The sequence below is a fragment of the Scyliorhinus canicula genome, chromosome 17 (assembly GCF_902713615.1).
Source record: "Scyliorhinus canicula chromosome 17, sScyCan1.1, whole genome shotgun sequence".
NCBI classification, from domain to species: Eukaryota; Metazoa; Chordata; class Chondrichthyes; order Carcharhiniformes; family Scyliorhinidae; genus Scyliorhinus; species Scyliorhinus canicula.
In genome coordinates this window covers 83959284-84031372 of record NC_052162.1, presented here as the reverse complement: position 1 = coordinate 84031372, position 72089 = coordinate 83959284, and the positions used below count along the sequence as shown (strand labels likewise).

Here is a 72089-nt window from a genome sequence, read left to right as displayed (position 1 = left end):
GGGGGCTGCTGCCAGCGACCACTGACCAGCACCACGTGATTACCGTCCCCGCCAAATCTTCTTCGGCAGCCGGCTAGGGCAGGATTCACACCGCCCCCCCGGCGATTCTCTGACCCGGCGGGTGTGTCGGAGAATCCCGCCAATGGAATCCTTTCATTTATTAGCTGAGGCATAAAATCCAAGATAAGGGAGGCTATGCTGGAACTATACACAACATTAGTTAGGCCACAGCTTGAGTACTGCATGCAGTTCTGCTCACCTCATTACAGAAGGGAGTTAATTGAATGAAAGAAGGCACAGAGGGCTTTGCAATGATTTTCCCAGGACTGCAAAATTGCAGCTGCGAGGAAAGGTTGAATAGGCTGTGGTTGCGCTCCTTGGAGCAGAGGAGGCTGAGGGGACATTTGATTGAGACATACAAAATTGCGAGGGGCCTGGATAGTGTGGATGGGAAGGGCCTATTTAGCTTCGCAGAGAGGTCATTAGGGGCAGAGATTTAACATGATTTGTAGAAAGATTAGAGGGAAAATGAGGGGAAGTATTTTCACCCAGAGGGTTATGAGAGTCTGGAACACATTGCCTGAAAGTATAGCAGAGGCAGAAACCTTCAACTCATTTAAAAGGTGTCTGGATATGCACCTGAACGGCCGCAACCTGCGGGACCATGGACCAAAAGCTGGAAAGTGGGATTAGACTGGGTCGATTGCTTTTTGGCTAGCACAGACACGGTGGGCTAAATGGTCTCTTTTTCTGCCATGAACATTCTGAGATATCACAATATGATTTCATTGTACTGAGACAAGTGGGAAGCTGATGTCTGGAAGTTTGTTAAATGCTTGTAAGGACTGAGATTGCATATCCGCCAGACACAGGCTACTGGGCGAAATTGCCAGATCAGTCAAAACCCCTTGTCTGTATTGCTTGAGTGCCATCAATATTAAATAGAATATCTTTGAAATGAAAGTTATGGGTGGAAAGAACTTGCGTTTTTTTAGCATTTGGGACATTTACAGATTTTCTAATTGTAGCCGTTGTTACAATGTCGGAACGGTTTTGTTCCAGTCCCATTTTCCACTGGTCTAAGTACAATAGATTTATGTTTTAATATCGCACATTTTCTAAATGAACTGGCAGCGATCGCGACTGACATGAATTGTGGTTTTTCGCGAGCAGGTCCGTGTTGGAAGTGGGAAGACCCAGTTGTCACCTTGGTCTGCCATCTAATCACCAAATAATCAGCAAAGTGAGAGAAAAATGAGAAGTGCTTACTTTTCCGCACAGCCTGTGAGAGGTAGAAGGGGTTAACTGAGATAGCAAGCAGTTTCCCTGATGTTACTGGAGCTTTTCCATGTGCCAGACCCAGTGGTTTGCATTTATTCAGGATCAGTCTGCACACACATGCCAGTCAGACAATCTTGTTTTGTAAGCAAACAACATTTCCTGGTGAACGGCCTGTGTTGATTGGCATTCGTCCTGTGCCTAAAAAAAACTTTCCAGATCTGGTCTCTTGTTTTAGGTTTCAAATCTCTGTTTTGTGCTTTTAAAAAATACACTCTTGTTTTAAAGGTTAATTTCTCAAAACATAAACATATTTAAAAATCATAACAAATTGAAATTGTGTCCTTGCAATAATACAAGGACAATCTTCTTTTCAAATCTAATCTCCGTTGAACTTGTAGATGGACATACCTATCATATCGTCAGAATCACTTAAAACCGAATATGATGTACCTAGATGTGTCAGGGTCACATCTGAGCAAGTTGAGTTAGCAGCAATTTGTTTCATGGAGTCATTTTACTCCACGCTGTTTGACGATCGTGTGCAAACAAAGGTGGACACCGGCCGTACTGGTTTTAACTCCTCTTATTTGAATCAAATTTATAGCAGTGGAGAGCTTCAGCAACATCTCGTGTTCAAATAAGACTATAAGGCCATAAAACATAGGAGCAGAAGTAGGCCATTTGATCCATCGAGTCTGCTCTGCCATTCAATCATGACTGATATGTTTCTCATCCCATTTTCCTGCCTTCCCATAACCCCTGATCCCCTTATTAATCAAGAAACTATTTATCTCTGCCTTAAAGACACTCAGTGATTTGGCCTCCACAGCCTTCTGCGGCAAAGTGTTCCACAGACACACTACCCTCTCTGGCTGAAGAAATTCCTACTCATCTCTGTTTTAAAGGATTGTCCCTTTAGTCTGAGGCTAAGCCCTCGGATTCAAGTTTTTGAAACACATGGAAACATCCCCTCCATTCCCACTCTATCCAGGCTTCTTAGTATCCTGTAAGTTTCAATAAGATCTCTCCTCATTCTTCTAAACTCCATCGAGTACAGACCCAGAGTCCTCAACCACTTCTCATATAACAAGCTCTTCATTCCAGGTTCATTCTTGTGAACCTCCTCTGGACTCTTTTCAAGGCCAGCACATCCTTCCTTAGATACTGGGCCCAAAACTGCTCACAGTACTCCAAATGGGGTCTGACCAGAACTTTATACAGCCTCAGAAGTACATCTCTGCTCTTGGATGGCATTCTCCCCTACCCGGCGTGACGGAGGGTGCCGGAGCAGGGGAGTGGCGCCAACCACTCAGGGGTCGCGCCTCCCCAAAGGTGGGGAATTCTCCCCACCTTTGGGGGCCAGCCCCGCACCGGAGCTGAAGACTGGCGCAAAAAACCGGCGCCCCCGGCAGCGGGGCTGGCTGAAAGGCTTTCGCTGGTCCGCGCATGCGCCAGCAGTGACGTCAGCGGCAGGTGGCCGCTGACGTCACTGCCGGCGCATGTGCGATGCGGGGTTCTCTTGCGCCTCCGCCATGGCGGAGGCCGTGGCGGCGCGGAAGGAGAAAGTGCAGCCAGGGCACTGGCCCGCAGTCTGAGCGGGGGGGCCCCGATTGCGGGCCAGGCCACCGTGGGGGCACCCCCCGAGGTTCGATCGCCCCCCCAGGACCCCGGGGGCCTGCTCGCGCCGCTGAGCCTGCCGTTCCAGAGGAGGTTTAAACCTCGGCAGCGGGAGAGGCCTCCCAGCGGCGGGACCTCGGCCCATCCGGGCAGGAGAATCGCCGCAGGGGCCTTTCCGATCGGCGGGGCGAGATTCCCACCCCCGCCACTTCCCGGGTGGCGGAGAATCTCTGCCACGGCGGGGGCGGGATTTTAGGCGCCCCCAGGCGATTCTCCAACCCTGCTGGGGGTCGGAGAATTTCGCCCCTTATGTTCCAACCCTCTCGACATGAATGCTAACATTGCATTTCCCTTCCTATCTGCTGACTGAAGCTGCACGTAATTGTTTGAAAAATATCAGTTAATGTCGGCCTGGAAGTGTGAGTCAGAAGTTATGCTCACACCTTTGTGAAACAATTTCCAGCGCGCATTGATGGGAAAGGAGCAATACAGCTCTGGAGTCAAGTATCAATTTGTGCACTGAGGCAAGGATTGGGAGGTCCCGTCCAGGTGGCCATCATGCGCAATGGATGCAGTATAACTCCAGTCTGATACAAAGGGCAGGCAATCAGTTGATCATTTTTGAATGTTTAAACCTGTGTATGGATTTTTCATAATGTTAATAGGACGTACACAGACCCACCTGTGCTCTCCTCGCTCAGAACACTCAAAAGGTTGGGGTATCAGGTTTCATGGCTGTCATGATATGCAAACATGAAACCAATGAGCATTCAGAATAGGACACAACCAATGGGCAGTCAGGACACTCAGAGGTGGCATCACCACAAGGGGGTATGACATAAAAGGGATGAGGCACTCACACCCTGCCTCTTTCCACAGACAGACATCTACAGAGTTAGATAGGGTTGATCAGCAGCATCACACCCCCAACATGCGGCTTAGAGCAAGCTAGTACAGTTAGACTGAGTTACTACAGTTAGATTAGCAGAGAGTCAAACTCATTTCAGAACAGTGTTAATAAACACGTTGCACTCATTTCAGAGTCTGGAGCATCCTTTAGTTAAGACTGCATCAAGTAGCAGCTTGTGTTATCCGAAGCAGTATAACACAACAATGGTGACCCACCAATCAATTCCACCTTCCTCATTTCTCACCTAAGTTAATAAATGGCGTGCCACATGAAGAATGAGGTGGTCTGTCTCAAAGGAAAGACACAGCATAAAAACACAGGCTGCAAGGGAGCAAAAATCTTTGAACCAGGCCTTGTGAACAGCACTGTGTCCTGTTCTGTTTGCCCCTGTATTTCACCTCCTCTTTTCTCCAGTTGGCACCTAATGCTGTATTCCTAAATATATTCCCATTTTGGTCAGTTTATTTTTCATTCCTATAGTTAACAATGATTGCTCGGCACGAAATGTTATTCCACTTGTTTCGTCTTCTTTGGTTTGAACTTGCTCATTCCATTCTTATAAAGTCATTGAATCGTATTAAGCACGTAAATGGTCAAAATAAGTCTCTGATCATTCTGGCAGAACTGTCTCTCCCTTGAATCACATAACTAAGTTGACAATGAAACATGTGATTTCAGACGGAAAGAGCGCAAGGGTGAATTTTACACCCCATCCCTTCCCCGCTTCCCCACCCCCAATTTATTGAAAAGAGGGGGGAACCAAAAATAAAGAGTGTGACTAGCCCACTGCCTTCTGGTCCAGCACCCATATTACAATAGGGTGGGTAAAGTGTCAACCAGTCCGCCTGCCCTTAGGCCTATTGAGGTGCTCACGCTGCTAATTAAAGAGCGCATAAAGAGTTCTTTCCACCTCCTCCACCATTATTGAGTGGGCGGGAGAAGATGGAAGGAATGTAGCCAGCTGCTACTTTCTCAAATCTGGGTTAAAAAGTGGGAGGCTGGAGGGGTACCTCCTTTTGCAAAATCCCCCTTGCCCATCAGGAGTAACCACCCCCCTCCACAAGATGGTACCCCTTCCCCTTTACACATCCCTCCTAGCCTCTGCAACAATCCCTCACATCCCCCCTATCCTGCTCCCAAGGGTCCCTGATTCCCTCCCCAACCAAAGTTCCGAGACTTGCCTTTCAGTTCAGTATCCATGGATCTTCTTCTCAGCACTCTCCCTTGCAGTCCCAGCAGCATCCATTAATCTCCTCTGGCACTGCTGGGATGGCTCAGCTGCTGACCAGTCAGATTGACTGACAGCATTTGAGGTTGGCATGTCCTGAGGGCACAGGCCCACTCTCACCTTGCTAAGGTTACCTCAGTGTAATATCACTGTGGGGCAGCCCTTGTTAAAGTCAGCAAACTGTCACCTGACTTTACTATGGTGGCGGGAGGGGGCGGGGGGGGGGGGGGGGTGCTCACCCCATAAAAGTCACTCCCAAGATTAATTCAGTTCACCTTCTGCTACCTTGGCAGTTGTGAAATGCAAAGGTGATGAGGTTTTGACAATAGCACTCAATCCCTACCAATTATTTGAAACAGACCCAGACATGCTCATTGGGAACTGCTATTTGACTCGATGGGTCGAATGGCCTCCTTCTGCACTGTAGGAATGAGATGGTTCAATGATTCTAAAAGTAGGGTGAGGACTGTGAAGGTGGGAGGGGCCATGAGCTGTGTTATGGGATAGGGTTTAGAGAACCCCAAAGTGTATCATGGAGTTCACCTGACCCACAACTTTTACTAGATTGTGGTATTGGGAGCACAGGGCCCACTCTACATGTGTGGTACAGCAGAAATGGAAAAGTATTTTTAAAGCAAAACAATGTTTATTCTATGAACTCAAGTTAACCTTTTTAAAACATACAGTGGACATCTTAGCAACAATTACTTCAAACACAACCCCCAAAAAATACAACACTAAGTAATGCTTACTTTCCTTTTAACATCCATAGGACTTTTTAAAAAAAAACTTTTAACAGAAGCACATCAGGTTAAAGTCACAACTGAGAGCAGTTATTGGTTTTAAATCACCAAAGGATCGATTTACATTCACTGTTGAGTAAGGGAAGGGAGATCACTGAAGCACTGCATGCACTGAGTGCTGAATGCATCTCATTCTCTATTACCTGAGAAATGTAGATGGTGTGAACATCTGGCTTTGTAGGGATTGCAGGCTTCCTCATACACTGACTGAACACATGTTACATTGGAAACAATGAGTGTAAATACTGAAACGTACCTCCAGCAGAAGGCATCTCACTCCTGCGATGTCCACTTAGGTTGTGACTATACTCAGTGAATCATGCAGGTTAATGCTCAGTAGCTTGGCAGCAATCATGATACCTTCATTCAGCACCAGTTCACTGTACCAACTGCATTTGATGGCAATCTCAGCCATATTTTGGACATTAAATTGCTGGATGGCCTTGAAACCGTGCGAGCACTTTTGAATCCTGGTGTCCACAGCTATGACAGCAGCAGTGTGACTTTGCATGTTTTCAGTCTGGGCTTCCACTGCAGAACTCAGTACTTGTGTAGCATTCTGCCTTTGCTGCTATGGAATTTGAGACACCTGACATCAGACACAACATCATGGTTTAGTTCACAATTATTCTCATGGAGATGACAACCACCTCCATGCTGCAGAGGATAGACTCCAAGCTCTGCACAAATCACTTGGCAAGATTACTCTTCCATGCACCTTGACAATAACAGTGGGCATCCGAGTAGATCTGACAATGGTTCATGAATTACATTGTGCCTACCCAACAGCCTCTTCTGTAGGCCACTATATTGAAGTCTTCATTTGAGTACTTCCAGCAAGCTGACACCTGCATTGGTTTACACCCTCAGCCCTGGCAGGAGGCCTCTCGTGCCCAGTGAATTGTGTAGATCCTGCCTCTGTGCTGTCCTCTAAAGAATGTACAGTGCCAGTATCAGTGCTGGTGCCTAAAAGTGTGAGAGCGAGTAACAATGTTTCTTCATCATCACTGTCCTTCTGCTCTTCCTACAAAGGGCAGCACAGTAGCATAGTGGTTAACACAATTGCTTCACAGCTCCAGGGTCCCAGGTTTGATTCCCGGCTTGGGCCACTGTCTGTGCGGAGTCTGCATGTTCTCCCCGTGTGTGCGTGGGTTTCCTCCCGGTGCTCCGGTTTCCTCCCACAGTCCAAAGATGTGCAGGTTAGGTGGATTGGCCGTGCTAAATTTCCCTTACTGTTGGGTGGGGTTACTGGGTTATGGGGATAGGGTGGATGTGTGGGCTTGGATAGGGTGCTCTTTCCAAGAGCCGGTGCAGATTTGATGGGAAAATGGCCTCCTTCTGCACTGTAAATTCTATGATTCCACCTGCTCCTCCACCACTGCCTGCCCTGGTTACAGTTTTTGGGTATCTGAGAGGAGACAGGCAGAGGGTCTGATGAGGGAAGACTGTAAATAAGTGCATGCTTACGCCATCTTTGGCTTGTAAATCAGAAGAGATTGTGGGATGAGGGGAAATGGATTATGTGAAGGAGGAGAGTTAGGTATCAGCATAGCATCTTTGATGGTTTCAGCCCCATCACTGGCCACTCCAGTGATAGCAAGTGCCAGTTCCTCAATGGGGTACGGTGATGTAGCCATGTCTACTGCCCACTGTTGCTGTTCCTTGCTATGGGCCACCTTGTCTCGCAAGAGAGAGGGAAAATGCATCAGTGAGTGTTACACAATTTGCTTGGGTGATGTGCCTTTTACTGTTGAAAGGCAAGCAGTGTGTGTAAGTTGTGAGATGTGGGTGTGAGGCTTATGGCAATGCTAATAGTGTGAAGGTGAGACTAAGCTACGAATGTTCATTATGAGAGATTAATAGTAGATGAGGGAAGTGAGTGTGGGGGAGGCAGGGGGTGGATAGGGAAGTAAGTGAGTTTCATGGTTCATTTGAAAGGATATGACATTTGAAGATGAATTCACTGACCTTGATCACTTGTATGATGTCTGAATGGCACTATGTCCAGATATTCAGGCCTATATTGCCTGAATTCACTATGATGGCTGTCAACTCCCACTTCCTTCTCAGAGTTTGTTTGGAGGGCCTCTAGACAGAGGACCTCTCCCTTTGTCTGCCTCCCCCACCACTATGCCTGACATTGGCGTAGGTTCTCTGTCCCATTGCCCACTAATCAGTCTTCTGTCAGATCAGACTCTCTTCGCCAGCCATTTTCAGCCTTTGCTCCAGCCAATGTGCACCTCCCCTTTAAGCGGTACAGGATGCCTTTAAATGATGCAGGCCAAATGGTGTTAACCTCTAACAGCTATCAATTATTTCTTCCATGCCTCAAACTGATGTACTGTGTCCCAAAATATTACTTTTGTTCTTGAGGAATTTCACCCCTAGTCATCTCATTTAGATGCTACAGGCCTAACTGCAGAGGTCAGGCGCAGTGACTACTCTGTTTCTGCCTAGAATTAGGAGGCAGACAGATCAAAATGGTGATCAAAGAGCTGAGTTCTGGTTGTCCACTGCCTCAGATTTTTATGCGAACTGTCTAGGTAGTTGGTCTTCCCGCTGGAAACAAGTAGGAGCTTCAATAATAAATGCGAATCGGGGTCAGTTACCATTCTTGGCTGCAGTTTTGCCTCAATCTACACTGCTATTGTTAGTTCCTGATACTGGTCACCAACTATTCATCATAGAATTTACAGAGCAGAAGGAGGCCATTCAGCCCATCGAGTCTGCACTGGCTCTTGCAAAGAGCACCCTACCCAAGCCCACAGCTCCACCCTATCCCCATAACCCAGTAACCCCACCCATCACTGAGGGCAATTTTGGACACTGAGGGAATTTAGCATGGCCAATCCACCTAACCTGCACATCTTTGGACTGTGGGAGGAAACCGAAGCACCCGGAGGAAACTCAGGCAAACACGGGGAGAATGTGCAGACTCAGCACAGACAATGACTCAAGCCGGGAATCGAACCTGGGACCCTGGCGCTGTGAAGCAATTGTGCTAAGCACTATGATACCATACTGCCCATTGACAATGCAGTCTGAATGGTGGCCATTTCTTGTGCTATTCCGAGAGATTCATTAGCCGCTCTCTGATGAAACAGTGTTTTTGGAGACATTTTACCTGTGTTAGGCTGTGGTTGTACTTCCCTGGCAGTTGCTGTAAAAAATTCTAACTGGAGGCTAATCTTTCTCTTGTCGGCATTTCTGGGAAATTCCAGCCGAGCAGTCGGAGGAGCAGTAGCAAAGAGAGCTGCCAGAGGCATGGCTGAGGGATCCTTACATTCACAGCAGGCCTGATAGTTTCAGGACGCATAGCCGGAGTTTGGTGAGGAACAGTGCACGAGCTTGGCCAAGGCACAGTGTTTAGCACTGCTGCATAACAGCGCCAGGGACCCGGGGATAGGGCAGGGGTGGGGTGTTGTTTCAAGGGTCGGTGTGGACCTGATGGGCCAAATGGCCTCCTTCTGCACTGTAGTGCTTCTATAGTTCAATGGATGCTTTGACAGGCTTGTGTCGCTTGCTGCAACAAGCCCTGAGATGAACTCCAACAACTCACACTCACCTTTTGCAACCACTGCAGCTCTGGAATTCTCTACCTTGGCCTGCTTGGGACATAAGTCACGTCTATGGACCTGCCGTTTGTGAATCAAGTGGCTGACGCCCCCTCCAACAGATTTCCTGCTCTCCCAACCTGCACATTTCATGCCGGCAGCTCACCAACTCCACGCAGATTAGCCTGACCAACAGTGGCAAAAGGACCCCTGCCAATTCCTCAGGTGGTGTAGAACACATAATCATCTTTATTAGTGTCACAAGTCGGCTTACATTAACACTGCAATGAAGTTACTGTGGAAAATCCCCTTGTCGCTCCCCTCCAGCGCCTGTTCGGGTACACAGAGGGAGAATTCAGAATGTCCAATTCAACTAACAAGCAGGTCTTCCGGGATTTGTGGGAGGAAACCGGAGCACCCGGAGAAAACCCATGCAGACAAGGGGAGAATGTGCCACAGACAGTGACCTAAGCCAGGAATCGAACCCGGGTCCCTGGTGCTGTGTAGCAACGGTGCTAACTACTGTGCCACCACGCCACCCTTTGCACTGCCCACCTTATTTATGGTGTGTATGGATATGGTCACCTTCAAAGGACTGCAACGAAGTAATGATGGATAGAAGTATTTTGTTTCTTTTTTTGTAAAGGACAACCTTTAGGTTGCTTAAAAAATAACTGGAACAACTTTAGACTTATTTTAGCCTAGAACTAATACATTTGAAGTTCTAGAACATGACTGACCTTGTTCATCCAATAACCAGTGGCCGAACATCTTGTGTAACAGAACAATTATGGTCTTGACCTTGAACGCGACCTCAGATTGCCATTCTCTGTTAGTTTCTGGTTGCTGCTACTTTGAAGCTTTGAAAAATGATTGATCATTTCAAGACAGGAAATGTTTCCTTGCTCAAAGTACCCAAACGTGTTCCTAATTTTGATCTCAAGTTCAGCAATTAAGCATCTTTAAGATTCAACTTTGATTTGCCAAGGTAAACTTTATTGTGTAAAAGATGTGATGTGACAGTTTTAACTGCAACCTATAGACACATAGAGAATCACAAGCATGAGATCCCATCCAGGCTAACAGTAGTGTAAACAGAATCGATAATTCTCGACATTGTTTGCTACTGAGAAAGTCATGTGTTCAAAAGGGTTTTGCTGAAAATATCGTTTGCTTGCATATTTTTACCAGGCAGCGAACGCTCTCTAGTTTTAATTAGTCTGATCACGTTTAGTTACCTTGCACTTTATACAGGAACTCATTAAAACTTTGGACACATAGAAAACACATGTTTTCAACTTGTAAGCCAGATGTAAAACTGACGTTGTGGGTTAGCAACCCATCATTGAAAGTGCCTGAGTTCTTAGAATATTTTGTATCTGTTGCAAAATGTGTAAGTCCTGGTGATTCTGTGGTAATTCTGATTTTATGCAATAGAGTAAAATGGGTAATTAGAATTACATCTCTCCCAATGTTTACTCCTATTGACTTCAAAAGGACTGCTGATTCACCATCATTTGCTTGACACTATTGCACAAAGTCAATTACTATCCCATTACATCAAACAGGTCATGCCCCTGTATCAAACATTGCAGACTCATTTTATATAAGCTACATATATGCTGAGGCCCTAATAATCTCCCATAATTAAAGATTAGTTCAAGACAAAATGGAGGTCCAAGGATTCCCCCACCCCTCCCCTGATCCTTGAACACTACTTTCAATGGATTGGCCTCTGTGACAACTGTATTGTTCCTCGTGTCTTAATAAAGCTCGTAGTCTCAAATGTGGAGAAGATGCTTTATCGTGAATTTGTTCTCTCTTCAGTGCTTAACTTACGGCGACCTCAAATGCTGCCTGCTTGTGTGTCTGTGTCCTGCTATGAGTTCTGCCTTCCGTGAAGTATCGTCACTTCCTGTCCCTGTGTATATATAGCTCTCCCGTGCTCCCTCTAGTGCTTGCTCAGTTGTATTGCATCTACTCAGATCTACGATCACCACATCCCCCCTTTTTCCTTTACATATTTTCTGTACATTGTTAAAGAAAATTGTACAAAACAGTTACTTAAGATATTGCATATTTTACAAAGCCAATTTATATTTAAGAGTCCACTCTTAATAAAAATATTTATGAGTCCATACTTGATGAATTTGTTCACTGAGTTTTTTCTTTTGTTGTTGTTGACGTGGTGAATGTTGTCGGTGTTCTTGTTATTTTAAGTAATCAATGCGTCATCCCGAGGTGTTTGCATGGTCGAACCACTGATGTTTTCTGTGCTTGTGGTATCGATTTATTATGTCATCTGCCTTGAAAGCTGGTGTGCTTGCTTGTTCTGGAGCAGATGTGAGTTTGTGCGATTCATTGTCATCCCATGGCATGTTTGTAGTCTTGTCATTGTTTTGCAGTGTGCTGTGGCATTGTCCTTCATGTGCAGAGTTGTACCATTTTGTACAAGTCGTTGTTTCATTGCTGTTGTTTCTGTCGTTCCTGTCTTTGTTTTCGTTGCCGTTCTTGTTGCTGTTTTTGTCATTTCTGTCTTTGTTGTTGTCGCTATCTTTGTTATGCTTCTTGTTGGTTTTGTTGTTCTTCTTGTAGTTTTTGTTGTTCTTCTTGTAGTTTTTGTCATTGTGCTTGTAGTTTTTGTTTGTGCTGTTGTTCTTGTTTCTGCGGTGCTTCTTGCGATTTTTGTTGTTCTTGTTGCGCTTCATGTTGCTTTTGTTCTTGCTGTTGTTGTTCTCGTTTCTACTGTGCTTCTTTTGGCTTTTGTTTTTCTTGTTATGCTCAATGAGTGTCCCGTGTGGATAATTTGAGTCAAGGGGCTGGTTTAGCTCACTCAGCTAAATCGCTGGCTTTTAAAGCAGACCAAGCAGGCCAGCAGCACGGTTCGATTCCCGTACCAGCCTCCCCGGACAGGCGCCGGAATGTGGCGACTAGGGGCTTTTCACAGTAACTTCATTGAAGCCTGCTCGTGACAATAAGCGATTTTCATTTAATTGAACGTTTTGTCTCGAGGATGGTGAGAATGATCTGATGTTCCATCGATGCTGGTGACATCAGTCATTTGTGGAGGATTTGATTCCTCGTCTTTGCTTTCTTGGTGCTCCTCTTCTGGAGTCAAATTCTTCACGATTTCATTTGACGCGATCTCTCTGGACTCTTGGTTCTCCTCTTCCGGAGTCAAAATCTTCATGATTTCAATTGACGTGGTCTCTCTGGACTCTTGGCGCTCCTCTTCCGGAGTCAAAATCTGCATGATTTCTGTTGATGTTGTCTCACTGGACTCTTGGTGCTCCTCTTCTGGAGTCAAAATCTGCATGGTTTCTATTGGCGTGGTCTCACTGGACTCTTGGTGCTCCTCTTCTGGAGTCAAAATCTGCATGGTTTCTGTTGGCATTGTCTCTCTGGACTCTTGGGTGGCCCGACTCTGTGCTTCTGTACAGACAAGCTGAGAACTGTCCGTCTCGCTGTGATCCTGTACGTCAAGTGTCACCTTGTCACTGTTTTCGCATGCAGTGGGTAGATGTACATTGTCTTTTTCTTGTTTGTGAGCTTGGTAGACTTTCATACTCTGCTTGCGGTTGCTCAGATACAGCGGGTTGACCTTCATGGTCTTGTTCATGCATGGTGTTCACCAGGGAGTGTTTGCTTGCTTCCCTTTTGGAGTCTCATCACTCGTACTGTGGAGCCTGTCATCGCTCGCTCTGTGGAGTCTTTCTGTGCTCTCTGTGTGGCGTTGTCTTCGTCTTGGGTATTGCTGTCATCCGATATATCGACGATCTGCCATGGCACCATGGTGTTGGATTCATCTACCACGAGTAGATTTGTGTTGAGCTTTGCGACCGTGTCGCTGATGCTGTGACCAGCATATCCGAATAACTCAGCCATGTCTGAGTAGTATTCTTCGAAAACCAAATCATCTTGGTTGAATTCATCTACCACGAGTAGATTCGTGTTGAGCTTTGCGACCGTGTCGCTGATGCTGTGATCAGCATATCCGAATAACTCCGCCATGTCTGAGTAGTATTCTTCGAAAACCAAATCATCTTGGTTGGATTCATCTACCACGAGTAGATTCGTGTTGAACTTTGCGACCGTGTCGCTGATGCTGTGATCAGCATATCCGAATAACTCAGCCATGTCTGAGTAGTAATCTTCGAAAAACAAATCATCTTTTTTTGTTTTTGATTTCTTTTTGTTCTCTTCACTTTGGGTGGTGCAGACTGCATTTTCCAGGGTGTTGTGCGAGTTATTTTCAACTGCTGGTTTAAGTTCAGGCGTTTTTCTGTGTTCTGAGGCAAGAAAATTTGGTTTTACCGCTTTAAGTATTTTGTTTTCAATTTTCGGGCATTTCCCTTTTAAGTAGGTGTGGTCCGGATCCTCAGATGTCATGACGCTCGTGACGTCATGCGTAGGAATCAATTGCGCATGCGCAAATCAGCCTTCCTTCACTGTGCGGTTTAGTGTCCATTGCGCATGTGCAGAACGCAAAACGGGTGATTGTAACTGCCATGCGCGGCTTCCGTTTCCTGCGCATGCGCAGACGCAGTTTGTAGTTCTTTGTCTGCCCGAGACTGTAAAATGTGCTCCGACGCCATTTTATCACGGATTTCAGTGTTTTTTCTTTCTGAAAGTTGTAAGTTACCTTTTCCTTTCGATCTGTACTGGATTTCAGCGTTGTGGCTGTGTGAAAAATTCAAGTTATTTCTTCTTTTTGATCTATACTTGTCACTCGCGATTTCTTGTTCTTTTAGTGATTATTTAAGTTTTGCATCACTCAGTCTCTGTGCAGTTTGGCCTCTGAGCATACCGTGCTGTTCAAATTCCTTACAGTACTCTTCAAATTTGTTTAGTATTGTTTGTAAGCTGTTGCTGTCTTCATCTTTTGAGTATTTAAATCCATTATATACTTTTCTAGCTTCATGTCCTGCGATGAGCATTGCTATTTTAATTTCGTCTGAGGCTGCTGCTATATCATTAGCTATGATATAAAAATCGAACATTTGTTTAAACATTTTCCAGACATTTCTTATATTGCCAGTCGTGTCCAGCTGAGGTGGGTATCCATGCCACATCCTCGAATCAGCGATGTCTTCCCAAGTCCAATGTCCAGTAGGAGATTTGCATGCCATTTTGTTCTTTCTGTATCTGCAGCTGAGTTGTCCTGTAGTAAGCGTCTGAAGCCACTCTTGGTACCATGTGTTGTTCCTCGTGTCTTAATAAAGCTCGTAGTCTCAAATGTGGAGAAGATGCTTTATTGTGAATTCGTTCTCTCTTCAGTGCTTAACTTACGGCGACCTCAAATGCTGCCTGCTTGTGTGTCTGTGTCCTGCTACAAGTTCTGCCTACCGTGAAGTGTCGTCACTTCCTGTCCCTGTGTATATATAGCTCTCCCATGTTCCCTCTAGTGCTTGCTCAGTTGTATTGCATCTACTCAGATCTATGATCACAACAACATAGTAATCAAGTATTAGTCTGTGGATTTAATTGCGGATAACCTCACAGTTCACCTCTTACCATGGGATTGAGAGAAGAGTTAATTGGCTGATAACCTTAATGCATTACTCAGCAGCAGGATATTTTTCCCTGAGCAATTCAAAGGTAAGATAATGCATGGTTTCTCAATAATAGCTCTCAGATCAGTCTTTCTGTTCCTCTTCAGCAGATTAAGCTGCCTTTTAACAAGTCTTTATCTTCAGAATGGAGGTTGACTGTTTCTACCAAAATCCTTTCTAATGGATGGGTTTGCAATGTCATTATTACACTCATTGCTCAAAAGCTGTCTTTCCTCCCCATAGAGACCACCATCATGGCTGAGAAGCAATTAGAAATTCCTCCGTGGAATGCATCAGTGTGTTATGCCCAATGTTCTCCTCCTACAGTCCAGTTATATGTACTGAGCCAGGTCAGGCACAGTGAAAGGACCATCGCTTATTAGAACTTTGATTGGAGGCCCAGGAAATGAACTTGCGAAAGGAATACCAGCAATCTGGAGTCCAAGAACCGACCCACCTTTCCAGTACACCGGCAAGTGTGAAGATGAAGATGTGGCTCGTTGGTCTAGCTCATCAGCCACGCAAGGACTCACAGAACCTAAGATCAGTAACCCGGGGTTTCTTCGGTGAACAATCGTACTGGTTAGCAAGTGATCGCTGAAGAAAAAGAGGAAGATTTAAGAAAAGATATACCAAAAGGTGATCAATGTCATCATACAATCCAGACTGGCACTCCAGTGCAGTGCTGAGCAAGTGCTGCACTACCGGAGGGTCACCCTGTCAGATTCGGTGTCGAACTGAGGCCTCACCTGATCTCTCAGCTCGAAATAAAAAATCCAATAGCACTATTCAACAACAAAAAAATTAGCATATTTCTCCCCACTGGTTTGATCTATATTTATCCTTCAAATGACCACTTAAAGTACAGATTATATAGTCCTTACATCATTGCTGTTTGTGGCAGCATAGGCAAAGCGGTTGTTGTGGTTCCCTATTTTCTAAGTGTCTGCACATGAAAGCACATCATTGTCAGTAAAGTGCGTTGTGTCGTCCTGAAAGTCATGAAAAGTACTGTACAAGGGTAAGTTCTTTCTTTCTCTTCTGTACTTATCCGTGTGATGGAGATAAAATTGGTGGAAATTTTAATTCAAATAAACTTTAGAATCCAGACAATGCCGAATTCATAAATGAGGATAATAGCGGTAATAAATGATCCAGTGATTTCAATATAAGAGGACGGTGCTGAGGTAGCGAGGAGTGGGGTGTCAGGCAGCGTGATTAATTCAGAAGCTTTTCCAGTTATGTAACACTGCAAGATGTAATCGATGCCTGTCGAGACCCGGAGAATTGGATCTGCTATGATCTTCCCAATGGTGACCTCTCCACCCTCAAACATGAACCTGGAGATAGATATTGAAATTATTAGGGAATGTGCACAATATATAGAAACATAGAAGATAGAAACAGAAGGAGGCCTTCGAGCCTGCTCTGCCATTTATCACGATCATGGCTGATCCCCAACTCAATAGCCTAATCCTGCTTTCTCCCCATAACCTTTGATCCCATTAGTCCCAAGTTCTATATCTAGCCATCTCTGGAATATATTCAATGTTTAAGTATCAATTACTTCCTGTGGTAATGAATTCCACAGGCTCACCACTCTTTGGGTGAAGAAATATCTCCTCATCTCTGTTTGAAATGGTTTACCCTGAATCCTCAGGCTGTGACCCCTGGTTCTGGACATACCCACCATCGGGAACAACTTCACTGCATCTACCCTGTCTATTCTTGTTAGAATTTTATAAGTCTCTTTGAGATCCCGCCTTATTCTTCTGAGCTCCTGCAAGGACAATCCTATTCTAGTCAATCTCTCCTCATATGACAGTCCCGTCATCCCTGGAATCAGTCTGGTAAACCTTTGCTGCACTTCCTCAAGAGCAAGAACATCCTTCCTCAGAAAAGGGGGACCAAAACTGAACACAATATTCTAGATGTGGCCTCACCAAGGACCTGCAAAATCGCAACAACGCATCCCTGCTCCTGTACTCGAAACCTCTTGCAATGAAGGCCAACATACCACCTGCTGCACCTGTATGCTTACCTTCAGCAACTGGTGCACAAGGTCCCGCTACTCCCCTCTCCCAATTTAAACCATTTATGTAGTAATCTGCCTTCCTGTTTTTGCTTCCAAATTGAATAACCTCATACTTATCCAAATTATACTACATCTGCCATTGATTCACCCATTTGCCCAACCTGTCCAGATCATGCTGTAGGATCTCTGCATCTTCGTCACAGTTCACCCTCCCACCCAACTTGGTATCATCTGCAAACTTTGAGATCCTGGCGGGATTCTCCGAGCCCGCGGCAGGTTGGAGAATCTCCGGCGGCATGGGAAATTCCCGCCGACGCTGGGCCACTGATTCTCTGCCGACCGGAGAATCGGCGCCAAACCGGTGCAGTGCTGAGCAAGTGCTGCACTGCCGGAGGGTCACCCTATCAGATTCTCCACGGACGACGGGCCGAACTCTCGCCGAGTTCCGCCAAGTCCTGTCGGCGTGGTTCAAACCTTGTACCACCCGATGGGAGCGAGGCCGCTGTGGACGTCCTGGTTGGGGGGGGGGGGGGGGGAGGGAACTGACTCTGGGGCGGGCATCCACTGGATCCAGGCCCGCGATCGGGGGCATCCGATCAGGTGGTGGCTGCGATCTGGAGGGGCCTACCTCCTTCCGTGCGGTAAAATCCCCAACATGTTGCTCCGCACCGGCGTGGAGACAACAACCACGTGCATGCGCCGCCGCGGAGACGGCCGTCACGCGCATGCACAGACCCGTGCCGGGCGTGCAGAGCCGCCTTTAAGAGCCAGAGTAGCACGCAGCTCTCCGGCACCATGCTAGCATCCTGAACAGCAGTGAATTGTTGGGCCAGGCAGCCCGTTGATGCCGGCGTACACCACTCCGGTGTTTACACCGGCGTCAACACTTGCTCAGAATTTGGAGAATCCGGCCGTTACATTTTGTTCCCTCATCCAAATCATTAATATATATTGTGAATAGCTGGGGTCCCAGCACTTTGAAAAGGACCCATTAATTCCTACTCTCTGTTTCCTCTTTGCCAACCAGTTTTCTATCCACCTCAATACACTTCCCACAATCCCATTCGGTTTAATCTTGCACAATAATCTCTTTTGCGGAACTTTGTCAAATAACATTCCACTATTTCAGTGGAGGCATTAGGCAACTTTGAGCTGAACGTATAATAACATTTGTATTAACAGCATACAAATGAATATTATACAAACATGTTAGTCAGCTAATATTAATAACCAGGCTATAAAGACTAGTAACAGGGATAAAGTCTATCACGGATAATGTACATGCTTGCTAAAATCGGAAAATTTGTCCCCTTGCACAAGTTGGTGCCCTCAGGAAGTAAAGGGGAGAAAACTAGTCAACAAAGATGGGAACTGTACCTCTCCTAATACATAGTCAGCAGCCGATGTTAATGAAACACTTCTAATGGGATAGGGGAAGGACAGCACCTCCCTGTGCAGTGACTAATAAAGTTGGCAGCTGGAGTCAGACATCAGGTTTGATATAATTTCTTTAATTTAGAGTTAGAATAGCCAATTTTATTTTCCTAGTTAAGGGCAATTTAGTGTGGCCAATCCAACTACCCTGCACGTCTTTTTATGTTGTGGGTGTGAGACCCACGCAGACACAGGGAGAATGTGTAATCTCCACACAGTGACCCGGGGCCGGGATCAAACCCGGGTCCTTAGCGCCGTGGATCAGGTTTGATATCATGAGGTTTTCTGAAAAGTGAGTAACTCCATGGAGAGCTAGAAGTGCTTTGGAACTTTATTAGAATACATTGTAGGTTGAGGCTGCACGGTGACACAATGGCTAGTACTGGTGCCTCTTGGCGTCGAGGACCCGGTTTCGATCCTGGCTCCGGGACACTGTCCGTGTGGAATTTGCACATTCTCCCCGTGTCTGCGTGGGTCTCACCCCCACAAACCCATAGATGTATAGATTAGGTGGATTGGCCACACTAAATTGCCCCTTAATTGATAAAGAAAAGCATTGTAGGGCAGACACAGCACTTGAACACCCAAGGAGCAGCTAAATTCTGACTTACGGATTAGAATATATTCCAAATATAATTTGCTAACTGCTTCAGTAATTAACTCCATTAACCTGTTAACTCCATTTGCTGAATGAAACATTACTTTATAATCCATGAGAAGACTTAGTACAATATTTGTAACAGTGGCTTTGACCTCTGATTCAAGGAATTTCTTTCGTACGTGGCAAATCTAAGGGCTTACTTTTAAACGTTTCACTTTCCAAATGCTCAGTAGTAAAGAGATTAATGCAGTATTGCTCTTAATATGCAGAGGGAAAATCACATTCCAAGGTCTTTGCAGGTGGCCCCATACCATAACCAGATGAACTAATTTAATAAAACACAAACATGACAAAATGAAAGCATACATGTCGCCATTCTTCTCGATGGGGAATAAGGCCCAGATGTGGCCTTAACACCTCCCTGAAATGTACAGGAAGTGGCTCTGTACTACTAATATAGCCAGTCCCTGAGCACAAATTACACTTTATTCTAACAGCATAATTTGAAGTCCTAACATTGACCGACAGAATTATACCTACATACAATTCTGTTGAGGCGACTTTAAACATAATGTATAAATTAATGGAGGGCTTCGAACAGATTACATTGTAAGCCAAAGGAAGATTTGAAATAATATTGGGAAGCATGAAGTAATTTATGAGCCCTCTATGAAATCTGGGAATCACACATCCTTTAACACACCCATTGATATCTGCTACCTTATGTAATGTATTTGAACCATTGACACTCCCAATTTATAACTTCCAGTCCGTCTTTCATATTGTTTTGGGGAGGTCGAATCTGTTTTCTGTTTTTTTTTATTCTCAAAGAGACATGCTGTATTTTAAGCACCTTTATTTCACTATCTGTTGAATTATTTGAAAGGATCACATAAATCTCCTTTATTTCCTACGCTCTCTTCTTTGTACCAAAGCGTGGAATAGAGAGATAGGGGACTTCCATCTGTTGCTTTTCACCTGAAGTCTGGTGTGCATTGAAGTTTGGTGAACTGACTTTCATGGTCCATAATTAGGCCAGATTTGAACTCAGCCTCCTGAAGTTCAAAGGTATCATACAGTCCCTCATTTACTTAACCTTGTATGCTCACTCGCATGACCTTGCACTTTTTAAAATCAAGAAATTGCTTCGATTTTCCTCAAAACATCTTCAAAGCCAAGAGCCCAGAGCTTGAGCATTACTAGCCGGGGGTGTTCATTTAACTTATGTTAAAGTCACTGAAACAATTAATTCTAATGACTGTTCGGATCAAATCCAGACCAACTGAAACCTAACATTTATTCTGTGGGTCATGCAGCAAATCCGTTGTAGGCTAAAAAATTAGAATTTGACGTGCATTAAAATACAGGAAAGTAAGTTGTGAACACAAAATGAAATGCAGTGCTTAACAGTTTTCAGATGTCCGTGAGTGACAATCGAGGCATTTGTCGAAAGGAAACATTGGGGAAAGTATGGATACTGATTGTAAAGTGTGAACACAGTGCTGCTGACAGATGGTAGCTACCCCTGAGGTAACAACAGTAAAATGGTCCATTCAATTCAATTCTAACAATTTTTACTCTGTACTTTCTGGATAAATGTATGAATTGTCACTCCAATCTGAATTACAAGACCGTGTACAAGTGCAATCATGGCTGTGATGTATTTGCACTGTGAGGCCAGAATCTACAGTAAACACAAATGGGCGGGATTAGTTTCTTGATGGATTTAATCTTGCGTTCACTAAACTTGATGAAATGCTCAGTGACCTGGGAATTCGGGACACTAAGTGCGAGATTCTCTGGCATCACCGCGATGTGTTTCTCAGCGGCGGGAGGCACCACGCCATTGGTCAAGGATGAGGGGCGGGATTCTGCGCAAATCGTCAGGGCGGGGAAAAAATGGCTCAAACCCTGGCGGGACCCTCATTAAACGGGCGGTTCTTCGGCCCATCGCGGCCCGGAGAATTCGGGCGACCCCGGGGCCCATCGCATCGCGCTGGTCCCCGCCATTCTCTGAGGCGGGTGGCGCGATTCATGCCGGGCGTGATTTTGGGGGGGCTGGAGAATTCGGAGGACGGCGGGGGCGGGATTCACGCCGACCCCCGGCGATTCTCCGACCCGGTGGGGGGTCAGAGAATCCCCCCTTTTCCCCATCCCACCTTCCCCGCTTTCCCCTTTCCCCATACCACCTTCCTCCCTTCCTCCCCTTTCCCCTTCCCTCATCCCACCTTCCCCCTTCCCCTTCCCCATTCCCTTTCCCTCATCCCACCTCCCCCCGCCTCCCTTTTCCCCATCCCACCTTCCCCCCTTCCCCAGTCCCCCTTTTACATCTTTCCCTCATCCCACCTTCCCCCCTTCCCCTTCCCCATTCCCCCTTTCCCCCATCCCACCTCCCCCCTGCCTCCCCTTTCCCCATCCCAGCTTTCCCCCCTTCCCCAGTCCCCCCTTTACATCTTTCCCCCATCCCACCTTCCCCCCCTTTCCCCATTTCCCGTCCCACCTTCCTCCCCTTTCCCCATCCCACCTTCCCCCTTCCCCGTCACACCTTCCCCACCTTCCCCCTTCACAATTCCCCCCTTTCTCCATCCCAAATTTCCCCCTTCCCCATCCCACATTCCCCTTCCCCTTCCCCCTTTCCCCAATCCAACCTTTCACCCTTCCCCCTTTCCCCTATCTGACCTTCCCCCCCCTTCCCCCATACCCCCTTTCCACCCACCTCCCGCCCCCCATCCCCCACTGCGTGTCTAACCATGCAATGCTATATTGTGTTTTGCAGGACCACACGCTGGCCCACCCGTCCCTGCAGATGCCGACCGCCCCACAGGACGTGCCAGGCCACCTACGAGACAGGGACAGACCCGGAGCGGCAGGCATACGACGCCCCCCAGCCTGTGCCAGTGCGGCAACGCCGGCGGGCCACACCCAGCGACCCCGACGCCGACCTCGATATTCTCCGGCAGCCATAAATCCGCGCTGACAGGAACCGTGCCGTGCGCCTCGCAGAATAGCAAGGACCGGCACGACGCTATGGGACCCGGGGCTGCTCCGATTCTCTGAGCCGGATGGGCCGAAGTCCCGCCGACGTGACCATGGGACACGTCAGCATAAATCAAACCACCTATTTAACGGTGTCAGCCAGTGGTGCTGGTTGAGGCCGGCCAGCGCGGAAGTAGGGATCGGCGTGGCGTGGCCCTGGGGATGGGGGGGGGGGGAGTGCCGGTGAGGGGGGGTGAGGGTGAGTGCCGGGGAGGTAGAGTGCCAGGGAGGGTGTGTGCTGGGGATGGGGAGGTGAGGGTGAGTGCCGGGGATGGGGGGGTGAGTGCCAGGGGTGGGGGGGCGTTGCCCACCCAGGTGCCAGCAGGCAACAGCCGCGACCATGCAGCCCATGGCACCTGGCTGCGGGGGGGGGGGGGGGGGGGGGCAATGATGACGTGTCGTCTATCTCTCCCCCCCCACCCCCAGCAGACCATAATGTTTGGGCATCAGCCAGCGATATTGCCCGTCGTTGTGGGAGCCGCCCTTCTACATGTTGCCCTGGGGGAGCTGGAGCAGGAGCGTGTCACAGAGAGGTAGGTGGCAGCCGCCCAGGCTGAAGGGCCACCCGCCCGACACGATGAGGAGGAGGAGGTGGTGGTGCCCTGTCGACAGAGACGCCCGATGAGGCCTCGTGTGTACCGGCGCCGCATGTCGTACCAGGACCTCACGGACCGGGCAATCAGGAGGATGCTCCGGATGATCCTCCTCCGGGAAACCGTCGCCCATATTTTCCATCTCATGGCTTACCTGGCTCTACGTGGCACTGGGGGAGGACACCCTGTCCTGGTGGCCGTCAAGGTTACGGTGGCCCTGAACATTTATGCCACGGGGTCATTGCAGGCGCCAAGTGGGGACATGTCCAGCATCTCACAGGCATCGGTGCACCGGTGCATCCGTGCAGTGCCTATATGCCATTGCGGACCGCTATATTCAGTTCCCTGTAGACCAGGCCAACCAGAGTGCCCGGGCAGCGGGCATCACTGCCGTGGCCAGGATCCCCGTAGTCCAGGGGGCGATCGATGGGATACACATCGGCGAGTGGTCACCAGCTGATAACAGGGCCATGTTCACGAATAGGAAGGGGACCTACTCCATGAACGTGTAGGTGGTCTGTGACCACCGCATGTGGATCCTGCATGTATGCCCCTGGTACCCGGGCAGTGTACATGACTCGTTCATACTGGTGCAGTCATTCATCCTCGCAATGTTTGAGGGATGCCACCCCCAGCTGAGGGGCTGGTTGCTGGGAGACAAGTGTTACCCGTTGCGGTCGTTCTGATGGTGCCTATACGGAGGCCACAGAATGACGCGGAGAACCGCTACAACGATGCCCATGCAGCGACCAGGGGTGTTGCACCCATGGGCCCAGCATGCCACCCCTCGGATCATATTGGACGACTCAAAATATTGTTCCGCTACCTCAACTGCTCCGGTGGTACACTACAGTGCAGGGTCGCCAGCTTTCTGGTGGTCCGCACGCCCTCCGCAACCTGGCACAGCAGCGGGGTGACATGCTGGAGGTGGAGGAGGACTAACATGTGGTTTCTCCAACGAGGAGGACAAGGAAAAGCAGGACCATGCAGGGTTGGGGGCGAGTCCGGGGTGGGCCCGCCAGACCAGTTGAAGGCTAGGTGGCGGTAGCGAGACTCCAGCATGTCCAAAGGGCCATGGAGGCCTCAACCGTGCCCTCTTCACATAAAACATCACTTTGTCCATCATTCATCCCCCTCTCCCATTCCCAACCCCCCAAAAACGTTCTCTGGTGGTCCTCCTGGTCTCACTCCCTGAGCTGACGGTCCATGCCACTGCCTCTCAGGCTGCACTGGCTGCCCCGTGAATGACCTTCCAACCCCTACAGGGAAACAGGGATTCCGTCTTGACTCCTCCATATCCTTGAGGCTAGCCAGGTCGGCATCCCCGAATTGTGCCGTTGGTCTACACATGGTCTACGGTGGCATGGCTGCATGCTGTCTGGGGTTTGCTCTGTGGGATCAGTTTAAGCGCTGCCCTCCTTCGTTAGCGGGGAACTGCCAAACACGGTCCCGGTGAATCAGCTGGTGGGACAGTCATTTGCAGCATGGAACCTCATTAAGTGGGCCGATCAAAGCTATAAACCGGTGACGGCCTCACTGGGTCGGCCGTCGGGAAACCCGTGGCATTTCCCGCTCACTGTCACACTTCAAACAAATTTGGTAGATCATGCCCTCTGTTTCTTTCTCCAGGGTTGGGCCCACTAAGTGGTTCCAGAATATTCTATTATTATTTCCATATAATGATAGTCTCTTATGGGCTTCCTTGGGAACTTTGGAAAGCCTTCTTGTCTTCTTCCTAACAAATATTAGCTTGTCAGCCAGCCAGCTGTTTCATTCGGTTTGACTCACATCTAGAACATAGAACAGTACAGCACAGAACAGGCCCTTCGGCCCTCAATGTTGTGCCGAGCCATGATCACCCTACTCAAACCCACGTATCCACCCTATACCCGTAACCCAACATCCCCCCCTTAACCTTACTTTTATTAGGACACTACGGGCAATTTAGCATGGCCAATCCACCTAACCCGCACATCTTTGGACTGTGGGAGGAAACTGGAGCACCCGGAGGAAACCCACGCACACAGGGGGAGGACGTGCAGACTCCACACAGACAGTGACCCAGCCAGGAATCGAACCTGGGACCCTGGAGCTGTGAAGCATTTATGCTAACCACCATGCTACCCTGCTGCCCTGTACATCTGCAGGCTGTACATTGCATCGTACAGGTTGTTGTTATTTGATTTATTTTTCCTCAGAGGGCAGGATTCACAAGCTGATGAATTCTCCTTCCACTGACTTAACCATCTTCATACCAGTAAATAGGATTGCAGGATTTTGAGGATTCCCAAACCCTAAACGAGAAGTGAGAGCTCTACCCACCAGGAACAAGCATTTTTCTGCTGTCAGGAAAAACTCCATTCCTCACTCGCCAGGATTCTCTAGTTCAGGGTTTCTACACAGCACTTTCTGGCTTAGACATGACAATTCGACTGCAAAGTCAATGGTTTACTTCTCCATAGGCAACAGTATCAGACCGGCAAGATAACTAAGGTTGCCAACCTTCCAGGATTGGACCGAAGTCTGACAGGAATTGAAGATCAATCTCCAGGCCACTGCTGTGTGCTAGCTGGAGAAAAATCATCAGGACATTAAAAAGGATTGTTTTGTTTTCCTTTATTTTGAAATTTTCTCATGAAAGTATTGAAAATGGGGGATGGTAAACAAAAAGGCTACTTGGCTGATTGTCAAGCTTCATATGATTGAGTAGTGAGCTTTCCAATTGGCATAGGAAGGTAGTGAGTCACAAGGAATGGTATGTTGGCCAAATAATGGCTGGAAGGTGGGAGAAAGTCACGCGATTAGCCCTCCACAACATTTAATCACAGAAAATGCTGGGCAATCTGAGCAGGTCTGACAGCATCTGTGGAGAGAGAACGGTGCTAACGTTTCGAGTCTGGATGACTCTTTGTCAATGACAAAGAGTCATTCAGACTCTAATCCTTATCTCAGATGCTGTCAGGCCTGCTGAGATTGTCCAGCAATTTCTGTTTTTTTTTTAAGATTCCAACATCTGCGGTAATTTGCTTTCATACATTTAATCGCAGTTGGCAACTCTAAAGGTAATGGCGACCTTTAAGTGATATAGTTGTGTCTGTGCGCATGTTGGGGATATATCAATGCGGTGAAAGTATTGTGAGGTGAAAATCAGCGTCAAAAACACTTTAATGTCACCATATCTTGACCTTGACTGCATTTCAAAAACATGAGGAGTCTTCCGCTGACAGATTCTTTATCATCACTTCCATATGGGAAACAAACAAGCTAAAATTGAAACAAGACACCCAACAAACCATTGACCCTGGGAGACTGGGTGAGCTGCAACATCTTCGAGCACCGAATTCCATTTGTTGTGGCTTTTCATAGTCTGACAGACAAAATTAACTTCCTCAATTTGATGCCATTTCAATGTAATGCTGCATATTTTCCGTTTGTATACACACGCACCTCAGGTCAGTTCTTGTGTGTGTGATGTTAGTAAACTCAGAGATGACGCAACGCAGATTGAAGACTTAAAACAAGAATTAGTCCCCCAGGCCACCCATCATGTTAACTTGCAGCTAATGTTTATAGAGAGTAAATCGAAACAGAGACATCTTGATATCAACAAACATATTGTCACAGCTTGAAGGCAGAATAGACAGGTTCTGGCAATTCCCAAATTGGCCAACTGCATTGTAAATACGAGCTGGGCTAGGGCAGCACGGTGGCCTAGTGGTTAGCACAGCTGCCTCACGGCGCTGAGGTCCCAGGTTCGATCCCGGCTCTGGGTCACTGTCCGTGTGGAGTTTGCACATTCTCCCCGTGTCTGCGTGGGTTTCACCCCCACAACCCAAAAATGTGCAGAGTAGGTGGATTGGCCACGCTAAATTGCCCCTTAATTGGAAAAAATAATTGGGTAATCTAAATTTAAAAAAAAAAAAAATACGAGCTGGGCTTGAAGTATAATATGTACAGTACACATCCCTAACATTTTTTGTTTCAGCATAACTTATTGTTCCATCAATAACTACCCTAATGGGGGCAATGAACAACAGCATACAGTAATTTACCATTACTGCTTCAAAATATGCAGAAATGCAAATTGGTCCTTATTCCAGACATAAATCGAATAATAACCTTCACAATGACACCACAGTTGTACTTTTACACCTTCCTAAACTTTACTAAATGCAGTTGAGGCCTAGTAACCTGGTTTTCTACAAGGTGAAGAGACAATAGACACCGGAACAGGAATAGGCTATTCTGCTCTTCAAGCCTGTTCGACATTAGTTAAAACCTCACTGATGTTAAATACAAGGGTATCTCAAAACCCAGAAGAGTAACTTGGTCTATGTATGCAATTTGGTATACTGTGAGAAAAATATGTGAACCAGAGAAGAATCGTTGTATGAACAATTAATAAAGAAAATTTATTAACTTAAAAGAAAGCACATTCCAAGATTACAATACACTACAAGAGGACACTTAACTACACTGATGGCTGTACAAACACATGAAGTTACCCCTTGTTCCCAATTACCTATATTTCCTGAACTCTGAGAAATGCCCCTTTTCCCAAACAACGTCCAATATTATATAACTCTATGAGCTGAATCCAGCAGATAGTTACTATCCCCGGATTATTTGTCCTCGTTTGAGAAAGTGATCTTCAGGAATCTGGCTCCCTGGCACTGTGATGCCGCAGTGCTCACCGCTGTGCCACCATGCCACCCCTTAATTAACTATTTAAGAATTACTGCAGTCAGTTTAAAAGGTGGCATTTGAAAATACTGGTATTTTCCTGCCTTAAAGACTTAAAAATTAGAAAAAATTGGAGCCTCAAAAAAGTTGAATAAAATTGCAAGATAAAGTCAATAAAGTTTTATTTTCAATGCTAAGGCTCAAGGTGACAAGCAATCACTTTATTTTTTCAAAGATGTTGGCCTAAAAATAATTGACAAAATACATGGGCACCACCTTCATGGACCCCAGCGGCAGAATCTTCACCAATATCGATCTAGATTTCCATGGAACTTGTGCGAGTTTGTTGTGCTCCGTCCTTTATAGCGGTTAACAAACAACAACAAGCCGTTGGAAACGGTAGTAAACAATAATTTTCACAGATTAATTTCTGGATGGTTTGGAACTGGTGAATTAGTAAACGCACGGGTTGGGGGGGGGGGGGGGGAGTGGAATTACTTCAAAGTAACGTGAAGCCTTTTGGGAAATTGGTCGTCACATAAATCAAGTTCCTTCTGATCACTCTGATTATGACATGACGTTCAATTTAAAAGGAATGTATTAATAAGATATGACCTATCATTGGAATAAACCCGGGTTTTGATTCAATGAGTTTGGGGAACTACAGTATCAGTATGGTCACCCGGTGTCACCTATCTGAGCTCAATGAAAGGTTTACACTTTCTACAAAGTATATATTCTTCATAGTTTGCATCAAGAAGACCCAATAAGCTTTTCTGGGTTTTTTTTGTTTAACTCCAAGCACTTACTGATGTGTTGGGTATGCTAGGTCTGCGAGGACTGCGTTTACCATAGCAGTGAGAGAGACAGGCTTCCAACACTTGGAGAAATGCAACTCTATTTTATTGAACTCTTAACTATTAAACATACTTTAACTGTGGGTTGACACTATGCTGAGTTGACTGCAGACCTGAGGCTAACCTGACCAGACTATCCTGATACCACATGGTAGATGTTTGTGTTGTTGCTACACGGGCTCTGACTGTCTCAGAGGCTGCATCCCAAGAGAACGGGAAAACTAGTGCCCTCTGGCTTTATAGTGGCCGTGTCCTGTCTGGTGATTGGCTGCTGTGTTCTGTGTGTTAATTGGTCATCCTGTGTGTCAATCAATGTCTGTCTGTGCACCATCATATACTTGTGTGCATAGTATGACACTTAATTTTCTGCCAAGAATTAGGTCCTGAAGTTTAAGGAGATACTAACTGTATTCCAGTATAATGTGCAGAATAGGCTAAGGTTGTGTGCTGAGGTCTTATATCCAATATACCCATCTCTAGATCCAAGATTTGAAGAATGGAAAAAGGGTCTGTTTTTTTTTCTCCTCAGGTACAGAAGGATTTTGTTTATGTTTCCTAATTCATAACAAAATATCCAGGAGTGTGTTGGTGGGAATCAGTAAAACTTGATTTTAATGAGCCCCAGCTTCCTTGGCCACTTGTTCCTCAATTGTAGTCCTCTTTTATTAAAATACAGCCAAAGAGTGTTCCCCACCAGACAACGGATTTCATGCGTTCTTTCCCCCTCAAAGGAAATCTCCCAAATCTCAAATTGAAGCTTTACCTATTAACTGCAGCCGTTTGTATTTTGTCTGAAGTCAACTTGAATCTATTCCATGGTTGGCATGTGTCTCCCTGCATTGTCAACTGGACAACGTTTTTAAGATTCGTTCACGGGACGTGGGCATTACTGGCTGGACCAACATTTTTTGTCCAATCCCTAATTTCAGAGGGAATTTGAGAGTGATCACTGTGGTCAGCATTGCTGCCTCACAGTGCCAGTGATCTGGGTTCAATTCCGGCCTTAGGTGACTGTCTGGGTGGAGTTTGCACATTCTCCCCGTGTCTGCGTGAGTTTTCTCCGGGTGCACTGGTTTCTTTCCATAGTTCAAAGATGTGCAGGTTAGGTGGATTGGCCATGCTAAATTGGCATTTAGTGTCCAAAGATGTGCAGGTTAGGTAGATTGGCCATGATCAATGTGTGGGATTACGGGGCTAGGGCGGAGTGTGGGTCCAGGTAGGGTGCTCTTTCGGAAGGTCGGTGCAGACTTGATAGGCCAAATGGCCTCCTTCTGCACTGAAGGGATTCTATGGATTGTTGTGGGTCTGGAGTCACATGTAGGCAAGACCGGCTAAGGAGGACAGATTTCCTTCCCTCAAGGACATTAGTGAACCAGATGGTTTATGTTAAAATAACAATCAAAAATGGGTGCATGATCATCCTTAGACTTTTAATTCCGGATTTAATTCAAATTGTGTAGTCGACTGTGGTGGGATTCGAACCCAGGTCCCCAGAACATTACTCTGGGTTTCTGGATAGTACCAGCCCACCGCCTCACCCATTGCGAAACACTGCCTTAAATTATGAAGACAGGTGGACAGACCAGCTGAATCCTTGCTTTTACTGGCCACATTTCTGTTGGTTCCGGTCATCGGTTCAATGGTATCCATACCAAACAAAATTATAATCAAGTTTATGTTATATTTGAAGACCAACAGTGATGTTTCAGGGTAATCGATAATGGGCAGCGCGGTAGCACAGTGGTTAGCACAGTTGCTTCACAGCTCCAGGGTCCCAGGTTCGATTCCCAGATTGGGTCACTGTCTGTGCGGAGTGTGCACGTTCCCCCCCGTGTGCGAGGGTTTCCTCCGGGTGCTCCGGTTTCCTCCCATAGGCCAAAGACGTGCAGGTTAGGTGGACTGACCATTCTAAATTGCCTGTAGTGTCCAAAAAGGTTAGGTGGGGTTACTGGGTTACGGGGATAAAGGGAATAGGGTGGAAGTGTGGGGCTTAAGTAGGGTGCTCTTTCCAAGGGCAGGTGCAGACTCAATGGGCCGAATGGCCTCCGTCTGCACTGTAAATTCTATGATTCTGTTCTATGACTGATCCTTATTATCTACCGGTTCCGACTTCTTTCCATTGCGAAGCATTCCACATTAGTGTGCACAGAAAACAAAATGTGACTTAAGATATGTTAAGCTCCTTTTTAAAATAATGCTGGCCTCATCTCGAATCACAGCAGGACTCCCCCTTGTCCTGCTTGTTACTGCTCTTGATGTTGTGACGATTTTCCATTTGGGGCTTGTACTGTGTGAAGCCCCTGCCTCTCCACAGGTGGCTAGTCACTTCAGCATCATGACAGTACCTTGGATGTGTCATATATCTTGCTAGCCTCCGCCTTCTGAGCCATTGTCCCGCCCATTCGTTGGATGTTTTGCCTACCCCCTCAGCTGATCTATGGCAGGGGATTTGCTCCTCTCACTGCTCTTTATCGAACCCTATCAATATATCCCCACCCCCTCCTGCAAAATGCACCATTTTAATTAACTTTTTGGCTGCCTCAGGAACCCTAAGTCGCCTTGCAGCCACTGAAGTGTATAGTGTTGTAACATACTGAATGGTGAGCTGATTTTAGGTTTCATCATCATAAGGGCTCATAGCTTACAAATGTATTCCTTTAAACCAGGGCTAAAGATTGGAAGAAAGGTCACAAGGAACTTATATTGTGCCATATCACATCTCCAGGGTCCCAAAGGACTTGGCACACAACGAATAACGTTGAAATGCAATGTCTGCTGCAATGCTCCTAGAAACATAATCTTGATGGTTTTTTTGTCACTCACTTCCAAGAAACCCAGTAACCACTTTCAGATACACCTGAGTTTAAATTGTAGCCGAACCATGTAGCTGTCTCAGAGCAAATTGCCTTCCAGCAGGCGCCTACCTCAGTGTCTGTACCCACTGTTCACTCAGCAGCAGGAGAACTGGACCAGAAACACAGAGAGCATTGCAATCACTGGCATTCAGAACCAATACCTTTATTGTTTTAATGTACACTTTAATTGGATGCAAGAGTAGCTTAGTAAAGGAAAACAAGCACATTCCCTATTTCAATAATTAAAAGCAAACACTATGCACAGGGGGAAATTACTCTGTCAGTGATTCAGGTTTCCATTGCAAGTAACCCATAACAAGTTGACACTTGGATGTCCTCCGAGGGTTGCCCCTAATAACTTCCAAGGAGATTAGGAGGATTCAGGAAGAGGTGGGGAGAGTATATATATTTTGAAAGCTCAGTTATGTGGGATAGGCTAGCTGTCTGCCATAGTAAGGAAGACAATACAGACTTTACAATGGCCAGTGTTTCACCCTCTGATAGCCAACGATCTAAGGCTGCTGTTAACTTGCAATTTCCCTCGACACTTTAAAGTCGCAAAAGGGCATTGTGAATAATTCAATTAAAAGTAACTTGCAGTTGGTGAAGGGAATTTGCAAATTGGCAGGGTGATATGAAATTACTTTTAATAGGTACGCTTCTAGCAGTTTAAATGTTTGATCTCTGAAGAATGGGAAGTTGGGAGTGAGTCATCTCTTACATAGCCTAATGGGGACTCTGCCCCCAGAAAACCAGGCATTTCTTTGAAGGCGGTTGTACATATAAACATAAATTAATTTATTACCCTTCAATATATTGCCGTGTAGACTGTCACGCACCAGGATAAGGTTTAACAGTTGCTGCATTTGAAAAAAGCATTGATTACCAGAAACAAACAAGAGTTGAGATTGAAACAGTAGATTCAATACTGCTGCTGCCTCTCGACACTCTCTGAGTGTTAAAGTGTCTGTCTGAAGGATGCGTAGATTTGTACACAGTCAAAAAATATGGCCATAAAATGTTAAAAGCTCAGATATAGAATGATCATAAAATACATGAAGATTGAAATGCTTTATAAACTCTTGTGGTTGGATAGTGATCCCTCACAGCAAGGTGTGAGCTGGATTAAAGGAGTGTTGCTGATTAAGTACTGGATAAAAGCAAATTACTGTGGATGCTGGAATCTGAAACGAAAGAGAAAATGCTGGAAAATCTCAGCAAGTCTGGCAGCATCTGTAGGGAGAGAAAAGAGCTAACGTTTCGAGTCTGATGACTCTTTGTCATGATGACTCATCAGACTCGAAACTGTAGGGAGAGAACTCTTTTCTCTCCCTACAGATGCTGCCAGACTTGCTGAGATTTTCCAGCATTTTCTCTTTCATTGCTGATTAACTAGTTTTGTAAAGAGGGGAACCGACATCTGATTCTACTGCAAATTTATATTAACTATTTGGACTTGGCTAAGATGGGCCCGAAGGACAATTTTGGAAACAGATTGGCTTATAAAATCAAGGGTAAAGTTTGTTTCTAAATTCATTCACCTGATGTGAGACGTCGCTGGCTAGGTAAGCATTTATTGCCCATCCCTGATTGCCCTTGAGGTGGTGGTGAGCTGTCTCCTTGAACCATTGCAGTCCATGTGGTGTAGTTACACCCACAGTGCTGTTAGAGAGGGAGTTCCATGAGGTGTAGGTGCATCCACAGTGCTGGTAGGAGGATGTTCCATGTAGTGGCATGTTGGCACAATGATTAGCACTGCTGCCTCACAGCACCAGGGACCTAGTTCAATTCCGACCTTGGGTGACTGTCTGTGTGGAGTTTGCACATTCTCTGTGTGTCTGCTTGGGTTTCCTCTGGGTGCTCCGATTTCCTCCCACAGTTCAAAGATATACAGGTCAGGTGGACAGGCCCTGCTAAAATGGCCCCTTCATGTTCAATGATATGCAGGTTTGGTAGAGTTATGGGGTCAGAGTGTGGACCTAGGTGAGGTGCTCTTTAAGAGGGTCAGTGCAGACTATGGGCCCAATGGCCTCCTTCTGTACTGTAGGAATTCTATGTGTAAAGGTACAGTGCTGTGAGGGAGGAAGTTCCATGTGGTGTAGATACACCTACAGTGCTGTTTGAGAGGGAGTTCCATGTGGTGTCGGTACACCAACAGTTGTTAGGGAGTTCCACGTTGTGTAGGTAAACCAACAGTGCTGTTAGGGAGGGAGTCCCATGGGATGTAGGTACGTCCACGGTGCTGTTAGGGAGGGAGTTTCATGGGATGTAGGTACACCCACAGTGCTGTTAGGGAGAGAGTTCCATGTGGTGTAGGTACACCCACAGTGCTGTTAGGGAGAGAGTTCCATGTGGTGTAGGATTCCTGTGAACCTTTGAGAATGGAACCAAGTGCCAGTTGTAATGAAAATCAGCCTTTGCCGTTCTCTAGTCTAGACTACGTTTTTTTCCAAGCCAACACTGTAGTTTCAATTCCTGCTATTTGCTGAATTTTCAAAAGAAATTGCATTTGGCGAATTGAAACCGGGACATGGTTATTTACAATAAATTTCCACTGTGATTCCCGAATAAGTTCTGGTATGGCAACTCACAGCCAGCCTGGAAGCCACAAATCTGGGTCCCTGTCCCCAGCGCTTCCCCCAGATTTCCTGCAATGTTGGTGCCTGGAGTCCGGTGTCGAGATTGTAAACCTCAGATTCAGATCCCCGCCCTTGTGCCGTGGTATCACGGACTCACCTGATGAAGGAGACGAGCTTCGAAAGCTAGTGATTCAAAACAAATCTGTTGGACTTTAACCCGGTGTTGTAAGACTTCTTATTGTGCCATGTCCAACACCGGCATCTCCGCATCGTGGTATCAGAGACAGTGGTTGACAGTTTGTGGCCATGGCCTTGCTTTCCCATCTCTGAAAGTCTTCCCGACTGCCAGGGTGGCCGCGCTGGGAGAGGGTAAAGTGTTGTGAGCCATCAGTTTGAGCGGACTGCCCGTCAGGTTCCAGCCATGGACGGTGTAAGGGCGCCGGGCAGGCGGGCTGTACATGGCTTGGTGCGGTGGCCTGTCCTGAGCCAAGCTGCAGTCCGGATGAACCATGCGAACGTGCGACAGCGCCCCCCTGGCCGGCAGCTGCAAGTCCTTGGCGGCCAGAGCGTCGAGCGAGGACAGAGAGGGGAGGTGGAACAGGAGAGGCGGAGTTCGGTGAGCCAGCAGCATGTCAGCAGGCGGCGAGTTGGCCCCTCTCAGCCGGGGGCAGAGTGGCAAGGTGAGGCGCTGAGGGGCCAGGCCTCGAGCTGGACCCATCCTGTAACAGAGTGGGTCGTCCACGCTGCACAGCTCCCGGTCTCGGCAGCCCATCCTTAGCGAGGCTGCAGCCACGTGGAACAAAGGCGGAGAGCAGGGTGGAGAGAGCACTGAGCCGAAAGGAGCGGAAGTTCCAGTGCAAGAGCTTCCCAGAGAATCAGAGTACCCAACTGGGGGGAGGAAAATAAAGAGAAACTATTAAAAACTGTCTGAGGACTCGGCTCACACTGAATAAATAGTTATTGCAAAGGGAGGTGAGACTCCCACACAGTTAACAAGGGAAATTTGAAAGAGGCGGATATTAATTTTGAGTAATATGTTTATTTAATCTTACTTCGATTACACAGATTCAGAGTCAGTGCACATACCTGCTGGCTTTTGAACGTGAAAGTTTTGAAAGGCTAGGGGTGGTCGACAGTCCACAGGTCTCCAGGGGTAACTACCCATCACTCTGTCCAGATTCACCCTAAAATACAAGGTGACAAGTTGCAGATTGAATAGTCCTCAGAGCTCTCAGTAAAATGCAAGATAATACTAATAACCTTAATTTGTGTCACAAGTAGGCTTACATTAAAACTGCAATGAAGCCACACTCCGACGCCAGAGGGAGAATTCAGAATGTCCAATTCACCTAACAAGCACATCTTTCGGGACTTGTGGGAGGAAACCGAAGTAAACCTCCCGGAGTAAACCCACGCAGACACAGGGAGAACTCCGCACAGACAGTGGAATGAATAGTCCTCAGCGCTCTCGGCTTAATGACCTTGACTATTTTAACAAAAATAGCGACACCTCAAAAGGATTTAATAATTACTGCAGCCACCAAATAGCCACAAGATAACTCATAACATTCTACAGCCACAACGAAAACCAGAGGTGGTTTTATTGGCTAACGGTGGATTTGTGAATCTAACTGCATCTGTGATATCTCTCCGGCTGTTCCAAATTTGAGGTTTGGGAGGGTTTTGTCTACCTGTTTCTCCCGGGATCTCTGAAACCTTTGGCAAAAGGATTTCGGTCAATTTTCAACCTCGTAATCTACAAAAGTACAAAAATGCAAAGTTACAAATAAGCATTGGTGGATGAAAATGATAAACACCACGGGTTCATTCACGGTTCAAACTGTTTGGGAAACGTGGAGCCGGGTTCTCCGTTTCTGAGTCTAAGTGCTGATGCCAACAGAGAATCCGTGGACTTGCACATCAGAAATATCGGAGCCACACCGCACCGATTCTGCTACCGGTGAGGGGCTAGCACCGGCACCGCGTGGAACACCATCCAAACCCAGGAATCGCCATGTCCATGATGGACACTCGCAGAGCTGCAGCCTTGCTTAAGCAATACATTCCCCACCCGCACACCGATCGGGGCTGAAAAGATGGGACAAGTTATGCTGGAGGGACCATACAGCTGATGGGTCAGCTGGGGCCAGAGGGGACCCAGGAGGGTGCCTGGGAGAGGGAGGGGGGGGGGGTCACCTATAAGACACAGGGCACCAGGATTAAAGCTGCATGGCTGCCTTGCCAGCTGTGGTAATGGTATTGCGTACCCGTCCACCCCGTACCCCACAACCCACCTGCTTGGCACCCCCCCACCCCCTCCCACTACACCCCCCGGACAGCAGCACGGCATGTCGCCAAAGTATGGCGGTGCTGGCACATCGACCCATCAGAAGCGGAGAATCGCGGATGGGCCCCACTCATGGTATGCGAACGGTGTTTCAACTACGCACGCCGTGCATCGCATTGACGCCGTTTTCAAGGAGGCGGATCATCGCGATTCGGCGTCAAACCGGCGCCTACCGTGATTTTGGTGTTGGGAGCTCCACCTGATTGCACGCCCTGATTATGATGTCGGCCTACAGAAAATCCTGCCCGTGGAGTTCAAGTTAAATGGGGTATGAACCGGACAGATAAAATGTGGGATTCAAAGTTATCAATGCTGATTTTGAGAAGATACTGAGAAATGTGTGCTTAAAATTAACAAATACAGCTGAGATTCTGTGAAGCAATAAAGCTGAAATCAACATTGTGTAAAGAGCCACTTGGGAACATAGAGCCATTAATACTAATTAGACATTGATTAAAGATAGAGATTAAGAGTCAGACCTGCTGAGATTGACCGGTATTTTCTGTTTTGGTTTCAGATTCCAGCATCCGCACTAATTTGTTTTTAAGATGCAGAGAATGCGACTTACATCTGCATAATTAATATAAATATATATACAATGCACATTGCGAAGTACATCCACATATTTCTACACATAATTGCTATGTATCTGCAATTCAGTTTCCTGTTGGGAGAACGGGCCACTCCAGAGAGACTGTGTTCCTCTTCCCTACCCCTCAGTATCTCACCCGCTCAAATCTCTTTCTCTCTTATCTGTCAGCAGGCTCCCTCTCTGACCTGTCAATATTATTTCACTCAATCCCTAACCTGCCTGTCCCTCTCACTCTGTGACCTGTCAATGTCTCTCTCTCTTACCTGCCAGTCTGTCTGTCTCTCTCTCTCTTCCCCCTCTCCTACTCATCTGTCACTCTCTCTCTCCCTCTCCTACCTGTCAGTCTTTCTTTCTCTCTCCCCTGTCTAACAGTCTCTCTCTCTTACCTTTCAGTCTCTCTCTCCCCTACCCGTCAGTCTCTCTCTTTCTATCTCTCTATCTTTCCTACCCGTCAGTCTCGCTCTCTCTCTCTCCTTCCCTCCTACCTCTCTCTTTCCTACCTGATTGCCTCTTTCTCTCTCTCTTGCTCTCTCTCCTACCTGATTGCCTCTTTCTCTCTCTCTTGCTCTCTCTCCTACCTGTCAGTCTCTCTCTCTCTCTCTCTCTCTCCAACCTGTCAGTCTCTCTCTCGCTCTCTCTTGCTCTCTCTCCTACCTGTCAGTCTCTCTCTCTCTCTCTCTCTCCAACCTGTCAGTCTCTCTCTCGCTCTCTCTTGCTCTCTCTCCAACTGTCAGTCTCTCTCTCTCTTGCTCTCTCTCCAACCTGTCAGTCTCTCTCTCGCTCTCTCTTGCTCTCTCTCCAACTGTCAGTCTCTCTCTCTCTCTCTCTCTCTCTCCTACCTGTCAGTCTCTCTCTCTCTCTCTCTCTCTCCTACCTGTCAGTCTCTCTCTCTCTCTCTCGCTCTCTCTCCTACCTGTCAGTCTCTCTCTCTCTCTCTCTCTCTTGTTCTCTCTCCTACCTGTCAGTCTCTCTCTCTCTCTCTCTCCTACCTGTCAGTCTCTCTCTCTCTCTCTCTCTCCTACCTGTCAGTCTCTCTCTCTCTCTCTCTTGTTCTCTCTCCTACCTGTCAGTCTCTCTCTCTCTCTCTCTCTCTCTCTTGTTCTCTCTCCTACCTGTCAGTCTCTCTCTCTCTCTCTCCTACCTGTCAGTCTCTCTCTCTCTCTCTCTTGCTCTCTCTCCTACCTGTCAGTCTCTCTCTCTCTCTCTCTCTCTCCAACCTGTCAGTCTCTCTCTCTCTCTCTCTCTCTCCTACCTGTCAGTCTCTCTCTCTCTCTTGCTCTCTCTCCTACCTGTCAGTCTCTCTCTCTCTCTCTCTCTCTCTCTCCAACCTGTCAGTCTCTCTCTCGCTCTCTCTTGCTCTCTCTCCTACCTGTCAGTCTCTCTCTCTCTCTTGCTCTCTGTGGCGCTAACAATTATAGTCAAAGACGAGAGACAAGTTCAATCGAGGCTTTATTGCTGTGTGATGCTATTCCTCTGGCTGCAACTGAAGACTAGAGTCTGAGTGACTCACACGCATATTTATACACAAGCTCCCTGTGGGCGGAGCTAGCCGGCAGGGGCTTACCGGAGGAACCTGTATTACAGGTACAGCCATACATCCCCCTACTGCAAGTACACATATCTACTGTGGTTATCACCACATTCTCTCTCCTACCTGTCAGTTTCTCTCTCTCTCTCTCTCTCTCTCTCTCTCCTACCTGTCAGTTTCTCTCTTTCCCCTATCTGTCAGTCTCTCTCTCTCCTCGCTATCTGTCCGACTCTCACTCTCTCTTCTTGCAACTTACCTGCTGGTTCTGATAAGCGGTGACTGTTGTGAATTCAGTCTCTGGGAAAGCGAATGTGTGGACTCCATTAGCTGGGAGGGTCTGATTGACAGAGATATGTTCATCCGCCTCTTTCACTATCACATGGATTCGCGGCCGGTACTTGTGCATAGATTGGAGAACAATCTGGAAATAGTGAGAGAAGTATTTTAAAGGTGCAATTTATCAAAATCTACAGTTTGTTGAACAGGTCACTGATCTCATCTCCTTCCAGTTATAAATTGTGTTTTTAATTAATATGCATATGTTTGAAACCAACCTCATGATAAATCGCTAGAGGGGTTAAATTTGGGACTGAAAAGATCACAGTCTGAGCTGTCTGAATTTATTCGCTATTATCATGGTGAGCAATGGGGACCGTAGACTGCGCAAACCTGCAGGATAATGCAAGTTCTGTCAGGGATAAGAGAACATTTCATTGCTGAGGAAATGTATCCCATGCATTTTATTTTAAACCAGGTATCAGAATTATCGATTTTAAAGCACATTTATTGCCCATCGCTAATTGCACTTGAGGGGGCAGTTAAGAGTCGACCACATTGCTGTGGGTCTGGAGTCACATGGTAAGGACGGCAGATCCCCTTCCCTAAAGGACATTATTGAACCAGATGGGCTCATTAGACTTTTAATTCCAGGTTTTTTTATTGAATTCAAATTTCACCATCCACAGTGCCAGGATTTGAACCTGGGACCCTCTGGATCTCTGGAGTACCAGTCCAGTGACAATACCACTATGCCACTGCTTTGCCGAATGAATCTACTCCCACTGTCATTTCAGGTGTGCATTCCAAATCATCACATAAATACCTGAGTATTACACAGTTTCACCTATTGTCTCCGACATACAAATACACAATTAAATATACACAGACACAGTCGCACACATGTACTGTCACCCATACACTCACTATCACACACATACTGTCTCACACACACACATTGTTACACACACACATTGTTACACACTATTACACACACACATATTGTCTCACACACAAACACACAGTCACACACATACTGTCATGAACACACTGTCACACACATGCTATCAGGAACACATACACACTGTCACACACACTGTCATAAACACACACTGTCACACACACTGTCACAAACACACACAGTCTCACAAACACATATACACACTGTCACATACACAGACAAACACACGCACTGTCACACACACTGCGACACACACACACACACTATCGCAAACACACTGTCACACACTGTGACAAATACACATTCACATACACTCATACACCATCACAACCACACACACTGACATGCACACACTGTGACAAATACACACCATCACAAACACACTTTCACACACACACTGTCACAAACATACACACACACACACACAATCACAAACACATATTGTCACACAGTCACAAATACACACACATTGTCTCACACACACACTCAGAAACACATTGTCTCAAACACCAACACACAGTCACAAACATACACACACTGTCTCGCACACACAGTCACAAACACACTTAGACTCTCTCACACACACAGTGTAACAAACACATGCACTGTCTCACACACACACACTGTCACACACACGTTACATCCCACACTGTTACAAACACACCATCACAAGCACACACTGTCATAAACACACACACTGTCACAGACACACACTGTCAGAAATCCACTGTTACATACCCACACTGTTACAAACACACGCCATCACAAACACAGACGGTCGCAAACACATGCTGTCACACACTGTGACAAATACACACTGTCACATACACTCATAAACCATCACAACCACACACTGACATACACACACTGTGACAATTACACACCATCACAAACACACTTTCACAAACACACTTTCACATACTGTCACAAACACATACACTCTCACAAACACACATTGTCCCAAACACACTGTCACAAATACACACATTGTCACACACACTCACAAACACAATTTCTCAAACACACATACACTGTCACACACACACAGTGCATTCAGACTGTCACACACAGTGTCACAAAGACATGCACTGTCTCACACACACACTGTCACAAACACATACTGTTACATACCCACACTGTTACAAACACACCATCACAAACACACCATCACAAACACACCATCACAAACACACACTGTTACATACCCAGACTGTTACAAACACACACCATCACAAACACACATGGTCGCAAACATACGCTGTCACACACACTGTCACAAACATATACTGCCACACATGCACTGTCACAAACACAAAATGTCACACACACACACTGTCAGACACACAGACTGTCTCACACACACTGTCTCACACACACATACTGTCGTTTATCCACATTGTGACAAACAAACACCGTGACAAACGCACGGACACTAACACACAATACACACTGTCATAAACACACAGTCACAAACACACTGTCACAAACACGTTTCAAAAATATATATTTAGCGTGCCCAATTCTTATTTTCCAATGAAGGGGCAATTTATCATGGACAGTCTACCTACCCTACACATCTTTTTGGATTGTGAGGGTGAGACCCATGCAGACATGGGGAGAATGTGCAAACTCCACATGGACAGTGACCCGGGGCCAGGCTCCAACCCGGGTCCTCAGCGCTGTGAGGCAGCGGTGCTAACCACTGTGCCACTGTGCCATCGTCCCGCTGTCACAAACACACACTGTCACACACTCCCTGTCACAAACACACGCACAGTCACAAGCATACACACTCTGTCACAAACATACACACACTGTCACACACACACACTCACAATTACACACTGTCACACATATGCACACTGTCACACACACAAACACTGTCACACACACACTGTCACAAACATATGGTCACAAACACACACACACTGTCACAAACATACACACACTGTCACAAACAAACAATGCCACACAAACTGTCACCAGCACACAGTCACCTCCACATACTGTCGGATACACATGCACTGTCATAAATACTGTCACAACAACACACTGCCACATGCAGGCACTGTTAGAAACACATAAACTGGCTTCCGTGATATAGTTGAAGTACACACATGTGGTATCTCTCCCCAACATTCTTGCTTTTTTTCCTTTTTATGGCACCGTGAATCGACTATGAGACCGCAAAAACTGTTGTAGACGAGTAACCAACAAACTTCTTCTAAGAATATCAAAAATGTAACGAATTTTAGCCAAAAAAAATCTTTGACTGAAATAGATAACTGTCGCATCAGACGCAACTAAGATGTTGGCTGCCTCCTCCATGGCACTAATATCCGACACTCTCAGCAAAATTTTGATTGCCGAGCTGGACAAGTCTTGTGCATGTGTTTATGGCAGTGTGTGTTTGTGAGAGTGTATGTCTGTAACAGTGTGTGTGTATGTGATAGTGTGTGTCTGACAATGTTTAGCACTGGAGTTGACAGATTCACCGGAGGAGGGGCTATCCTCCATCCGATCCTCCCTCGACTCCACTCATGCAACTGTTGTCTCCCATGCCACCATCTTCAGCGATTTTAAGACGGCCCTCTAAGACCGCAGCAACATGATCAACGCACTGGAGTCTGAGATGACTGTGGTGAGTAAAGAGAATATGATGCTGTGGAATAGAGTTGGTGACCTGGAGAACTTATCCAGACGACAGGACCTACGCATTGTGGGGTTATCAGAGGGGTTTGAAGACCACATCCATAATCAGTTTTTTCCAGACTTTAAAAAATGTTGGTGGGAGACGGCATTACGTGAGCCTCCGGAGTTGGATGGGCCTACTCTAAGGCCAAAGCCTCGCCATGGTGACTCCTCATGAGGTGAGAAGAGCAATTAAATTGATCAAAGATAAATTGATGAGTCAACTGTCGGAGACTACATTGTTGGACTATGTGTCAAACTTTAGGGAGAGATTAACTGGAGCTGGTGAGTTGGCTAGAAAATATTTAAAATTGTCACAGCATGTGTTGAAAAAAATGAGATGGATAAGAAATCAAAAATTTGTGGTTTTGTTAGTGGGGAGCAAGTATTAATATTGTTACCAATGGGTGAACCATTAAAAGCAAGATTTAGTGGGCATTATCAAATTGAAAATAAATTGAGTAAGGTGAATTAATTGACAAGGATGGAAGGAAAACTCACAGTGTAATATTCTCAAAAGGTATTCTGATAGAGAAAGAAAGAAGGAGGAGGTAGTAATCATTGTAACTCAGGGAGAAGAGATAATCAGATGATTCTGAATTTGACATTCCTCAAATTAGATTGGACGATAAGGAAGTGATAAGAAATTGGGATAAATTATTGAGTTACCTTCCGGAAGAAAGTCAAAGTGACCTCAAAGTGTGATTGCAGTCATATCGAACTATATGTGAGAACAAAGTAGGAAGTACTAAAGTAATTATACATGATGCAGATGTAGGAAACACTACTCCAATTAAGCAACATACATATAGGCTCAATCCACTAAAGTTGACACAGGTACAAAATGAGATTGAAAGCATGCTTAAGAATGATATAATTGAAGTGTGTTGAAGGGATTGGAGCTCACCTACTGTGATGGTACCAAAACCAGATGGAATGCAACGATTGTGTTTGGACTATAGGAAAGTCAAATCAGTTATGAAGTCAGATTCATATCCTATCTCTCGTTTGGAAGACTGTTGAAAAGGTGAGACAACTGAATTTTACCAAACTTGGCTTACTTAAAGGAGACTGGAGACTTAAAGGAGGTTTCAGCTTTTGTGACGCCAAAATATTATCAGTTTAAGGTTATGCCATTTGGAATGAAGAATGTGCCAGCAACATTCCAAAGATTAACCAACAAGGTCATTTTTGGACTAAACAACTGTGCAAAGTACATTGGTGATTTGGTGGTGTTTAGTCACACACATACACTTTGTCACAAACACATACACACACACACACTGTCACAAACATACATGGTCACAAACACACATAGTCAGAAACACACAGTCACAAATATACATACTCACTGTCACAAACACACCTAGTCCGAAAAACACATTCATTATCACAAATGCACTGTCGCAAACACAGATTGTCAGAAACACACACACGTTGTCATAAACGCACACTGTCACACACACAGTCACAAATACACATAGCCAGAAACACACATACACTATCACAAACATACACATTCACTCACAAACACACAATGTCACAAACAGACTCTGTCAGAAACACGTATGGCGGGATTGTCCCAAAAAATGACTAAGTGCCATTTTGGGTGAGATTCACGGGTGATTCCCGCTGGGTGTATGGGCACGATCCAGATCGCAATCCATCCACACTTAGTAGTGCAAACAATGGGGCAGCACGTGGCGTAGTAGTTAGCAATGCTGCCTCACGGCGCCAAGGTCCCAGGTTCGATCCCGGCTCTGGGTCACTGTCCTTGTGGAGTCTGCACATTCTCCCTGTGTCTGCATGGGTTTCACCCCCACAACCCAAAGATGTTCGGGGTAGGTGAATTGGCCACACTAAATTGCCCTTTAATTGAAAAAAATGAATTGGGTACTTTAAATTTATATTTAATAAAAAGTAGTGCAAACAATGACCCCCCCCCCCCACCCCCCCACCTGAAACACGGCGAGTCAGAGTCCCCAGGCATCTGATTCGCCTGACTCGGTTCACTGCGAACAAGGGGGAGCAGCATTTAAATGGTCCTTCAGCACTCACTCCCAGTCAAACTAGGAGGGTGTCAGCATGGAGATCTATTCCTTGATTTCTGGATTCAGACCTGGCCAAGCTTCTGGATTCTGTGGAGGTGAGGGAGAGCACCCTGTGCCCCCGAGGAGGTGGCAAATGTCACCTGGGAGGTATTGCAGCTGCAGTTAGTGCAGGCAGCATGACCAAGAGGACCACCATCCAACATAGGAAGAAGATGAATGAGTTTGTGTCAGCTGCAAGGGTAAATTGCACCTCTCTCCTCCTGGCATCAGACCCACCTGCCACCCTTTAATTCCCAAGCATCTTCCCCCAATCTACTGGCTGACAACTTGCACCCTCCCAACATCCAACCTCCAAGATTGTTCCTCAGAACCCCCGGCACTCACCATCACAACCCCTTTATGCCTACATGCAGTGCCCACACATGCCACCTACTATAAAACCCCCTGGCCCATCAGTCATGCGGCTCACAATTCCTTTCTTTGTCCTCACAAGAGACGATAGCCCATATTAAGAGCGAAACCCTAAAGATCCGAGTCCTCACCCCGCTATGGGAGACGAACCCTGGAGATCGCAAGGTTGCCCGAGGAGCGAGCAGTTACTGACAGTGAAGTTGGCCTGCACCAGTGAAGTGAACATCTACTACACCTTCATCCAGATGACCTGTGTCGATTGAATTGCTTATTCAGAAGACCCTGTCCTTTCCCTTCACTGAACCTATATGCATTGTCTTGCAGGATCACCATCTGATGAGGCTGGGTCATTTGGAGTCTCTGCCACCGCTCCCTCTGCCACCCAAGAGACCACCTCAGAGGAGAGCTCTGGGGAGAACACCAACAATGTATCACCTGCATCTTCCACCATCACAGCAATACACACTCGATGGGCCACATTAGCAGACAGACTGTCCTGTGAACACCATAGACCTGCTGATGTACAACAGGTGGAGGCAGGAACATCCAAACAGTCGGAGGGCTGCTGGATCCCAGTCCTCAGCTGGGCGCCATCTAGATGCTGAGCCTCTGGACAAGGTTCTCCTAGAGCTGCTACAGATGATAAGTTAGAGCCGTGAGGTTCAGGAGGGGGTGGGTGTCAGTGACATTCAGTTTGGAGGAGTTCCAAAGGCTTCGAGTACAGGAGATGGTGCTGGCATTGAGTGGCACCCAGGCCAACACTGCTAGGGTGGTGACCACAGTGGAAAGCCTGGAGCATGATGTGCGAGCCATGGGTGGTGGTGTCCAGGCATGGCTCAGTCACTGGCGACCCTGGCTGAGGGCCTCGACATCATGCCTCATTCGCTGAGGGACATGTCCCAGACATAGGTGGACATTACTGAGGCACTCCAGAGCATGAATCTGTCACAGAGGGCCACTGCTCAAGGCATCAACACCTTAGTGCAAACAATGGGGGGTCTCCAGGTCTGGCAGAGCCAGATGACTCAGAGCTCACACCAGCTGCACCTCCATCCCATGGGGTCACCCAGGGTCTTCGGGCCTCCTCAGGGAGGAGGAAGCACTGGAGCCCATCCCGGGTCCTTTCACCAAGGAGACTCAGGCACTCTCCAATCCTTAAAACTTCCTCCCCAAGGGCAGCAAGCAGAATAGGGAGGCACAGCGACACCATGACATAAGTAAGTCGGCCCAAGCCCTCTAACTTCGAGACCTACAGAGGACACTTGCCAAAGGTATTAAAGGTCTCAGAGCATGGAAGTCAGCAAGTGTTGTGTTTTGTGTTCGTTGTCCAGCAAGGAGTCTTCCGAACTGCTTGTGACTTGTCCAAACCAGGATTCTTTATTGAATCAACGAGGTGAGGTAATGATCTGATACAGAACAAGTTATCATGGAGTTTCTTTATACTCCCCTAGAACTATCCTTATGTACGATTGTCCTCATGTAAATCTTATAACCGTCTGAGGATCACCGGATCTGCCCTCACTAAAATCTGAGTGCCTTGTCACATGACAACTGTTTCCAGACCACATGGTGGATCTGTACTGCCACCTGCTGTTTGGAGGTCGCACCATCAACTATCTACTATATTGTTTATTGTATATATTGTATATCACCACAGCAACCTCCACCTCTCATGTGCATCCTGGCGACACACCTCAACATAATGCAAGACCACGGAAGATTAAGAAGGTTTGGGAGCACTGAGTGGTATTCATAGTTTATTTTTGTTTGTGTTTTTTTTAATTTAAAGTACCCAATTCATTTTTCCAATTAAGGGCCAATTTAGCATGGCCAATCCACCTAGCGTACACATCTAGGTGTGAAACCCACGCAACAACGGGGAGAATGTGTAAACTCCACACGGACAGTGACCCAGAGCCAGGATCGAACCTGGGACCTCGGCACCGTGAGGCAACAGTGCTAACCCACTGCGCCACCGTGCTGCCCCTCAGTATTCATAGTTAGGGGGAATGGATAATTGTCACATTAAAATGGTTACCAGTAAAACATTTCAGACCTGAAGCATGCAATAGCTCTGTATTTCAATATTCACAACAGGGTGGGTCTCTCTCCCCATCTGGAGTCACTTCCTGCTAGAAGTCTCCCAACAAACGGCACTGGTGGGAACCTAGGAAATCCACAATGACCAACATCCTGGACTGCAAGCCCATCAATCACTAGATACAGATGTCCACCCCACGCCACACTCCTCTTCCACCACAGTGGTCCAAAATAACTAGTTGCCGATGCAGATTCCATCATGAGGATGGGAGCCAGCGCACTGTAGCAGAAAGACAGGACTCACACTTAATCAGAACCTAAGAAGCACCACAGCCTTGCTCAAAGCAAGTGGTCATCACCACTTGAATAGTGACTCACTGACTGTGCTTACACAGGGCCATCACTTTGGTGTGATGTAACATGGACCCTTGGAGGGGGGATGGCATGGAAGGGGATATGGGAAGGAGGAACAGGGAGATCAGGTAAGAGGCGAGGTGATGTGGGGGGATATTGAGTTGATGGACACACCGCCATGTATCATGCGAATCTGGAGGCTATGAAGGCCTCCCTGGTCCTCCTGCAGTGCCGGACCCTTGCCGCCACATGTCCTCAATCCTCCAGCTCCACCTCGTCCTCCAGTCCCTCATGGCCCTCCTCCTCAGAGGCCGCATGTTCCTCCTCCTCTTCATCCAGAATGGTGCTCTGCTGTTGTGCCAGGTTGTAGAGGGCAGAGCACCACAAAGCAGGATATGTTCTGGGGCTGTATTGCAATACACCGCCACAGGGGTCCAGGCAGTGGAATCCATTTTTAGCAGCCTGATGCACTGCTCAATGACAGAATGGGTGGCAGGTGGGCCTCATTGTGGCAGGACTCCGCTCCCATCTCAGGCTTTCTCACTGGCATTATCAGCCATAACGTCAGCGGGTAACCCTTGTCACCCATGATTCAGCCCGTCACCCTGGGCTGGCCCTCGAAGACACCGGAGTTCTCCAAGTGCCCCAGGATGTAACTGTCATGCATGGTCCCAGAAACGTGGGGACACTTTGGGAGGAACAATGGTTAGCTCTGCTGCCTCACACTGCCAGGGACCCAGGTTCATTATGACCTTGGATGACTATCTGTGTGGAGTTTGTACATTCTCCCATATTGTGTGGGTTTCCTCTGACACAGTCCAAAGATGTGCAGGTTAGGTGGATTGGCCATGGGAAAATATTGCCCTTAGTGTCTAGGGATGTGCAGCTGAGGTGGGGTATGGGGATAGGTTGGGGAGTGGACCTAGGTAGGCTGGGCTTCAGAGGATTGGTGCAGTCCCGACGGGCTGAATGGCCCCCTTCAACACTGTAGGGATTATATGCTTCTATGGAAAGCGTGCAGACATGTGCATGACCCTTCGACGTTGGACACACAGGATTTGGAGATTCAGGCTCCCTTGACCTGAGGAATCCCAGGTGGCAGGATTAGTGAGCCTGGTCCAGGTCGAAGGTTACATAGTCTGATGCCCGAGCGTACAGAGCATCCATCACCTCCCGCGACATGCGAGCTGATGACGGCGAAATGCCACACAGGCCCCGCTCGAGCCCTGGAATTACCTAGTTTCAAGGAAATTAAAGGCCGCAGTGCCCTCCTCCTCCACAGGGTACCATGTCCGCGAGGTCGTGACACAGGTGCTGCACTGCCTCGGTGTTGAGACACAGTCTCCTGCGGCACACGATGTTCGTCAGCTCATTGTAGGACCAGCGAGTCCTGTACACCCTCACTCGTCTTTGGCCTTGCCTTCTGGCCCCCGCCGCAGCCTGATGGGTGGCCAGGTCTTGAGCATGTGCGGCCCCCTGCTGATGTGGTGCAGGCTCCAGCCTGCCTTTGCCTCAATGGCAATCTCAATAATGAGAGTAAAATGAATGTAAATGAGATGTGAGCAGTTTCTCATACTTTCTGGGCAATATCCTGATCACGTCAGCTGGAGCGGGATAGGAGAATGGTAAACTGTTTGGTGCTCGAAGCGATTCCCATTTTAGGGCTCACCCACTATTCTCCTGATATAGAGAATTGAGCCTGGGAGACCTCATCGGCATGTTGGCTCAGTGGTTAGCACTGCCGCCTCACATCTCCAGTGACCGAGTTCAATTTTAGCCTCGGGTGACGGTCTGTGTGGAGTTTGCGCTTTCTCCCCGTGTCTGCATGGGTTTCCTCCGGGGGCTCTGGTTTCCTCCCACAGTCCAAAGATGTGCAGGTTAGGTGGATTGGTCATGCTACATTGCCACTTATTGTCCAAAAGGATAGGTGGGGTTACTGGTTACAGGGATAGATCGAGGCATGGGCTTAAGTTGGGTACTCTTTCAAGGGCCGGTGTAGACTCGATGGGCTGAATGGCCTCCTTCTGCACTGTAAATTCTATGATTCTATGAAAAAAGTGGTGGGCATGAAAGTGGGGGGGGGGGGGGGGTTTGGTTCTGCCTCACAAAATATCACAATATACAGACTGTCACACACACTGCCATGTACAGACATTGTCACATGCAGAAACTGCCACAAACAGACTGAAAGAAACAAACACAGTCACAAACAAACGCTGTCACACACATACATTGTCACAAATAGACATTCATGTGCATTGCCACATGCACAGATTGCCACATGCAGAAATTGTCAGATCATACACTGTCATAAACACACACTGTCACAAATACACACACACTGTCACAAACACAAATTGTCACAAACACACACAGTCACAAACGCACACGCAGTCGCAAACTGTCAAACACAAACTGTCACAAACACACACACACAATCACAAAACCAAACTGTCACAAATACACACACTGTCACAAATGCATCTACTATCACAAATACACACTGTCACAAACACACTCATACTGACACTGTCACACATATTCACACTGTCACAAACACACACACTGTCAGAAACGATCACCCAATGTCACAAACACAAACTATCACAAATACAAACACACTGTCACAAACACACTATCACAAATACACACGGTCACAACAACATTGTTAGAACTACACACACACTGCCACAACATACATTGTCACAAATACACACATGCTGTCACAAACACACACCGTCACAAACACAATGTCACACACAGTCACAAATAAAAACACACTGTCACAAACACACAGTCACAAATGCACACACTGTCACAAACGCACCAACACTGTCACAAATACACACACTGCAAGAAACACATAGTGTCATAAACACACATTGTCACAAATACAAATATAAACACACTGTCACAAACGCACACTGTCACAAACACACACTGTCACAAACACATTGTCACAAACACAGTCACAAACAAACTCACACTGTCATACACACATTCACAAACACACAGTCATAAATACAGACACTGTCATAAACACGCACACTCACAAACACACGATCACAAACCCACACTGTCAGAAATACACACTTACTGTCACAAGCGCACACTGCCAGAAACACACACATTCACAAACACACACTATCAAAAACCCCGCACTGTCAGAAACACACTCACAAACACACACTATCACAAACCCACACTGCCAGAAACATATTCACAAACACACACTATCAAAAACCCCGCACTGTCAGAAACACACTCACAAACACACACTATCACAAACCCACACTGCCAGAAACATATTCACAAACACACACTATGACAATGCCCACATTGTCAGAAACATGCACTCCAGCGCAGTGACACTGGACCAGTCGTGTCCAAAGCACCTCCGCAACTCCATGATGACCGTTGAAATCAACGGGTACAGGACACCGGCCCTGACTTCGGGAGCACCGAGAGCTTCGTACACCCAGATCTGGTAAGATGCTGTTCACTCCCTATTTTCCATGCACAGCAAACTATCTCCCTCGCTTCGGGCTCCCACTCTGTTCACCTCCAAGGGCGCACCGTCGCGACCCTAACGATCCAGGGTACTAGTTACTCAAACTTCCAGCTGTACATGCTCCCTGAACTCTGCGCCCCACTCCTACTGGGACTCGATTTCCAGTGTAACCTCAAAAATCTCACACTCAGCTTCGGCGGGCCCTTGCCACCACTCACTTTGCAGCCTCGCCACCCTAAAAATCGACCCCACCCTCCACTCTTTACCAATCTCACGCCGGACTGCATGAGTCGTAGCCACTCGCAGCAGGCGATACAGCCTGCAGGACAGGGTATTTATCAGAACCAAGATCTATAGGCTCCTAAGTGAGGGGATCATAGAGGCCAGTAACAGTCCCTGGAGAGCTCAGGTGGTGGTCGTCAAGACCGGGGAAACATTCCGAATGGTAGTGGACTATAGCCAGACCATTAATCGGTTCACGTTCCTTGATGCGTATCCCCTTCCCAGAATTGCAGACATGGTGAATCAGATCGCCCACTATAAAGTATTTTCCACAGTGGATCTGGTCTGCATACCATCAGCTGCCAATCCGCCCGGAGGACCGCCACTTCACGGTGTTTGAGGCCGACGACCGCCTCTTCCACTTCCCCCGGGTTCCCTTTGGCGTCACTAATGGGGTCTCGGTGTTCCAAAGAGTAATGGACCAAATGGTGGACCAGTACGGGCTGTGGGCCACGTTTCCGTACCTGGATAACGTCACCATCTGCGGCCACGACCAGCAGGACCACGACGCTAACCTCGATCGATTTCTCCAGACTGCCCAGAAACTCAACCTCACGTATAACACAGAGAAATGCGTTTTCCACATGACCAGGCTGGCCATCCTCAGCTATGTCGTGGAGAACGGAGTCCTGGCCCCAACCTGGACCGTATGCGCCCCCTCTTAGACCTCCCTCTACCTCATTGTCCCAGGACCCTCAAAAGGTGCCTGGGATTCTTCTCATATTATGCCCAGTGGGTCCCTCAATATGCGGACAAAGCCCGCCCACTATTTAAGGCCACACTCTTCCCTCTATCGGATGAGGCTTGTCAGGCCTTCACTCGTATGAAGGACGACATCGCCAAAGCAGCCATGTGGGCCGTGGATGAATCCGTCCCTTTCCAGGAAGAGAGCGATGCCTCAGAGGTCGCTCTCGCAGCCACACTAAATCAGGCAGGGAGACCAGTCGCCTTTTTCTCCCGAACCCTCTCCGCATCAGAACTTCGACACTCCTCGGTCGAAAAGGAAGCACAAGCCATCGTGGAAGCGATTTGTCACTGGAGGCACTACCTTGCAGGTAGGAGGTTCACCCTCATCACCGACCAAAGATCGGTTGCCTTTATGTTCGACAACTCTCAAAGGGGCAAGATCAAAAATTATAAGATCTTACGGTGGAGGATCGAACTCTCCACCTACTAGTACGATATTATGTACCGACTGGGGAAACTCAACGAGCCCCCAGATGCCCTGTCCCGCGGCACGTGCGCCAGCGTGCAAGACGACCGCTGAAAGCTATTCACGATGACTTCTGCCACCCGGGGGTCACCCGGCTCGCTCACTACTTCAAAGCCCGAAATCTGCCTTTCTCCACCGAGGCGGTGAAAGCCATCACCAGGGACTGCCCGATCTGTGCGGAGTGGAAACCGCGCTTCTATAGACCAGACAGGGCCCACCTGGTCAAGGCTTCTCGGCCCTTTGAACGCCTCGCTATCGATTTCAAAGGGCAACTCCCCTCGACCAATAGGAATGTGTACTTCCTGGACGTCACCGACGAGTTCTCTCGTTTTACCTTTTCTATCCCATGCCCCGATATCACCTCCCACACAGTCATTAGGGCCCTGCATAGTATCTTCACCCTGTTTGGTTTCCCCAGCTATGTACACAGCGACAGGCGTTCGACCTTTATGAGCGACGAGCTGCGTCAGTACCTGCTCAAAAATGGCATTGTCTCGAGCAGGACTACCAGCTACAACCCCAGGGGGAACAGGCAGGTGGAGAGGGAGAACGCGACGGTCTGGAAGACCGTTCTACTGACCCTCCGGTCCAGGAAGCTCCCGACCTCCCATTGGCAAGAAGTCCTCCCTGACGCGCTCCATGCTATTAGGTCCCTCCTATGTACGGCCACCAACCAGACCCCTCACGAGCGGCTGTTTGTTTTTTCCAGGGGCACTACCACGGGGCTTCGCTCCCAGCATGGTTAAAGACACCGGGCCCTGTTCTCCTCCGGAAGCACATCCGGACTCACAAGACTGACCCACTCATAGAGAGAGTGCTCCTGCTCCATTCAAACCCACACTACACATTTATAGAGTACCCTGACGGCCGTCAGGACACTGTTTCCCTCCGGGACCTGGCACCTGCAGGATCCAACTCCGACACCACCGCCGCTGAGATACCCATCACACTAAACCCCTCCCAACCCCCCGCGCCTAGCGCTCCCATGCCTGCAGTTCCGCTGCCTGTGCTCCGTGCCCCCGCGCCATTGGGTTTCCGGCGCTCCCCGTCACCAGTCGAACCAGTCGGATATGAAGCTCTGGCCGAATCACCCCTGGAGTCCGCCATGGTTCCCTCGCCTACCGCCACCGCCCAGCCACCAGAAGAGGCTGCAACCCCGGTGCTTCGTCAATCCCAGAGGACGACCCGGCGCCAGATCGACTTAACCTGTAATTTATAACCTGTAAATTGTAACTTGTAATTCGCAATTGGGAATTGGTAGATACATCACCCCCGCTGGACTCAATTTTTACAGGGGGTGAATGTGGTGAATCACAGTCCGTGTTATTGACACTGTTATTATATATGATGTACTGTGTCTGTGCAAGCTCGGTATACGAGCAGTTGCGGGGCTCTGCCCCTAGGGGGAGATGAGGAGTTTGTACTGGGCTCCACTCTGGGCTCCGCCCATGGCTCCTCCCACTAACCGGAAGTATAAAGCCTGGCAGTCTGAGCCTGCCTGCCAGTTCATCTCGTCGCAGGCAGGCTCCGTTGTAAGATCATTAAAACCACTGTTCACTTCCAACTACGTGTCGTGTGAATTGATAGTCACATCACACTCACTGTCACAAACCTACACTGTCACAAACACAAGCAGTCACATCACACACAGATTACTGTCTCGCGTACACTCTCCGTTTGAAAATTATTGCTTTCAACAATATTTCCCCTGTTAGTGGTTGTAGAAACAAAATGGTTTTGGACCAGCATTTCTCAGATGAGGTTAAGATTGGACACTGAATACTCACATGTCCCTTTTCGTCCATGTCATTGTTGGTGAGTTTCACCCGGTCAAAGCTGACGACTTGCTTCATCCAGGACTCCCCTGAAGCTGGCGAGTCAGGGTGCACGTACAGCCGGGGGGTTAGCGGAGACTGTTCCGTGTTCCCGGCCACCATCCACTGAGAGCTGTGGTACACATACCTGTAAACAGGCAGCACACACGCGGTGAACGTCTGGGGAGACTGAAAGGGGCGGGGTGAGGGGGGAGGGTTTCAGCCAAGGATAACGGATATGAGAATTATAGAACAATGCACTGGAGGAGGGTATTCGGCCCATCCTGCGTGTGTTGGTTCTATCCCATTAGTCCCACCCCCTTGCACATCCATCACACGGTGCTGTAACATTCGCTTCAATTATCCATCCATTCTTTTTAGAAAGTCATTATTAAATCTGTTCCCAGCAAGTTTCTTGGCCGTTCATTCCCGATCATGATAACTTGTGTTTAGAAAAACTCCTTTTGAGAAACATCTGGGATTGCTGATCCTGCAGCCACTAGGAACAGTGTCGGCTTATCTGCTTTCTCAACCGCCTTCCTCATTTTAAACATGATCAAATCTCCCACCTTGAGCACGTCTGCTGTGTGGCCGTTTTAGAGTCACGGAGCTCTACGGCACAGAATGAGGCCCTTCGGCCCATCGTGTTTGGGGCCGGCCATCAAGCGTATTCCTATTTTCCAGCACTTGGTCTTGTATGCTTAGGCGTTTCAAATGCTCATGTAAATACTTCTTATATGTTGTGAGGGTTGCCGCCTCTACCGCCCTTTCAGGCAGTGAATTCCAGATTCCCACCACCCTTTGGGTGAAAAAGTCTTTCCTCACATTACTTCTCAACCTCCTGCTCCTCACCTTAATTCTGTGCCCCTCTACTAAGGAAAATTTCCTTCCGATCCACCCTATCTATACCCCTGATAATTTTGTCCCCCTCAATCAGGACCCCCTCTCTGCTCCAAGGAGAACAACCCCAAGTCTAACCAACCTCTCTTGGTAGCTGCAACTCTCCAGCCCAGACAACATCCTGGTGAATCTGCAACCTCTCCAGTGCAATCACACCCCTCCTATAATGTGGATTCCAGAACTGCACACATAACTCTAACTGTGGCCTAACCAGCGTTTTATACAGTTCCAGCATAACCTCCCTGCTCTTACATTCTCTGATAATAAACGCAAGCACCTATGCCTTCATAACCACCTTACTACCTCGCCTGTTGGATTCAGGGATCTTTAGATATGCACCACAAGGTCCCTCTGGTCCTCCCTCGGGGTTCGGGTGCATAGAATCCACCGCATTTTGTCTTTATCAGTTCTGTTTGTATTTATTTCTAAACTGATGAGCAACAAGCATTATGCAGAGCGACCCACTCTCACGATGTGAAATCCGGTCACATCGCTGAATCCGAACATTAAAAAGCGACTAGCTGTTGAAAACAATACAGTTGAATTTTAATCGTCTAATCGAATGTTGTAGGCTTTGAAACAATAGTGTATAAAAGGCAAGTCACAAAGTAATCCTTGCCCTAATGTCAGTGAAGGACATTCGTGTTATGTGTGTTAAAGATTTAAGTGTCAGTAGAGCTAAATGAGTTGGCATTATACTGTGCTGCTGTACCTGTATCTCTTCGAATCCACTGGGATAATGTCCATGGCGATATAATATTGTTTGGCGGCAGATAGACCTTTGATTTTCACCCGCACGGCGGGAAACATGCGCCTGCGGATAGGTAAAGCACCGTTAGATCTCGCTTCTCCGCTCTCAGCCCGTCCCAAGTTCCGAATTTCAACATTGTACTGAAGAGTGCCTTTACTCCTCAGAGAACCCGGATCCCTGATTCTGACCATTTCTAATCAAGGTTATTGACTAACTGGGACTGAATCAGGCACGTGTGGAGATTCCCCTTCCCGTATGTTTTACACCCAACACCACACTTCGGCAGCCTTGCTCAATGTAAACGAGGAAGGGACACATCGTTCCATCTCTGATAGGCAGCGCCACAAACATCTCCCGAATATTTGAAACGAATTAATCATTAACGCGTCTGTTTCCGTGCAGCAGGGGAGGTAATGGCGTGTTTGTTTGTTTTTTTTAGCAGCCTGTTATTTGCAAAACTGAAAGCAAACGGGCTGTCAGGGAAAACGAGACTCTCCCAATCTGCGGACGCCTGGAAGTCACAACTTTATCTGAATGGGATTAAGAAGCGAATCCCCAATCTCGATCAGAAAACAAAACCTATCTTTTTATTCGGTGCTTGTTTTATAATTTGTCAAGAATTAGAGTTCCCCGAACACATCTACATTTCCTGATTTAGTTACCACATGAAGACAGAACAGCCTAGAGAATATGAACTGAAATGCAATGCACTGATGCAATCGCTCGGTGCATCGTGCATGGACCCAGTCTCTCTCTCTCTCTCTCACCTGCCAGCTTTAGTAATGATCATCTCTGTCCCAATCTCGTGAAATCGTTTCCAAAGCTCCATTCCTTGTAGGTCTACTTGGAAACCTCCCGGGTCTCCCCCTCGGCAATTGCGGGGTTGAGTCCTTTGGCCTCTCGCTTCCTCTGCTCCACCAACGAAATGCAAAACACCAAAGGCAAAAGTCCCCGTTACAACAAAAAACAAACAAATCCCGAGCTAAACCATGTCCAACGCCACGGGTTCGACACCCTGTCATATTAACCCCCCCCCCCCCCCCCCACCCCACAGACACACACACAGACCCATCAACATCCTCAGCTGAACGTTACCTCCACCCCAGCAAGTGGCAACTTTACACTCGAAACAAAAACACGAATAAAGTTTATTCAAAAAGTTCCAAGAAACTTGGAATCTGTATCTGGGATATTTTTTTAAAAATAAACGTTATCCACATTAATTTGCTCATGGGGTATAGACAGCAGATATAATTTCAAATTCTGATTATTGCTGCTTCACACCTTTTTAATGGGAACCCTGATTAAACGGGGAGAGAATTAAATTAGAGATTAAAACATATATTCGGCAAAAGCAGAATAAAAATATGGAAGTAAAAAGCAGATGTTTTTAAAAAAGCAATAGCCGAATTACTGGCAGATAGAAACTAGATTAGAAACATATTTCAAAGTCTTCTAATTTGGAGTCATCATCCTGTGAGGAATTAGAGTGGAGAAATGTGAAGATAGCGGAGATTTTCCGCTATTGTTTGCTGTGAATTAGTCTGTCTCCCAGGTTCGATCAATATTAGACAAAGTTGACTGACCAGATTGTTCCTCTTCCCTCTGCCTGGAGCTCTCGGGGTGTTTCAGTCCATCTCTCACGTTCTCATCCTTGGTGTCTTCAAGTTTCCTCTTCAGAGAGCCCCCCACCAAAGATTCCACAGAGAAAGCGTGAGCGCGGGAACTCAGAGCCATCGGGGGGGCCCCTTACCATTCAATCCCGGCCAAGAGGCGCCAGTCCCGGGGGCGAGAGGAGAGGGAGAAAACGGCGGACGCGTCCGGGTCCAGCTGGGAGACTGAGGAGATCGGCTCTGCGTTCCAGAACGAGTCCCATTCCAGTCAGTGGGAGGCTTGGACTCTCTGCATCGCTCCTGGGCAAGGGAGAGCCTTTCGTGTCTCCAATGTCACCCCCACTCCCTCCCGGCAGTGCCAATTGCGCTTCTGGAGGGCTAGGGCTCATCGCCCGTTGAAGTCAAGCCAGCAGCAACACCCCAGTGCAGCCAAGGGCGAGTGAAGCTTCCCTAATTATAGCCAAGGAAGAGCGCCTATCCTTGCTCTGGCTGGATGTGGAGATAATTGCTAGCAGGCAGACCTGCCTGTCTGGCGATACAGTATGTAAATATGGGCATGTCCAGATCACCGACACGTTTTATTAGCCCTGTGACAAGTTAAGATCAACTTTGGCAAAGAACTCATCTTCAAAGGGAAATGGCCCAATAAGGGAGAATCTCTAGTAACACTGTCTGCAACAATATATACAGAAAAGATATAGAATATATAATGTGTGCTACACACACACACATACACACATGTGTATAATATCTATACGGGGGTGATATACAAGTATGTGGGGATATGCATGTATTTATGTCCATATAATCATTGAAACGAGATCCAATCTTCTGAAGTTTCCATTGCTCCTTCTAACGCAGTTACAGCAACACAATTTACCCCGTATTTCAGTTCGTTCCATGAGTTGATGAACAGGGCCCTGAAATAACAAACAGGGAACCTCCGATCTCTCTATCCTAGGAATGTGTTCCCATGTTGAGGTTGCACGATGCAAATGAAATCAATAAACGCCGGGCTCCGGAACTCCGAAACAGACACAGAAACTGCACAGTCTGCATCCGGGAAGGAGATTTCTTGGCGGTGTAGCTCCCTCAGGTTGCAGGGCATGAGCAAAATCATCAGCTCTCTCCGGCGCAGGAGTGTGGCGAATGTCCCCCTGGTCCCAAGGGCGCGGAAATTGCAACGGGGGATCGGCTAGCAAGTGAAACCCCACTTGTGCATTTGAGAGCTGGTGTCGTTTGTATTTTCAGCAGCAGGAGTCTGTAGCAGCTCCGGCTCTGGCCTGGACGAACCGCTGCCCCTTCCGCCAGACCCTGGTTCACAACGCGGCGAGTTGTCTCTTTGCTGTAACATTGAGCTCAGTGTTGACAGCGGGACACGCCGGGGTCAGCCCAGCTACACCAGCAGACAGAGACACAAGTATCCGTCCAACTGCCGATCTTGACTAGTGAGAGCCGATTTTATAATGGTTCGAACGAATCCTTTCTCCCCCATTAATAAGCGAATAATCTAATAAAATTCGCAAAGATAATTTCAGAGCATGACTTTTCATTTCAATTTCATTCCTTCTTCAGATTCGGCCTGTGCACGTTTTATTAAAAGATAAATTTTAGACTAAACAACTCGACCGTCTCAATACGGCTAGGACCCGTCAAGAGAATGAAGATGATGAATAATTATTTGTCTGACTTCAAGAATCAAAAAAAGTCAAGAGATTTGTGTAACAAATAAAATCAGTATATTTTCCCCACAAAGTTTTTTTTCTGGGGGGAAACTTTATTATGAAAATTTCTTGTTGGAAAACGTGTGCATGAATTAGGATGAGGAATGTGGGGAAGAATAAGTAAATTAGAATACTCTACAAGTGTTCTTGAGGAGATGCTCAGTGCCTGCTATTTGGCATCACTGTTTGGGCGTGGTCGATATAGTTTATACATGGATCCATTTTAACTCCAATCTGACTGTAAGTATGTACTAATAAATCCAAGTGGAGATGAGTTACAGATTAGTCAGAGGCTGGCATCGAGTCTCACCATTCAATCCCCTCTTCTCGCAATCGTTAAAACTCACCTGAAAATTCAATTTCCAGAAACCCATTTGAACACAGGCTGATATTGATACAAAAAGGCGGTAGAAACCTATCGGATCTAGAACCGCAGAGAACAGGGCCCCGTTTGCAATGACTGGAGGTATTGAATCGGTTCTGTTGCAGTATTCGTTCACAGGAAAAAGGGCATCTTTATATTCCATGACCTCGCAACGACACCAATTCATTGCGAACACGAAAAAATTTCCCAAACATTTCAGCAGGGAAAATTCAGGTGGCAATTTGTACCAAACGAAATCTATTTTCCTGACACGAATACCGGGATCGATTCTTCAATAAAGATGCTCGTGCGAAAATATTCATTGCTGATGGAATCAGTTTTAGTTTGTGAAATGATTTGATATTCTAAACGTGGATTTTGTGAACTAGGATTCGTTTCGACACCTTGGCCAGAAAACATATGTAACAGAAAGGTTTACAATTCACCACTGATTCACCTCGTATCGATTATAATATTTCATTGTTTTTACAGTTTAAAAAACATTCGACCTGGTGTTTTCACTGGTGAATTTAACACGCGTTTGTCTGGCCAGGCAAAATAAAAGGAAGAGTAGGAATAACATAGGGCTTGGATGGAACAGTGACACAGCTGACTGAGGTGTAACTGGTTCCATATGTAAAAATATTTTCTTTCATGGGAGCTGAATGCATGTGGACAAGCAAATGCTGCTCAGAGGATGTGGATAGCTTTGCGGTAGATTCTCGGTTTCCTTTTTCCATTTCAACGGGATTATTTTAACAATTGTTTATACGTTTGGTTTATTGAAACTGACCTAATATTTCCAGCAATCTGTACCTGTGACGGCCGCGAAAAGCAACGCGCAAGCTGATGGGGGCTGCGCTTTCTCTTTTTAAGCTCAAATGTTTTAACTATCAATGAAGTCAAGCTGAAGGCCCGCAGTTCGATACGGTCCACGCGGCTTGCGGGGAAAGGAGGCACGTGTATCCATGACATGTCACTCTTCTTTTCACCAGGCGCTCTGACGGAGCGGGCACTGTCTCCTTCTACATCGGTCACCGTCCCCGGATAAAACTCATTGCAACCCACATTTGACGGAGTGGAGAGGATTTGAAAATTAACTATTGCACGGCAGCTCGAGACTGCATGCTTCACTCAACAATGTGGTCGATTTTAAATGATTGATCACTGCATTTTTATGTATGTGTGTGCTTATGTGTGTGTGCGTGTGTGTGCTTTGTGAGTAGGTGTCAGCGTGTGCCTACCCGTGTTTGTGTGTGTATATGTGTGTGTGTGTTTGCGTGTAAATGTGTGACTGTGTCTGCGTATGCGTGACTGTATTTTATGTGTTTGTGTGTGCCCGTGTTTGTTTGTGCCTCTGTGTGTGCATATGTGTGTTTTTGTCTGTATGTGTTTGTGTGTGTCCTGTGTTTATGTGTATATGTGTGTGTTTGTGTGTGCCCGTGTGTTTCTTTGTGTGTTTGTGTGTGCCGGTATGTTTGTGTGTAGGTGTGTGTTTGTGTATATATATGTTCGTGTGTGTTTGTGTCTGTGTGTATATATGTTTGTGTGTTTGAGTGTGTATCTGTGCGGATGTGTTTGTATGTGCTTGCCTGTGTGTTTGTGTGTATATGTATCTGTGTGTTTGTATATGTATGTGTCCGTGTGGATGTGTTTGTGTGTGGGTGTGGGTGTTTGTCTACGCCTATGTGTGTGTGTGTATGTGTCTGTCCGGATGTGTTTACGTGTTCTTGTGTGTGTGTGTGTGTGGGGGGGGGGGGGTGTCTGTGTGTGCCTGTGTGTATACATGCCTGTGTTTGTGCACATATATGTCTGTATGTGTGTGTGTGGATGCTTGTGTGTGACTGCTTATGTGTCGAGTGTTTGTGTGTGTGTGTATGTCTGTATGTATATGTGTGCGTATTGTCTGTGTGTGCGCATGTATGTGTGGGTACACATATGCATGCAAGCGTATAAAAGCCTTTTAAAATGTATACATATGGTAAAAACTATAATTGATTATTGAGGCCCGCCACGTTTTTATTTCGTTAAACACCGATGCAAAGTCATTAAGTTCAAATTACAACGATCAGATTTCAAACAGATTCGACAGGAATGAACTGACCCATTTATCTTCTACAACAGTAAGTGGCTTTTTAAAATAAAAACAAAAACGCCATTTCTTGGTAATTGCTAAAGAAAACGACCCCTGAATTACTGAAAAGTCTAATCGATTCCAAAATAATAACTGACATGAAACGTACTCATGACAATTCCATTATTTTAAGCAGACTAGGGCGGAATCTGATTTCGAATACGTCTATATAGTTGGGGAGCTGTCAGACATTGCCTGAAACAAACTTCGCGGCTTGGTTATTTTGTGCAAGGATTCAGACAAGTCAAAATCGTTAATTCTCCCGATTGGGAAGTATTCATATCAGCAGCGAATGGATTGAGAAACCTGCTCAATAGGGCTAGTGTGACAGATAGGGTCGGCGGTAACATTTTACCTCCAATCTCAGAGTTGGACCTTTAATTAAATATTTTCACAAGCAGCGACAAGGGAGGGGAACTGGGTAATAGGCGTGCCATTGATTTAAAACAACAGCAAATAAATAACCAATATTAACACAAACATAGCCGCGTGAAACAAGTTAACAAATGTATATTTCACTGGATTTTTGTAAATAAATTTTAAAAGGCAGAATTCAGTCCTGTACCACGAAGACGGTTCCAAATAACAGCCAGGAACTCGTACACCCCCTGACAAATCGCTGGCAGCCTGCATGTATCTGCGGGATTGGAAACGTGGAGACTGCATCCGTACCTCGGATTGGGTTTTTAATAAAATACAACAACCGGGATTGGCGAACCGAAGAACATTCGGCCCCTCGAACCTGCCCGGATATCCTGCTAGCTCATGGCTGATTCACCTCAATCCCATCTTCCTGCAATATCCCCTGATGTCCTCAATTTCTAGATCCATCTCTGTCCAACGCACTCAATGAGCCTCCACGGCCCCCTGGACTGGACAATTCACCACATTTGAGAAGTATAAAAAATAAATATAAAATGCACATTTAAAATTCTGCAATCGATTTACCATTTTTTTCAAAATGTTTCTAAATATTATTTGCAGTCACGTAGTTATCGGTAAACCCGGTTCCGTTAATCTGACGAGGTTGAAGTGTGTGGTTGACTGAATTGTGGAAAGTGGGGAAATGGGTAATCTATAAACAGGGAAGCGGCAGGTCTTCAGGCAATGGACAGCCAGTTATTCCGCCACAATGTTAGACTGTCTCCAGTGTGAGTGTTTTTTTTTAATACCGGTACTTTGCCGTTTCCGTAAAGCAGGAAGAGTTGCAATGTTGGCAACTGAGTAAATTCACGCACCCCCCCCCCCCCCCCCCAAAGTCAGGAGTTCAAACTTTGGGAAGAAATTTCACCGCACCCTTATCCTCATTGGTAATCGATCGACCATAAACTTCTGCTTTACAACTCGGTGAAACTGGAAGGGAAAGACACATTCCCTAATCGTTGTCGGATTAGTAGCGGAACTCAACATGAACTCCGTCCTCAATTCAGTTTCTTGCCGGGTCTATAGCGATACCGTTTGCTCAGGCAGCCACACAGAGCTGGACGCGCGTTTAATGTGGCAGAAATTAAATCACACCGTGTTTCATTTTACGTATGTCTTAGAAGTTACACTTGTTACTTTCTTACTCTAAACAACACAGGGCGCGGCCTTTGGATTAACTGACGATATAATTTGATTTACTGTGGCTTTTTATCACATTTTTAAAGTGCGAACGTTGGAGCATCTGTTTCACCCAGTGCTAAAAGGCAACGTGCAGCAAAATTAAGCGTGCGTTTAAGCAACAATTTCAGCGTGAAGCGGTTTTTCTTTCTCAATAATGTTCAAGTTGTGTTGTAATGTTGAAGTATTGTAATGCTGACGTAGTATTGCAATGCTGAAGTTGGATTGTAATGCTGAAGTTGAGTTGTAATGTTGAAGTTGTATTGTAATGCTGAAGTTGTGTTGTAATGTTGAAGTATTGTAATGCTGAAGTTGTATTGTAATGCTAAAGTTGTGTTGTAATGCTGAAGTTGTATTGTAATGCTGAAGTTGTGCTGTAATGTTGAAGTTGTATTGTAATGCTGAAGTGTTGTAATGCTGAAGTTGTGTTGTAATGTTGAAGTTGTATTGTAATGCTGAAGTTGTAATGCTGAAGTTGTGTTGTAATGTTGAAGTTGTATTGTAATGCTGAAGTTGTAATGCTGAAGTTGTGTTATAATGTTGAAGTTGTGTTGCAATGTTGAGGTTGTATTGTAATGTTGAAGTTGTGCTTTGTGTTGTAATATTGAAGTTACAGTTTGTGTTTTAATGCTGAAGGCATAATGCTGAAATTGTGATGTAATGTTGAAGTTGTCTTGCAGTACTGAAGTTGTGCTGCAATGCAGAAGCTGTATTGTAATGTTTAAAAAAAAAATTTAGAGTGCCCAATTATTTTTTTCCAATTAAGGGACAATTTAGCGTGGCCAATCTACCTACCTTGCACATCTTTTTGGTTGAGGGGGTGAAACCCACGCAAACATGGGGAGAATGTGCAAACCCCACATGGACAGTAACACAGAGCCGGGATCAAACTGGGACCCCAGTGCCGTGAGGCAGCAATATTAATCACTGTGCCACCATGCTGCCCGCTGTATTGTAATATTGAAGTTGTATTGTAATGTTGTGTTTTGTGTTGTAATGCCAAAGTTGTAATGCTGAAGTTGTCTTGCAATATTGAAATTGTGTCATAATGCTGAAGTTGTGTCATAATGCTGAAGTTATGTCATTATGCTGAAGTTGTGTCGTGTTGCTGAAATTGTCTTGCAATGCTGAAGATGTGTCATAATGCTGAAGTTGTGTCGTATTGCTGAAATTATCTTGCAATGCTGAAGTTGAGTTGTAATGCTGAAGTTGTTACCTGATTGAGTTGAGTGACCCAGCCACTTTAGCTTGAAATTAGATGCAGTGTCAAAAGTGCTATTTAGACCTAAGGATGTACTTGCCACTCTTTAAACCTGTCTATAATGGACTTTAATGTGTAGTAGCTTCCATCCGCAATGTCATCTTTTACATTTGATCTGCTGGAGAGGAGATCTTGGTCGATAATGATAGTTGAGGAGGTGGGGTGGCAGACAGCCTGCACCAAGTATTACCCGATGAGAGTCTGGATTACCCGTTTACATAAGATTTACCAGAACCAGTCCATTTGGCCCAGCCAGTTCATGCCAGCGGTTAAGCTCCACTGGAGCCTCCTTTTATTTTCTCTCATTTAAATAGACAATTGTAACCCCCCCCCCCCCCCCCCCCCATTCCCTTCTCCCTCATGTGTTTGCCTAGTTTCCCCTTAATTAGATCCATATTATTCACTTCAACCACTTGCGAGTCCAATATTCTTAACACACTTTAGGTGAAGACATTTATTTTCAGAATTCCCTATTGGATTTCTTGGTGACTGTCCTATATTGATGGCCTCTTGTTATGTTCTATTCACAAAAGGAAACTTTCTCTCTCTATTCAATCAATCAAACTCTTTCATTCTTTTATTAGGTTAACACTTTATTAGACGATCCCCGCAGCCTTCTTTTATTAGGAGAAAAGAGACCCAGTCTGGCATTTCCTGATCTGTATAGCCATGCATTGCTGGGCCATGGTACTAAATCCTCTTGGAACCCTCTCCAGTGCATCTATATTCTTTTTCAAAATGCACTTTCAGGGAAGGAAATTCGCCACCCTCACCTCGCCTGGCCTACACGTGAATCCAGACCCACAGCAATGTGCTTGACTCTTAAATACCCTCTGAAATGGCTGACCAAGCCTCTCAGTTCAAGGGCAATGGCAAATAGGGATGGGCAACAAATGCTCACATCTCACCAAAAAATAAAGCAAAAATCCAGAGCAGTATCAAACCAGATTTCGTGAAAACCCAGGGTTTCTATTGAACATTTTAAAGCATTAATTAAATATTTAGAGAATGGGGACTCTTTCCTTGAGCTTTCACCAATCACTAACACTTCTAACTGTGTGGAGAGGGCTGAGTCCATCCCGTGTAGGTATAGATCTGGGAAAGGCACTCAAGAGTTCCAACAAGAAAGTGCAAGCTACAAAACTGTTTAAAATAATTTTTATTTTATTTTTGATGAACGACTCTGCCTGGCTGGTGATTCTGGATCATTAGCTATTAACCTCACATTGGGAGCTGCAATTCACTCTGATCTCTATTTCAGACATTTGGTTCCTTATAATATTACTTACCATTTTAACCTTTTTGCAATATGACTTTGTTATTTGTTGATGTGTCTCAGGTTAATTCACTTCAAAGAGGACATATAAGGAAGAATTTGGTAAGACAAGAAAACCTTCAGTGTGAGAAGGCTAATTTTAGACTTTTTCCAGAGGAATGCACTATTTACCTTCTCCTGGAGTTAATTTGTTCTACTAGTCAGGAAATGTTCTGCATAAATATACCCTGATCCAAACCGCCATTATTTTAGTGCAGCTTCCTGTTGTCCATCCAATGTTCCTTAATGGCAACACTGTAACAGCCCAACAGCACCAGAACCATTGCATCCCATGAGAGTTTGATCATCCAAGTCAAAGTCCATGCTCATAATCTTTCCATTACTTCTAATTACCCATCTCCTTTTGAGTATTGCTAATACAGAGCATGTTTTCCTCAATTCTGTATTCATGGTTGAAGTCAAATAGTCTATTTAAACCATCATCATCGAGTAATTGAAAGACCTACATGATGTTCTCCTCTACACTATTCTTCACGAGAAACAAGATATCCAATGTGAGTCCCTCTTCACGAAGGGCATGAGCAGACACGACGGGCCGAATGGCCTCCTTCTGCATTGTAAATTCTATGATTCTATAACCCCGAGTTCTACAATCAATGCTGCAGTTTTTCCGTGAACTCTTTGAAAACAAGGAGTCCGAAAATACTCTAACCGTTCCATCTGTAGTTGGTGATTTGTGTAGGTTCAGGCCAACATGTTTTTTTTAATATAATCAAATCCATTCAAGATGTATTCCAATATTTCATTGGTTCTTAATACTGAGATCATAAATTGAAATTCCTAAAATCTTTCGACGTAATGAAAGTTTCAAAAATGTCTCAAAACTTCCATGACCAATGTCCCACCCCATTCTTGTACCTTTCGTTCCATTTTGGGGTTGGCGCCTTGTGACCCTAAAAGAATCATAGAAGCCCTACGGTACAGAAGAAGGCCATTTGGCCCATCAAGTTTGTACCAATCCTCTGATAGAGCACCCTAACTAAGATAAGGCCCCCACCCTATCCCCGTAACCCAGTAATCCCGCCAAACATTTTGGACACTAAAGGCCAATTTAACATGGCTGATCCAAACAACTGCTGGATCCTGGGAAAGTCATATGATGAAACCTCCAGAAGTTCCTTTAATCATAGTTGGCCCCAATGGGAGCCATACATTCAGGGTGCAATTCTCCCCAAAAATGACTATTAAAGCACAATTCTTTGGCCTCGTTATACGAGGCCGGTGAATAGCAGGAGAGGTGGAAAATGGGAACCACGCTGGGTGCCAAACTGTTTGGGATGCAACCAGCCCGGTCTTGTAGGCAAAATTGGGATCTCGTCGTAGCGTGGCGAGGAACCATTTATCAGCACTTAAGCCCTATTTCCATACAATTAACAGGAGCCCCCCCACCCCCCCCCCCCCCCACCCCCCCACACCCAACAGCCTCCCGTGATCCAGAGGCCTCCCCAGCAAGTGCTCATGCTGGCACTGATTAGTACTCCTTTTGAAAAACTTGAACCTGGCAGATAGCCTGCTGCGGGGAACCGAGGAGTTCACCAGCCATCTTTGCTCACAGTCTGTGAGCCCAGGGGCACTGGCCGTGCTGCCCCTGTGGTGGGTTAGGGGAGCATTTGGATGTGATTGGTCCGCCATGCCAACCCCTGGACTGTATATTCCCATACCGGGGCAACACTCGCCCCTGCCTGTCTGCCCCACCGACCACCCATAGCTCCTACTGACCGCGAGGCCTATGGCCATGCGGCTGAATGCTATTGCGAGTAGAAAATTGGCAATCATAATTAAGTGAGCACTTCACACATCTCAAGAGAATTCCCATGGGTGGGCGGGTCACATAGCATGTGAACCTTATTGCCCAGCATTCCAATCACACCTTGATGCCTGGACACTGTGCTTCAACATTGTCAGAAGCAGCACCACAGAGGTAGCGGCCAACCTTCGATCAACCAACGGGTTGGACACCAGTCCACGACCATTATGACCATTAGAAGGACAAGGGCAGCTGATACCTGGGAACCCCACCACCTGGAGGTTCCCCTCCAAGTCACTCACCACCCAGACTTGGAAATATATCACTGTTCCTTCACTATCGCAGGGGCAACATTCTGGAACTCCCTCCCTAAAAGCACAGTGGGTGTACCTACACCTCAATCACTGCAGCGGTACAAGAAAGCAACTCATCACCACCTTCTGAAGGGCAACAATGGATGGGTAATCATGGGGCATGTGATTGATGGTTGATCCGCATCATGGATCAAAGAGTCAGAGGAGTCATACTGGTTGTGATCAGTATTTTAATGTTCCTCGTAAAAGTGTACACACTGCTCCACTATCCTGATGGTGCCACCCACTATCCCCACCCTCCCTCCCTCACCCCTCAAAGCTCCCACAATGGCCCCTCACCCTCCCCCCAACGCACACCACTCCTTACCCCCCCACCTACACTTGCCCCCCACAGTGCCCTCAGTGATCCTCAACATGCTTGCTCTTCCTTCCTCTACAGCTACATCTAAGTGCATCCCCAGGATGAACAGCAGAGGTGGAGGCAGCCAGCTGCTTACCACATCCCATGGCCTTCGTCCTCTGGGGCTCTGGGGTCAGAGGGCCCCTATGCACTCGTTGGCAGCACATGCACAGCCCTGCTGCCCTGTTCTGTGTGCTGGCTGTGAGACACGGCCCCATCAGAGCGGTGGAATTCGGGGAGTTGGTGGCCACCGTCACCAGTTCATAGAATGGGTTCAGGTTGTCCCTCCTCCCGGTCGGTGCCCATAGGGCCCTGGGGTTCACCTTGGGATGGAAGAGCCCTGGATACCCCTGTGCCATCTGACTCTGCCAGCCCTCGTGGCTCCCCAATGTCTGCACCATGGTGTCAACACCCTCGACGATGCTCCTCAGTGATTGGGCCATGCTCTGCAGTGACTCAGCAATGCCCACCTATGACAGTGAGGTGTCCTACTGTGCCTCACCAAGGTCAGCCTGGTACTGGATCATGTTCCCCATTGTGCTGGACAATCTACCAAGGTCCATTGCCATGGCCATCACAAGGCGCAATGCCTTGGACATCTTCACTCATGTTACTGATATCATGCACCAAGCTCTCCAGTGTGGTTACCACCCAGCAGTGTTGGCCTCGGTGCCATGCATTGCCAGCAGCATCTCCTGCACCTGTAGCATCTGGGAGTCCTCCAATCGGTTATGGATCTGGTGGAGTGTCGCTGACATCTCCCTCCGGATGTCGCGACCGCTCCCTAACATCTCCATCAGCTCCGGGTAAACCTGTTCCAGAGGCTCAGTATCTGGCTGGGACGCAGTTGAGTCCTGTGATCCAGCAGCCCTCCAACATCTGCCTCTCCTGGGCATTACTGCCTCCACCTGATGTGCACCAGCAAGTGTATGGTGCTCACCAGATTGTGCCCCAGATGCCTGTCCACTAACATTTCCCATCGAGGTGCGTGTCTCTGCACTGGTGGGGATGACAGCTGTGATGCGTCAATTGTGGCATACTTGAAGCTGTCCTCTGAGGTGGTCTCATGGGAGGTAGGGGAGGGGGCCAACCCACATGGGCCTTCACCGTTGGCTGGAGGATCTGCGGAGGAATGAACACGTGGTCAGTGGGAGGCATGGGTCAGTCTGTATGGCAACAACAACTCGTGTGCCAGTCCATCCAGGTGGGGCCCGGTGCATCCTCACCTTTGCGTCATGTGCCTACCTCCACATTGGTGACCGCTCTGTCTGTGGCCACCCCCGTCACCTCCAGGGTCTGTTCCTCGAAGGTCATGAGGATTCATATGTGCAGGACCCTTTCATTGGTCTGGGCCCTCTCCTGTCGGTTGTGGGAGAGCTTCTCCAGAGGAGACACAGAGAGGGCATCATTAGCTACACGTGCGGTTCACATTGGTGGGAGGGACAGGCTGTGAAGGGAGGGCTGGGGTGAAAGAAGGGGGGGGGTTATGGGGGGCAGATGGAGGGCTGGGGGGCTGGTCGAGTTGAGGGGGCAGGGCATCTCAGAGGGGAATGTGTCAACTCACCCATACTGGTGTAATTCGTTGACCTTCTTGCGACATTGGAGGCCAGTCCTCCTGGTCACGCTGCCCGAGCTGACGGCTGCTGCCACTTCATCTCAGGTGGCACTGGCTGCCCTGTGGCTCACCCTCCCGGACCTACAGGGGAACAGGACATCCCTCCTGGCCTCCACCTGATTTTGGAGCCTCCCCAGGTCTGTTTGTCCAAACCTTGGGGCCAATTGTCTCGGTGCCATGGCTACGAGCTCAGTGGGGTTTGCTGTGCAAATGCTGTTTAAGTGCTGCCCGATCTTGATAGTGTGTGTGTGTGTCTGTGTGTGAGGTGGGGTGCTGGCGAGCACGGTCCTGGCGAATCGGCTGGCAAGCCTTCATTTGCAGCGTGAAGCCCATGGGACCTCGTTAAGTGGATCAGTTGCCAGCCTTGCCAGGCTGAGTGCCGGGAAGCTTGACGCAGTTCCCGCTCGCTACCATACTTGGAAATCTTTCCGGAGAATCGCGCCCTCAGTGTTATTTTGGGTGGGTTTGGTGGGATGTTTCCCGCCAAGTCTTTGGATGCGATCCAAACCAGTATTCACCCACACTTAGTCATGTTTTGGAGCTTGGGAGTTTCTCACTGGAAAATTCATCTGCTCTGGCCCCAACTACCCTGGGGCTCCAATGGCCTCTGATCCCCCCAGCATGGCCATCACGTCTGGTCTCCATTTGGTGAATACCCGGATCAGGAGACTGTGACGTCAAATGATCTGCGTATATTTAAATGAGCCTAATCGATCATTTAAATATGTTTATCTGATTCACACCCAGTGAGGGCATGAGCCAGATCCTGCCAGGTACTGCGGGTCAGGTGCATTGCATGTGGCTCGCATCCAGCAAGAAACCTATTTTTGGCCTCTCCCGCTATGCAACTGGTGTAATGATGGGCGCAAGGCGTAACACGGTGAATAAAATTGTACCCTCAGTGTAACAAAATTGAAATGACTACATTGTGGTAATGTTGCTGGACTAGTAGCCTCTGGGTTCATATCCCATCATAGCTGCTTGTGGAATTTAACTTCATTTAATAAATCTGGAAATGAAAGCTCACCTCATTAATGGTGACCATGAAGCTGCCATTGACTATTGTTTCAGAGTCCTTCCTGTTTATTTTCTTTGTTCCCAGTTTCTTTTGTTTTATTATTTTTGTTATGTTGACCCATGTTCGAAATGTGCTTTTGGGCAGAGGACTCAAGCTGAAGCAACCTGCTGGCCAGGACAGTGTGTTCCCAGGTTTTGTATTTTGGAGAGGAGAAAACAGACTTATCGGCGCCCAGTGAACCTCAGGAACTGGTTTTGGAGGCAGCTGGTTTGATTGGCTGGCTGGCAACCGGTGAGTTGACCAGCGATGGTGTTGTGTCTGACAACAGTCTGTGATTGGTTCCTGTGTGATGCTCCTTGAGAGAACCTGGCAGAAGTGGTCACAGCTTGGAAATGAAAGGGACCCTCTCTCTCTCTCGCTGCTGAAGTAAAGAACTGCATTAATGTTCTAAAATTAGCACATCTTTTCGGTAAATTTGAAATAATCCTGAATCCACAGAGGAAGGAGACAACCTTTTTGCCGGAGAAAACCTAGAAGGAAGAAGTACCGAAATGGAAGCTTGATCTCCGGAAAGACATTAACTGGAAACCATCCTAATGCATGAAACGTCCTTTATCCTTTTGCTTTTATTAATATTTTCTTTACCTCTCAATCACCTTTTCCCCTCCGTGTTGTTTGTCTGTGTTTGTCTGGCCTACATGTGACTCCAGCCTCTTAACTGCCCCCTGAAACAGCCTCGCAAGCCAATCAAGTCAAGGGTAATTAGGGATAGGCAACAAATGCTGGCCAGTGATGCCCACATCCCACAGACTCTGGAGGGAAGGAAGCAGCAGCAGGCAGGCAGATGGAGACAACAGCTATTTCCTGTCAATGGAGCCTTCTCGACAAGGCACACTTACAAATAACTAGAATGCCAGTGCCTGAGTAGACTTTGCCTATCCATGGATCCAGTCACATCATTCTGTGACATCTGCTGGCTGGGGAGATTGCAAGTGTGTAGGTGGACTTGAAGCCACGGGGGCCCTGGAATGTTACACCACAGGTCCTTGCAAGCGTCATTTGGAGACCTATGCAGGATAAATCATATCACTAAATCAAGGTGGTCACATATGCCATGTGGCCGCAGGAATGTTCATGCATCGTGGCATGGTGGTTAGCACTGCTGCCTCACAGTTCCAGGGACCCAGGTTTGATTCCAACCCTGGGGTGACTGTCTGTGTGGAGTTTGCATTTTCTCCCCATGTCTGCGTGGGTTTCCTCCGGATGCCCCCGTATCCAAAAGTTTAGGTGGAGGTACGGGGATAGGATGGGGGGGGGGGGGGGGGGGGGCTGGGTAGAATGCTCTTTCGGAGGGTTGGTGCAGATCTGACTAGTCAAATGGCCTCCTTCAGTAGGGATTCTATGACCATGACTTTATTTCATTTAGTGAGGACAATGCCAGTCATGCTGAAAGAGTTCGAGGCTTTAGTAATGTTGCCCGATTTCCAAATGTGCCGGAGTGCCTTCCAGACAGCCAGGAGCATTGATTAATGGGAAGGGATACCTTTAAATTAACATTCAGCTGATATGCAGCCACAAACAATTCATAATGTAGGTGTGTGCCATGCTATGTTGGCAACAG

At 47.0% G+C, this 72089-nt stretch overlaps 1 protein-coding gene across 1 annotated transcript; it reads right to left on the bottom strand.

The window, feature by feature from the left end:
- Positions 1–33134: 33134 nt before the first annotated feature.
- Positions 33135–57471, bottom strand: LOC119952026 (T-box transcription factor TBX22-like). The gene is made up of 8 exons (XM_038775495.1): positions 56927–57471; positions 56108–56249; positions 55302–55403; positions 53663–53837; positions 38342–38506; positions 35310–35374; positions 34705–34802; positions 33135–34506 (listed from the first exon to the last, which is right to left on the bottom strand). Exons 1-8 carry the CDS (start codon positions 57075–57077, stop codon positions 33896–33898), a joined length of 1509 nt encoding a protein of 502 aa, XP_038631423.1. The 5' UTR covers positions 57078–57471; the 3' UTR covers positions 33135–33895.
- Positions 57472–72089: the final 14618 nt, after the last annotated feature.

What these genes read in the sequence shown, in the direction of transcription:
- LOC119952026 (XM_038775495.1), bottom strand. Translation starts at nt 57,077, where the DNA reads ATGGCTCTGAGTTCCCGCGCTCACGCTTTCTCTGTGGAATCTTTGGTG. An exon ending in GAGGGAAGAGGAACAATCTG is followed by an intron (nt 56,250 to 56,926) that starts GTCAGTCAACTT and finishes TTGGTGGAGCAG; the next exon opens with AGGAAGCGAGAGGCCAAAGG. An exon ending in GTGGATTCGAAGAGATACAG is followed by an intron (nt 53,838 to 55,301) that starts GTACAGCAGCAC and finishes GCCTGTTTACAG; the next exon opens with GTATGTGTACCACAGCTCTC.